Here is a 72,089-nt window from a genome sequence, read left to right as displayed (position 1 = left end):
TAAAGACCACAACTAGCTGTCCCCACCGAACGGTGTACGACTAAATGAAAAAAAAAAAAAAAAAAGACGATTAAAAGATCACGTCATTTCCCCATCCTATCGTACCTCAAAAAATATATTAATGACCTTAAACTACAAACTAGACAAAAGGCAATCAGGGTGTAGGAAAACTCTTTTCTACCAAAACCAAGAGCAGTCTTCGGAACCATTTTCTTTAAAAATATACAATTACTGAACATCAATTACTGTATTTAAGATTATTAATTTCAACAAAAATTATCGTTCAGCACTTTCACTGAAATAAAACAGGCACCATTTCAAATAAGTGGCAACAAATGAAATTGTTACTATCGACCACTGGTGATCGATGAATTTCCGCTGTTTTACCTCCAAAACCATGGCTCCACGTACATTTATGCTTTGTAAAACATATACTGAACAGTAGTATCCACAAAAGTAACAAAACATCTCTTTGGATTCTACAATGTAGGGAACAGAATCTGTAGAATATATAACACATTTTAGAAGAATTGCATAGTGACACTGCTCAAAGCATTGTTCAAATACAACTGCCTCACTTTTTTCTCTCCGCCTATTTTTCCTAAAGAAAATGAAACGGAAGAAAGCTGAGTTATATTAAAATTCTGAACAATTCCCAGAAAGTTGACAAATCTTTCTTCAAAGATAAGTTTGGCATGAGAAATGCTAAGGAAAATTGAAATTCACGAAAATTTTTCAGTAAACGAACAGGAAAAGTAGATAGATAACAGAAAAATGCAGTTACAAAGATGCATGTTTCGTTCTTCCGATACAAAACTTTTGAATTTAAACATATAAATATTACGTTTGAAGCATTTAGTTTTTATAGGCTATTGTACTGTGATAGATAAATTTTTAAAACACTCATTTAATCTATTTATAAATACAGGGCGTAAAAAACTTTTGATACGGGTGCAAAAAATTGTAATACAATCATGAAATTAGGTTAATGTCATGCATGTGTACTTGAAGGTTATTTTATCAAGATTTTTAATATTTAGTAGATTTCAATGTGACCTGTTTGTGGTGCAGCTGCGGGTGCGGCACACATCCAAATGATAACAAACTCGTTCCCACTTTACAGCCAGCATGCCTCAAGTCATGTTTGACACATGATTGAGGACAATTGATTGGCCTTCGCGTGATATGGTTTACATCCTAAAGTTTCTTATCCTAACATTTTTCTCGACGTGTGCCCAGAAAAAAAGATCTCGTGAAAATGCAGGTACCGAGGGGGGTTCGTTATCAAGTACTTGTTTGAAGGGTAGATTGCAGTAAGGAGAAAGTTAGTGTTCTGCCATTTTTAAGCGTTTATTACAAAACTAGACATTTCAGTAGCAATATTAGTAACAATAATGTTCGATTCTATTTCTCAGCGTGAGATAAACAAGAAGCGCGAGAAACAATATGCGAGTAAAGTATAATGAAGCACTTTGTTTAGTTCACTTCAGTACAGTTAATTTCCACGAGAGTTCCGTTGGGCTAACGCCCCCTTAATACTAAATGCTTATCGCGTTTGCCTCAAAAAGTGATCTTTCGGTTAACACACGCGTCGACACGAAGGACAGCGTTACCTAGCAGCAATACGACAAGCGTGTTGCTATGCTGATGGATCCAAACAACACAGACCATATTGTTAATAGGTTAATTTCAAAATTTAAATTTATAAAAAAAAATTGTTTTCTTTACGAAGAGAGAACATTTCCGGGTTTATTGGTCATGGTCTAAATGAAGACGAAGAAGAAAAACCATGTTTTTTTCCTTTTTTTTTCCATTTTAACCACTGCCAATAAGCCTAGAAATGTTCTCTCTTCATATTGACGCCGGCCGTGAAAGCCTTAAACAGATTTTAATTGTTTTTCTTGCTATTCATTTCTAATATGTATATATAATATATAAGGTAAATGGCATTAGCCACCATACCAAAATTTACATATATATTTTCGTTCCCTCGATTTGATTTCGTCTTTGCTCTGTGTTAAAAACAAGAAAGCGACGGGCATTTAGTATTAAGGGAGCTGTTGGTTATGCATACACTGCTGAATTAAATAGGGCTACTTCGAGGATTAGAAATTGGCTTGACCTTCCCATGCACTCGTCACCGAATCGAGCATCAAACACTTCCTCTGTACCTATTGTTAAAGAAACTGAATCTGGCGTGCATACTATTTAATGATTCCTTCACATTTCCTGACCTGACGCAAGTCATACCGTTAATCCGCTTTGATTTTTCAAAACTCTATAGTTCTACCCCTGTATAGTAAAATTTTCCCTCTATTTAGCCGCTCAGAATTTTAGTTTTTCTTTTCGTTTGATGCTCTCGTTTTTAGTTGTGTGTATTTTAATTGTTTTCAGTTGCCAATGTGGTTTTTTCATTGCTCGCTGCTATTGAATGAAATTGCGCCAGGACTTAATCATTATTTAGCTATAAAAACTGTCCGAAGAAATAACAGACAAATTTTATGTGCAACTTAGAGAAGAAATAAAAGTTATGTATTTTATGTGATACCCATTCAAGAGTCAATCGTTTTTGGGGTCCTTGTTATCTCTTTTTCAGTGACAAGAAATAGGAGTAATTTCTAAAAGCATAATAAAAGAGCCACTTAATCTGCAGTAATCAAATTATAAATAACTTACTGAACTTTTTGTGCTTCAACAATGAAATAATGCTGCCAAGCATGCTATAGCGCGAGTTCCATTGTTTATGCCGTCAGAGCGTTACTCGATCAGTGAATTGGCTATTATATATATATGAGGATATATTTTATAACTACTGTAATTTTTCATTGTTTTTGGTAAGAATCAAAAACCAAATTTCAAGTACTGTTTAATTTTTTCTTTACTTATAATCTATTTTCTTTGTTAATTTCCAGTTTTTTGTGAATATGCTTTAGTTAGGCGCAGAAAGAACAAGATAGTGGCGAGTGAGAAAACCTGCAATTGGAGATACCGTTCAGAGTATAAAAAACAGAAAAGGTAAAAGTTTCACTTCTGTCGCGCGTTTTTACAACGCACCATCTTTTTGTTTTTCATTTACGCTCTTTAAAAACTATTTACTACCTTTTTTTAATATTTATGGCTTTTCAGCTTCATATTTGGAGTGAATGAATTCACTCATTCTTGATTAGGTTCATTATATTTCTTAAGCTTGCTTCAGTAAACGTTGCAATAAAGTGAAAAAGTTCATGCGGAGCGATAGAAGAAAAAAAAAGAGGCCGTCAGGAAAAGCATAATACGCCACTGGAAAAAGCATAATGCAACGTTAATAAACCATTTCTGGAAAACATTTTTTCCCTACGTGTTGAAAATAAGCAGCTATCACACAAACTGCGTAAAGAAGTCTTTGGCTCTTTTTCAAGCGTAAAAAACATAATTACGAGTTTCTCAAAAAATGCTTATGCGATTAAAAATCAGAAAAAGAAAAGTTAATTAACTTATTAAAGTAACTAAACATTTCATCTAAATATTTTAAAAAGACAAGGGAAAGCAATTTCTAGGAAGATAAGGACTAATTCAAAAAAAAAAAAAAATGAGATACAAAAAAGCTTAACCTATTATAATTTGTTTATGCGAACAATTTTCTTTTTATTTATGCTTCTTATCGAGTAGAAGCATGAAAATTCTAATCAGTTTTTCTTCTTATCACACCCTTCATCTTTTGTGAAAATTACATCAGCATTTTTTATGGAGTAAAAAATTAATTTATCTTTACTTGATACATTTTTTTGTGTACAAAGGTACTAGTTTATAGTTTTGATGTATTTACGTCATTTAACAACGACAACGCTTTAATTGAAATATTTAAATGTGGACTGGTATAAAAATATAAATAGGATACTACATCAGGGAATATTTTATTACAACCAATTCATATGCACAAAGAAAAGAGCCAGGAACAGAATGGGGTAACAAGTTGAAATAATGTTTTAAGAATACAAAAGCCGTATTTAAGAAAGTTGGAAAAGTTTTTATGAATACATTACGATTTGGGTAATCACAAAAATACAAGGATATTGAAAGACAAAATACTGTTGTATATTTCTTCTATTTTGGCCAGCATGTGGCAGATAATATAAACGAAAATTTACTTGTACTATAACATCGTTGTAGTTTAATAGCATTTTATAGTGTCAAAGATTGGAAGATGGTTATTTTTAAAAAATAATAAGTTCTACACAGAACATTACATTTTTTGCAAAAAAAAAAGGGGGGTTCGATTTCCTCTGAATTTTAACATAAAAATTGAGATTCTGTGTCTGGTTGATAGAAATCTCAAAGATAATAGATTAGACAGTGATTTCAGATGAATATCAAGCTTTGATCCGTGTGAGATCAGCTTGCTAAATAAAATAAAGCAGGGCTATGAATATGAACGATACACGTACGAAATAAGTTAAAAACTTACTTTGAAAACAATCCAGAGTTGCAGTGAAATCCCATTTCAACGATTATCAACAAAACAAAACATCCGTTTCAACGAAATAAATTTTCGGTCCCATTTTAATTGCTATTTCATCATTTTTGAATCCCATTTCAACGAAATTTTCATTACAGCGAACAAAATTTGCGGTCCATTGAAATTCCTTGCAGCCGGATTTTACTGTATTTTAACCTAACAAGTGTTTTTGCCAGTTCTCAGAACTTTCTTTTTTGGAACATATAATAAATTTTTCATCTACTTTCTACGTAGATAAACACAGAGAGAGAGAGAGAGCAGTAGGTGAAAACTACTACTGCTCACTGCAGTTCCAGTGAGAAGCAGCACTCAAGTTGAATCTTCTCATCAACTTTTTAAATCTCCATGTCTAGAGAGTAATTGGATAAGTTAATAATTTGTAGAAAAGTTATGGCATCATTTGGCGTGCTTAAAAATTGCTAATCACAGAAGTTAATTTTTTCTTCATTTAAGGCAACATTACAATACAACATGCACCGAATTCACAGTAGACTTGTATTTAAGCACGTACTCGCACATTAATATTACAAAAGAAGATTCTTTTAAAGTATTTAAAAGGAGAATATTCCCCTCCCCCCCCCCTCTCAAGGCTCCCACCCTGCAATATTCATATTTTTAAATTTATCGAGCGCTTTACTCCTTCAGTGGAATGTTAACGGTTAAAGTATAGTGCTCCCCATACTCATCCAAGTCAAAATAAGGCTATGAAAGTATCGAAAATTGAAACAAATAGAGAGCATCTATTTCAATCAAATTCTGAACGATGGAGGAAACGGTTGTCATGTTTGGAACCTGGAGGTCACTTTAAAAATAAAGATCAGCAAAAATAATATCGAAAGTTTCTTTCTTTCTTCTTTTTTTTTTTTAATAGCAGTAACTAATAACGAAATGATTTGCCTGTGACAGAATTTTGATGATTTCAAAGTCAAACAGGTCACAGTAGGAACTAAAAACACACATAAAATTAAAATTTCTTGTTTTCTTTCAAAAGTGGTGAAATTTCTCATGAAATCGTCAAGCTTTCTTGTTTCAACAAAACTGTATAAAGTTCGTTTAGAATCAAAATAAATAAGAAAGTAAATCATTTAGAAATGGAAACAATATTTATCAAAAGTCTAAAACGTACCTTTATATATTTCTTCCAGTTGCAAACCTGATACGAAATTCAACATGTGTTATAAAGTTACGACCTGAATTTACGACCAAGTTTGAGTTTATTACCAACTGTTCGAGGAAGCTGAGCAACTTTTATGTGAACATTACGGAACTAAATTGCTATAACAGAAAGGCGGCATAATCAGTTCAGATCTTAGAAAAGCAGCGAAAAGTGCACAATCACAAATAAAAGATATTTGGTCGATTGTAGGAAGAAAATTGCATTTAGTAACTAAATTTCTCTTGAAGAATTCACTGACATCTTAACTGATTGCTATATTTGAATTAAGAATAAATAGAAGAGAGATATATATACGTTAAAAGTCACTAGAGAACACACGATTCTTTTAACGTTAGATAGAAAGAATATATTGTAGTTTTTTTTTTTTTTTTAATAACCTTTGAAACATTTCAATAATTACCTTAAGTATTCTCGACTCAGAAAAAAAATAATGATAAATAGTAAAACTGCATAAAACTATTTTTTACAAATTGAACGATTTAAAATATATGCAAGATAGCTTCAGAATGCATTTTTAACTTCCTAATTAATCACTGTTTTCAAGCATCAGAAGGTTTTTAGCTTAGTTTTCAATTGCAAGTCTTCAGTGTAAAAAAATGTGAAGTACACAAACACACTCGAAACATTTTAACCTTATTTAAAATTAATTACCATGTTTTTTGAAAAAATCTAATACATAAACAGCAGGCTCACGTAAATCATTTTTTCAAAAAATTATTGAAATACTTTATTTTGTACAGCAAAAAGTAAAAAAATATCAAACTTAAAAGTGACAAAATTCTACGGTTACTAATGGAAGTATACAACAAAGTTGCGAGCTTTTGTTACCATGGCTACAAACCAAAAGACTTACTGAAGTTATTGAAAAATTATTTTAAGGAATGCATGATATTAAACATTTTTCATTATTGATAAAATATCGTTTTTTTTTAAATATCTTTGCTTGCATATTTTAATGTTATTACGAAATTAATTTATTGCTTCTAATGCTTCTAACATGATTAATATCTTAATGTTTCTCTTTTCAAAAACACATTTTTATGAATTATCGTTAAGATAAAACGTATTACAATATCTATCAAGAAAATATTTTAAGATTTAAAGTGAAGAATTTATGTAAAGAAAAACATAAAATGGGCCACAAAAAAAAGTTTTTTACTAAATAAGCGAGATTGTGTTCTAAATCTTAATTTCAAAAAGAAAGTTAATAGAGGTAAGACTTTCATTTTGAAATTAAATAAGTATAATCCATGTTTTTCTTCTTTTAAAGTTTTATGCAAACTACTAATGTACGTCCACACGTTACTTTTAGGAAAGCGCAAAAAGAAATATTACAAAACTAAAATTTGAATAATAAATTTAAATGTAGGGACAATCCTTATCTAAAAAACCGAGTGATCCTTTTTTCTTGAAAACTTTTCAAATTCTTTGCTACGCTACTTTGGTTTTACCTCCTCCAAATAGTTTCACCGCAGATAAGTTTAGCAGTTTCAGGTTGATGACAAATAGTTTGTAGATATCCACTAACAGAAAGAGTAACATACATTTTCTTTTTTCCACGCATTATCTATAGGTATAAAAATAGCTATATGTGTGTCTCTTCCTTATGCAAATGAACAGTTTAAATCGAATCTTTACCACTTTCAAAACAGAGGTCCTTTGATGCTCAGAAATTTACTTTTGTGGCTGTTGAAAAACATCAAAGAAGTCTAAATATAAGTTTTGAGTCACAAATTGCTCTTCTCTATATGTTGGCGGAAAATGTAACCTTATTATTTTTTTTTTAAATTTAAACCTGATTGCTGAACATGCGTCAATTGGCGCAACTTTTATTTTCGACGTAGACTGTGCAATGCCACGGGCAACGCGACTAGTAATTAAAAAGATTTCACGTAAATTGGTATGACTTATTTATCTTTTTTTATTTCTACATCCACATTAGGACAGATAGCTGCCAATGGGGAGAACGAAATAAAAGCCCTTTTCCCCCATATAAAAGCCCACATAACTGTTTTAAATATATAGTCTCCACCACTCTCATTGTTTTAATTTAGAATCTTATTTAGTCTTTTTATTCTGTGTATGGTGTAAAGACAGTTACAAAGGTAAAACCTACAAATAAAACTTACATTCAACTGACACCACACGATAGGATGCTGAGCCATAAATATAATTTCAAAGTAACTGAAGAAAAAACAGCAATGACTTTCTTTTAAAAAAATAGTAATAAAAAAAATGCAATTTCAGTCTTTGTTGACTGAGCAAGACCAGGATTTTCTTCATCTCTGGCAAACTTCAGCAGCATCTCAAGTTTTCGTAATCGAAATAAGAAACTTATAAAGTAAAGTACTGAAAACAAAGCACTGATACTTTCAAAGTGACAAGTCTAAAATATCTATCGCTGTCTCGATATCCAGAAAGAAGTACTTTATTGCACTGCATTTGATTCAAATCGCAAGAATCAATATTTTTTTCTGATATATTTTTGACAAAAAAATTTATTTTAAGACATTTTCAAATAGTAAACATTTTTTGAATTTTTAATCTAAAATGTAAAAAAACACTTGTTTAAACAGAAAGAAATTATTTTTAAAAAGCAGAAAAAAAATACAATAATAGTATTTTAAAACGATAATAATTTAGCTTTTCCTTAAAAAAATCTAATTATTACAGTTTTTCCGCGCAGAATTTATTTCATGCGGTTTTGTCGTACTTTTTAAGTGGGGTAGAACTTGTAAAGATCAGGATTTGTTTAATACTATTTTGCTATTTGAAATCAGAAAAAAATACGTATTTGACCTTGCAATGTTTCTAACTGCAGGATTACATTAATGTGTAATCGTACACAGTTTAAAATATTTCTTGAAAAAGGATTTCGCGAAACGTAAATCCCTAATCAAACCCTTCAGCAGATGAAGTTTGATAATCCGAAATGTAACAGAAATTTTGGCTATAATCTAAGCGATCAATCATCTTGTGCTCTTCAATTTGGTTTAGTATATAGCTCAAGCATTAAGTGCATTCAATCGCTATGAACCAATATCTTATAGTGTGCTCTGATCCACTAAAGCACAATCGGAAGCAATACTATAACAATCTAAAACATCCATGGTATTTGACATTGGAATCCATACCCTTGCCCGAGTCTAAAAAGTCTGACGCATTTGCCACATAATATCTATTTCAAATAGCGAGGTTTCTATAATTTCCTTTTCTTTTTCTTTCTTTTTTTAATTTTTTATTTTATTTGTTTATTTGTTTTTATTTATTCATTTATTTATCTTTTTTTTTGCGCAATCACGATTGCTTATTATTCTCACTTGACGGTTTTGATGTTCCTTTGATTTTATTTTCCCTCCCGCCTCCCTCTGCAGCACCACCGTCGACGGCCCCTCCCGATACTGCTCCTCTAGCGAGAACCGTCTCCAGGTTGCATCCATATCCTACACACACACGCATACATACACACACAAGCATACATACACACACCTACACACATACATACACACAATTACACACACGCATACATTCACACACCTACACACACAAGCACACGTACAGACACCTACACACACACGCATACATACACACACACTTATGCATGCACACCTACACACACACAAACTCATGTCTGCACACAGACACAAACACACACGCGTACATTCACATACCTATACACACACATACACTTATATCGACACATTCATGCCTGCATACGCACTCGTGTTTGTGAGAAACATAATTTGAGTTTAAGAAGTCAAAATTCAAATTATTTTTTTTTTTTATTTTTTTTTTTTTTTTAATTTTATTTATTTATTTATTTTTTTTTTTTTTTTGCTGCAAAAATACCTATTTTTCAAAACAAATGCCAAAAAAGTGCAGATAGCTATTTAAACATGAAGTAATGGAACTATTTTACTGAAACTCAAGATCTAAGCCAAAAAACCAAGAAAAATCGCAAAATTAGCTTTTACGTTCAAATTTTAAAAAAAATCATAGATTAAATTTATCTTATTATTTTATTTATTTTAATGACAATTTTAAAACATTCAAATGGTACTTAACTTGAAAAGTAAATCACAGTTGATTTTGTTTAAAAATAGTTAATATGTTTATAAAATAAATCTTCTTTAAAGCATTATTCCCTTTAGAAAGACAGCAAAGCTTTCAATTACTCGAAATGTGATAGGATGTTCCCAAAAGATTTCAATAGTTGAAAATTATTAATTAAAATGGAGATGTGATCTCTTTTAAAGTATTTTTTAGCTAAATGGAGTTTTTTTTCAGCTAAAAGAGCCTCAGAGAGTAAATTTCTGAAATGTAAGATAGTTGTAATAATGATATTTGCTATTTTCAATTGAGAAAAAATTTAATTAGATTACTGTTAACATTATGCAGTACAAAGCATACTTTAAATTCAAAAATTTAGATAAAAGTTAAATGCAAGTTCAAACTCCACTCGGATGATTTAAATATAAATTCCTGTAGACTAACTAATAATTTGCAATTTTTATGTTAGTTCGTTTGCGAACTTCTTAGACATTTATTGCATTTTAGGGGAAAGAGGAATTGGATTTAGAGAGAAAAATAAGAACTATTTAATGTTATCACAAACTATTCACCAAATCACTTATTTTCATTACAACAAAGTATTTAGCATTTATTGGATTACCATATAATATTGTTAAACTGTTTACAATTCAGTAGTTTTCAAAGTATTTAGTGGTTAATGGAAGACTTTTGAATAATGTACTTTTCCTACGAGGCATAGTAAAATGTCAGATGCCTCAAAAATAAACAAACTGATGTGTGCACCACATGACTTCCTTTCACGCCAATTTAACGACAATAGTGCCTTTGAAGAACAGAAACAAGGAAACACTTCAGTTGTTGCTCAGCTTGTGCTTTTAACCGCTAAAAAAATATTTTTGAGTCCAAGTCGGTTGCGTAAACTTGCCCCGGACACGGAGCACGTTAACGAATATTTATTTTGACACCTAACGTGGTGCTGTTAGTGTTTTGAACATAATGTCTTATCATTGTTAAAATAAAGTAAACTTATTACAGACTGAATAGTGTATAAAGTCAAAGCTGAAGGGACATGAAGACAGTAAAATATAACTTGCAACATCTGCATAAAATGTACTAAATGTGTTACAGAAGTCTTCCTGAATAGCTCTTAAATGCGAATTAAGATAATTTTAAAAGCGGTATTAACTCGTATATTTGGATCTAAAGTTTACTTTCGATTGACAATAGTTACTCTGTCGTGCTAAGCACAGAAGCCACAACTGCACTTTTTATTAGCCTACTTTCCCATAGTAAAAGTCAGAAAAAGAAGAAAAAAGCATGAAAGAAGGCTTAATGCATCTTAAAAATATCCCGAAAAACAAAAAAAAGTCAAAAATAAATAAAATAATTAAATAAATATCGAAAAATTAAAAATTGGAAAGTAGGGTATTGAGATGGGGGAAAATGTCTGTCGGTCTGTCTGTCTGTCGGTCTGTCTGTCTGTCTGTCTGTCGGTCTGTCTGTCGGTCTGTCTGTCTGTCAACCCCCCTAATAACTTTTGAATGAATAGTCCGATTCAAAAAAACTTTTTTTTGTTCGAAAGATCTCGGCGAGGACACCTCATTCCCATATTTCACTTTTTGATTTGAACTATTTTTTGTTCAATTTTGAACAGTTGAAAAAAACTTAACATTAGCGCCTACGGGGAAATTCAAGGCAATTCCGAACTGTGAGGCGAATTTGCTTCAAACGAACTTCGTAGGAAAAAGCTTTTGATGAAAAACTTGCATATAAAATATCTTTTTGATTTGAACAATTTTCTGTTCAATTTTGAACAGTTCAAATCCCTTAACATTAACGCCTACGGGGAAACTGAAAGTCAATGTAGATTCCGTACTTGAAGGCGGATTTACTTCAAACAAATTTTGTTGGAAATAGCTCTTGACGCCGAACTCCAGACTCCGACTCCGAGAATTTAGGAGCACCTGAATCCGAATCCGACTCCTGTGCCCGATAATTAATTGGACTCCGACTCCCCGACTTCGACTATGACTTCCTAGCTTTGGCAAAAATTTATACACGGACAAATGACTGACTCCAATTCTTGGATATTCGACTCCGACTCCTTCATTCCAAAATTAGATTGACTCCGACTCCGACGCTATGGTTTTAACTGTGAAATAATTATTGTTGATGTGATTTGTTTTTATTTTAACGCTAAAGTTTTTATTTAGGTATTCAGTTTTCGGTGAATAAACTCGAAGTCATTTATGTTTCTACATAAAGATACGCGCAGACGATTTTTTTTTTTTTTTTTTTTGACAATGAAAAGTATTTCTTTACGTTGACATTTTATTGTTTTTATTTATCTTGATAAGTGCATTAATTCATTAAAAAAAATTATTTTTGGCAACAAGGGAAAAAGAAACGATTTTTTTTTTTTTTTTGATAGGATGTATTTATTTTAATGAGCTTATTAATTTTTATTATTTTTTTTTCGTTTTGAAAACTGTTGAAGAATTTTTTTTAAATATAAAAAAGTGTATTAGCTGCTTTGTTTAAAAGTTGCTGCTATTTTATTTGTTCGTTTTTTTTTCTTTTTTTTTACGCATCTAATTTTTTTAGATGAGTGAGGAATATTTTATTCCTAGAAAGTAGCTTAAAATATTGGAAAAATATGTTTGAAACAATTTGCGATTTTAGCTATTTTGAGAACATTGATCAGGTACTAGAAAGTAGTATGGGTATACGGGAAAGTAGGCTCGTCTAGTTCTAGACAGAACTTCTTGTTAAAATTGAGTTATTGTGTTATTGGCACGAGATGGTTTTTAATAGTATATTTTACCTACACATAATGTTTTTAATCCTTTGTGAATTTGAAAGATTTTTTTGAAGTTCTGAAAGTATGGAATCTGAATCCAATATACAATGGTGAAAAACTTAAAAAGACTTACATTTTGAACTTACTTGCAGATTTTGCTTAGCACGGCAATAATATGAAATCGATAAACCCATGCGCGTGACTTTTTAAATAGCTCAACGACTTGCACATGTATAGGTTGTTGTAAAAAAGTAACAAAGAAAAGGTGTGAACTAGGGCTGGTTACTTCACAGTGATATTCTAAATTCCATCTATTATTATTTTTTAATCAGCTAAGAGAGCAATAAAATCCTTTTATACGTGATTTAAATAAATTTAAACGAGCTGATGTGTGCATCACATGACTTCCTTTTACTCCAATATAAAGATATTAGTGAATCAAGAAACACATTAAGTGAGCAACAAGTTTGCACAAGTGAGCAAAGAAACACATTAAATATTTTCACCCCAAGTTTGTTGCGAACCGAAGCAAAGAAAACGTTTCATACAGATAAATTTTCCCAATATTGGCAGTTTTAATGTGATTCAATGGTTAACTCTCTAAATATGGCCAAATTAAAAAAAGATTTAAAAAAGCGCCAAATTTCGTCGCCAAGTTGGCAACCAAAAGCTTGGCGATATATTGCCAAGTGCTTGCCAAATTATAGCACCGCGTGAGTTGACATAGAAATTAACAATGATTTTATCCCACAAAGGTGTAAAAGACCATGTTTGGAACATCCGAATGCAACCAAAAGAGAAGGGGCACAACTAGACCCCACTTGGAGTCTATGTACCAAATTTCAACTTTCTAGGACATACCGTTCTTGAGTTATGCGAGACACATACACACATACATACATACGCACATACACACATATATACGTACATACCGACGTCACGAGAAAACTCGTTGTAATTAACGCGGGGATCGTCAAAATGGATTCTTCAGGTGTTTATACGTTCTTAGGCATGTATCCACATGTGGTCGGGTTGAAAAAAAAAATCAGTATTCGTTCGGGGGCGAGCAAAATGGAAATTAAGGCTAGTTTTTGAGTGAAAATTTTTTCGTGAATGTAATACTTCCTTTTACAAAAAAAGGAAGTATTACATTCACGAAAAAATTTTAAACGCAAAAAATGTAACGAAAAATCTTTTTTAAGCCCCTTTTCCTTTTACCACTTCAAAGATTTGGCAGGACTCTTATACATCATTTAAAGGACATGGAAAACAAACTAGCAAGCAAGATGTATTTGATCTCAAGGTGCAATATAAAATCTAAAAACTTGAATGGAAAATGATTTAAAAAGCATAAATCGGAATGCAAAGAACTATAAATCTGAGGAAACATCACAAAGAAAAATATTCGTTGCTTTTTTTTCTTCCTATCGATTTACACAAATGCATTTATTTTTATTTTTCGTTTTTGACAAACGGCTCCAAATAACTTCTTTGCATATTGACTAAATTGTTTTGAAACTTTTTAAAATATATCGTTTCAAAAGAAAGGATATAAACTTTTATTCATGAGTTAGATATTTTCCATAATAGGAAACTATCATTTCCTTCTTTTTTTTCGTACTTTTGAATTTGATTGGAAGTTTTGCTTTTCAAATGTACATCTTTTTACATGGAAACAAATCCCCGGAATTTCAGGGTTTCGAGCGAAAAGGAATTTCACAACTAAATTAATTGAGTAAGGGATTCTAATTTATTTCTGTACTCATTTTTTCCATTCTTTGCTTTTTCGAATCAATTTAAATTCATTTCTGAAAATAGAAATGAAATGTCAAGATAGTAAACCTCTGTCCCTGTTGGTTCGATAAAGCAGTTTTTATTATACTTCAATATTCAGAAGTTAATAGAATTCTAATTTTTCCGATGGAAAAGTGTTTGACACACTGCAAAAAAATTCCGAAAAGTCACTGATTATTTCCGTTTAATGTTTAGAGATTTTACAGGTTTTCATCTACTTCCCCGGAAAATCAAGTATACTTGCAAAAAAAGTTACCCGAATTGCACGAATACTGACTTTTCATTCGTAACTGGTAGCAAAAATTACTTTTAGCTACCAGTTTTAGGATTGACTGAGCGTGTTTATTAAGTGTATCGTCTTTAGTTTGACTACGGTTCGTCCATATTGACTAAGCTCCTAATGAGAGCGAATAATTCCTTGGATAGCTGCATCGTTGGAAGGGGAGCATTGCAGATAATGGAGATGCTTGATTCTTACTTGCAGTTCTGTCTTAGATTGCCCGTACCGTAAATTGGGGCTACTTGAGCCTCCAGAGGCTACTTGAACTCATGAGAGAAAAAATTAAATCCATCCTTGTCCTATAAAACTTTCTCCATGACAGGTAGCCATACTAGGTAGAGGCTGGAACATGAAACGCAGTTTCTGCTATTCTCGCCTTTTTCTGATTGAGATTATGATTGCAAGTTGTTTTTAGTGTCTGCAAACTTCCACATGTAAGTACATGGGAAACATCTGATATAATTACGATAAAGATAGTTTTATGTTTGCATTCTAATTATTGATAAAATAACAGTGTTTCAAGGTTGTAGCTATATAATTAACAGTAACTAATGTAAGTTAGTAAAAGTGCATTGGTTGCGTTAAAATGGGGCTACTTGAACCCAACGGCTCCAGACCACATTTTATCACTAAATTATGTTAAGTAAGATTTGTAATATTTTTTTAAAGAAAATAGATTAGTTGCTATTTACACCAGTGTATTTGCAGATCTGGGGATAAAAAGGGTCCAAAAGTAAAAGAGATTCCCTTGAAGTAGGGAATAATGCGCATTATTAAGAGGAAAAATTACAACTGTGTCTAGATTCAACTAATTCCGGAGAAATGCCTTAAAATGTGGCATCAGTCCGTTTTGACTTTAGTATATCAACTCTAAAAAAGAAATTAAAATGTCGTTCATAAAACAAGCCTGTGCATCCTGTAGTATTTAGTAGCGAGGATGATCAGGTATATTGAATAATGTCAGAGAAAAGAATTCCACCCAAGCCATTAAATTGAGGAGTTATCATTCTTTCTATATAAATGAAGCATTTTAATTGTTTTTAGCTGTAGTTAGATTGTATTTATACTTGAGAAATTATGTTTACCTTAAAATACGTTTTTATATATGCGTTGATTTTACATTAACTTTTAAAAATAATTTGCAATTTATAGAACTAGTTTGCTCACTAGAATGTACGTTTTGAGTTTATTTTTCAAAATCATTGGTCCGTCTTGATACCACCACTTGCTTTACAGCTTTTTCTAATGGATTTGTTGAGTGGGACCAAGTAACCCCAGCGCGGGGCTACTTGAACCCAATTTTTAAAAATAGAAAAAAAATATAAAGAGTTGAAATTGTTGTTTAAAATAGGCTTAAGGTGGAAGCAGAACTTCTAAAGAGGGGCAAAAACAAGGTTATCAGTTCAGATTATGGGTTTAACCAAAAATTCCGTGTAAAATCCGCAAAAATATGAAATTTCGGGTCCAAGTAGCCCCACTTTACGGTAGTTATTTTAACGCTTCTTGGGCTTGCTTGATAAATCAGGAAGGTACCTACCTAATTTTTCTTGAAGGTTCCCGACATATGACTGGTTTTAGCTGGAGATATTTCCAAATTCTTCAGAAAGATTCAAGGATAATTTCAGGAAGGTTGCTATCTCTTTTAGCGGAAAAAGTTTCTGGTTTTTGCAAGGTATGTTACTAGCAGAAATTGAGCTTATAAGATGCCCATTATTTTCCAAGAACGTTTCTGAATTGTTTTTATAGTGCAGTTCACTTGACTAAAATTGCAAAATTGCGGTATACTAATCAGAAAGTATAGATATATAATAAAATAGGATCGAGTGTGATATTCTTGCTTTTAAGGCAATTAGGTCTAAATTTTTTACATCAATTCCCTGGGAATAAAATGCATAATGTTAGTAAAAACAGTTGTTTTGAAAGTCTTAATTACTTTTTCATATATGAATTAAATAAAATTTTCAAAAAAGCATTTTAAGGGATAAATTTTAAATGTCAAAATGTTCAATTGCATCAGTCTTAGTGATACTGCGGTATCTTTTATCTGGTTTGCTGATTGTCATATTTTTTTAGGGATGAACCGAGAAATGACCTTAAATATTTCTTATCACCCAGAGGTTTTGGTTAAAAAAAACATTTGCCAAAAAAAAAAAGTGAAGTATTGTTACTAATTGATTAATGTTATTTCGAATATTTACTTTTTTCCTTCGCCTAAAATATTCATTATTATAGCCTATTCGTATTCAAGAGAATAATCAGAAGAAATTGGTGGACGACCCATTGACACCTTAATTTCAAATGAAAATTGCTGTGTTATTTTTTTCCGTTGTATTTTCAATTACTGCATTCAAAACGATTACGTCGTATTTATAAAAATGACTTCTCTTATTCATTCTCTTGATACTTAAGTATTTTAAATTTTACACTTTAATTTCACACGAAAATACTCTTTTTGGGGGGATTCCGATTAGAAATTTAGGAATCTATGGACTCCAAACAACTTTTTTTGTTTAAAGTAAAACTCTCAATTAATATCTGTTGTATCAGAGCAAAAAGAAGATAACTGACTATTCTTGGAATGAAAAATACATTTCTTTCACTGAAAGCCTATTTTCTTTATAGCCTCCACAAATTTTGATGTTTATGCTTCAGATTTAAAATGAAATGGAAAAATTAAAATATTTCGAGAAATACATTAATTTCACTGAGAATTTGAAATGAACATATGTAATGTAATATGAGCAACCTTTAAAGAAAATTGAATAACTTTTGGAAAATGCAATTATGACATCACTACTTATGTTATCTTTTTATTTTTGTAAATACTTGAAAACAAAATTCTAATTATTTATGGGAAAAATAGAAAAGGTATTCGTTAAATTTAGAAAGGAAAATATTTTTCCAGAAATAAAAAAAAATATATATAACAAGGTAGAAATTGAAATAACATTGGAAATTTAACTGCTTATGACAGCAATATAATTACGTGAATAGTAATTTTTTCCTGTGTCTTATGCGTAATTCAAGCAATATTTCTCAAAAGTATTATGGGTTCTTAGCCCGTACAGTGTACTTTCGGATACGCTGCTGCTTTGAAGAAGTTAAAACTACTAATGTATCAAGTACAGTTAATTATTCAAAATTTAAAAGCTATGATGTTCATTACGGATTTGAAAAAAAAATAACGATGCATTCAAAATCTTTAAAACAGTTGCCATTTTAAAAGTAAGGTAATGTGGGGAAAAGCGGAATATTTACTCTACTTTAGTGCCACTTATCTGATAATATTTCAACTATGTAGAAGCACATGCACTGTATTCCAGTCAGGATAAAAATACCGCCGAAAAATAAAACATGATACATAAAATTCTTAAAAATTGATACTCTTATTATAATATTTGTTCTATATCAAAAATTATTTTTGGTAATATAAAATGATAAAGGTCTTGTTATTAACATTTTAAGTATTAGTTGAGATCTTCTAATATTCGGTGCAGTATTTATTTAGTTAATATTATGCTTAATTGTATTTTTTATATTTTGCACAATTAGTCAAGTACATGCGCGGTAGAGTGGATGGGGCAAACAAAAATAGCTGATTTCATTTACTTACTCAATCATTTGCTAGATCAGTTGCTTATTTATTTACTAATTAGTTCATTTATATTCTTTCATTTAGTAATTCACTTATTTGTTCTTTCATTTGGTTATTTTCTTATTCATTCCCACTTTTTTTTACTCATTTTTTCCATATAATTTATTTAATTAGTCATTTATTGCTTCATTGTCTTTTCATTCATTTATTCAACCTTTCATTTTCTGATTAATTTGATCAAAAATAGTTTATGATCAAATAGAAAATATTTAATTAGAAAAATATTTTATTTTTCACTTTACTTCCTTTAAAAAAAAAAGTGAACAATCTCCACTTTTTTCTTTTTAGCGAAAATTTACTGTCAAAAATAAAATATTATGCTTCAACGCAAATTTTACTATAAAATAAAATGTTATTTCTTTATGTACTGTAATTTTCAAGATAAATTTCCAATTTGTTCATTTTGTAAGAGCTCAGTCATCTTAACTACTTCACTTTGCCCCACATTCCTTTTTTTTTCATTTAAACTTTAGTCTGCAAATATGTAAAACGAAATTCTGTGATTATTTTGAGTGTGAGTTTCTAAGTGTTATTAAGTTAAATACTGAACGAAGTTACATTTAATTTAAAAAGCTGCCTTTAAATATTTTCATCGCAAAATCTGTGTTTTTTCCTTCTTTTCTGATACAAAAGAGTTTTTTTTCTCCTGCTTTTTTTTTCTTTTTCAAAGTAGAATCTAGAGCATACTGAGTGTAGGAGTATTGAATTGAGAACCACTTAGGTTAGGTAAGTAAGATAATAAAAGATGCGGGGAACCATGGCCCGATGATAAACTAAGATATGTCAAGGACGTAGCCAAGGGGGGGTCCATGGGGTCCGGACCCCCCCCCCCCTTCCCGAAAGACCACTGTCTGCTTTTTCTCGGTTGTTGCACCTCACGACAACAAAAATTTTCCAAAGAGAGAAATTTTATGAAACCCGGTATTTTCCCCTTAAATATTCCCATTTATCGACAATTTTCCCGCGTCCGAGTCAATTCAGAACACGAGAACCTCGTGAAATAACTGCGGGTTCCCAGCTGCCGCCGGTCTCTTCCTGTGTCGCGAAGAATCCGTCCGAAAACGACGAATTTCCAATTCAACCCAACTGGGTTGTGACCTTGAAATTCGGCCCCTCTCCCTCAGCCCACCAAATTGCCATCGGCAAAGTAATTGAAAACAAACATTCCCCAGTCTCATTGGGGTGGTTTTCTTTCTTTCTTCTTTTCGTTTTGACTCTTCTCCCGTTTGGACTTGATTTCCTAGACACATGCTGCACGAAGGACAGCCAGAGTGAGGTGCATCCCTAGTGAATTAGTAATTGAAATTCCTATTATTTTCTGTTTTAACACACAGTTTTTTTCTACCACGCGCTTATAGGAAACATATCTTGAACAAAATTGTAATCAGAAGAAAATTAAGTGTACATAAACTAGGTAAGTTGTAGTGTTTCCTTTTAAAGTTTTCTTAACAATACGAGCAATTTATGTGTTAATATGTTTTCTCATTTAAAAACTAAGTTCCGACAGCAACGAAAAAAAAATTCTACACATTTCGTGTGATTGAGGATGAGAAAAAATAAATATTAATTATTAATTTATTTTTGAACTTTATATTTTTGGTATGATTTATTTCAGATTCATTTTATATTTTTATTAATAATCTTATTTAAACTTTTAATTTATTTTTAACAATAATAGATTACTTATCTCCCCGGAAGCTTACAACTTTTAAACTGTAATCCTGAAAAGTTCGTTTTTTTTTTTTTTTTGAACATAAGAGAATAAATAAATTTGAAGTTGATGCAACGAAATTACTTTTCGCTGTATCAAAATTTTATGAAGCGAAGAATGAAATTGAAAATTACTTGAATATTTTACTGTAATCAGTTTATGAAATTGCAAGTTCGGCCATATTAACACATGTAATTTAAAAGTAATTATTAGAAATTCGTACTTTTAAATCTTACTGAAATGTGAGTCTATGGTCCCAAGAGAAGAGCAGCTAGTCATTTTTAACTGAAGAAAAAAATCTTTCTTCGATGTTGTTCCGTTTTTCAAGAAAAGCATATTTGTATTTGTTTCATTGGAATAAATTTTCTGATTAGTATTTACCGCCTTTTTACTGAGGAATTATTTAATAAGCGTCTATGAATCCATCATTAGTAAATTGCGAAGATAGTATTAAACGTAAAAAAAAACAGACATGTGCATTTAACTATAAAATTACTAGGTGAAAGTTTCTGCTATTTACTGCGCATATAATTAAAAAAAGGTCAATGCGAGGTACATTTTCTTGTGTTTTTCACGTCTATATTAGATTTTTTTTAAACTCTTAATTTCTTCAAGTTAAAATTACTTGCTATTTCTTGCAATAGAATATCTTTTACTAACATCACATAAAAGAAAGAGAAAAAAAGTCAATACCTACGTTATAAAATATGATATGCTTTCGAGAATACAAGATGATTACAAAATCGCTCCTAGAATGGAAGTTATACCAATTTGAAAATGAAAGAATCAGAAGTGTTATTATTGTTAGATGAATTTTGGAAGGTAGATTTAAATCATTACTGGATTTTCAACCACAATCATTCTAAGATTTTTTTTACAAAAGATTGTCTTTAGGCTTTTGAACATCAGATGACTGTTGAGCAAAAAATTTACAAACTGAGGCTATAAGAAACCTATAAGTTTTGATTTCAAAAATTGGCTAGCTTTATGCATATTACATATTGTTGAAAATGTGTCTAATGTAATGCTACTGTATTATCGCAATCGCAAATGGGACGAAGATTACCTTAATGATCAAAATTTGACGTTTGACTCCAAATCATGAAATTTTCGAGTCGAACACTTGCTTACTGCTAATAAAGACAGTAAAGTAACCAGGTTATAATCAAATATTGACACGATAATTCGTAATAGAGTATATTGCCATTTTCCCTGTAGTTGTTTACAATTATATTTTTAATTTGAAAAAATTTTTTTTGTATTGGCAGAATAAACTGAACTCGTGTTTGGTGGTGAGATAGGTGGGTGCGATGCCTCCTTTTGATCTTTTAAATGAAACATCAAATTGAAAACATCAGAGGAAAATCGCCAATAATGTTTAAATCATTCATGACCTTATAAAAAACATTTATAAAAAAGCAATCATTTGCATTTTTTCCAAAATGTTGTTAAAATAAAAATACATAGATGCTTAATTTCATTCACCATACATTCCATTACTCGACAGGTAAAAGATCTCTCAGGTATTCGTTTGGCTTGACAAAATTAAACCCCTAGTGCAGTTTCGCACCGAAGAGAGCTCAAGTGTCTCCATCTGGTGGAAACTCGGCATCGAAATTTCCTGTGCAGTCACATCCGCGCCTTAATGGTAGCATTTGAAAGACTAGATGCCATATCGGTGGTTCGCACTAGATCCGAAAAGGCTAAAGCCTCTAACGAAGCCCCATTAGAAAGAAAAAAAATACCATAACAGATCCTAAGATAGCTTATTTTACCAATTCGTTTTGCAAAAAAATAATAATAACGATTTAAAAAAAAACGGTAATACGCATTTTTTTTTTTTTTTTTTTTATTAATGATTGCAACAAAGGAAGTCTCCATCCATCAAAGAGTTAATAGTTTGTTCAAGTTTTTAAATGATGGTTAGAAATGATAATTAGAAAACGGATAAAATTAGAAACTTCATTCAATTTCGTATAATCAAAAGAATGTTATAAAGTAGATAAATAAAGAACTAGTTCAGGCTTTTTAAATGAAACCTTGCTAATATTTTCGTCGAGAGGGTGGTTGAATTTTGCCAGAAATCTTGTTCAAATCTGACAGGGTGGCGGAATTACGTTATATTGCATTCATAGTTATACATTCGACTCGATAGATATAGATTTCTTTATTTTTTCAAATAAAATGACTTGTACATATTTTGTTGAAATATATTACAAAGCTTTAATATTTTATTAAACTATTACCTGCGTTTTCCAAGAAATCCATAGAACAGTTTTCGTTTTCCGATTTTCTTTTATTGTGAACTTTTTATTAATAGGAATTATATCACTCATTTTCAAAGCATCAGAACAGAGGAAGCTTATGTGATGGAATTTTTCTATCCATGTATGAAAACTTAGTATGGGAAAACTTTTAGTTTAATGTTAATTTTATAAACTGACAATAATTTTTTTGCCACTTCATGTAACATTTTTGTTAAATAATTTTTTAATAAATACTCTATCAATTTCAATTATTTAATTAATTTTAGTTAATTATCATATTTTAATAATTAGTTTTAATTGGATTTATTTTTTAACGTAAATATGAGCTACTAATTTTGCTTTAGCATGCCTCCTCTTTTGAAGTTCGTGAAACCTTAGACCCCCCCCTTAACAAAGTTCTAGCTACGTGCCTGGATATGTGCTATGATGTATGTTTCCAATGGCTGCCTTGGCATGTTGGTGTCGGTGGAAATGAAAAAGCCGATGTTTTTGCTAATGAAAGAACTGGGTTAGTACCAACTTCAGACAAGCTAACCCGAATGTAATTCAATTCAAATTAAAATATGCTTTCACTTCTATTTGGCGCTCTTCTCCGGCACACAGCCAGTGGCAAGCGGCCGGGAGGTGCCCTGAACTTTGGAGGTAATCGTGCAAAACAAACTTTTTTCCCAGAACTAATGGGATCCTGCGGGAGTGATCGATCTATATGAGTTCTAAAATAGCTGATATTACTATCTACCCTATTTGCAAGAGATACAAGAGTCGAGATGAAAGATTTGATACTTGTTGTTTTGGATTTCTCGAACGTCTTTGATTATATGGAACTAGTTTATCCTAAAGACTAGGCCAGTTTGGAAAAGCAACAACAACTAGAACAATAACAAGAGTCTGAACAGTTCATTTTTTTTTTTTATGTCTAGTATTTAGTGTTGTGTATATTTAGTGCTGCGCTTTGCTAGGTGGAATTTAATAAATATTTAGTTGATTTCAGCTATAATTGGAACATTTAACTTTATTTGGAACTTGAACTAAGCAATGCCAGATAGGGGCATAACACTACTATTTCTATTTCTTTCAAACACAGCAGTATAGAATACGTACAGTTGCAAAACATCTTGCACCAGAAGGACAACCATAAGCCATAGCAGAAAAAAAAATTTACCAATTATTTGTGTTTTAAAAACATTGTACTCAACAAAACTTAAGAAATATAATCATAACTGTATTCTCGACACTTTAACGAGATGCACTTAAGCCTAACCTTCAGCAAAATATTTCACTCCCAAATAATTCTGACAGAATTAGTTTTCATTGAACTACTTTTTACAGGTACTCGTATTCTCTTTCTTTTCCAATTTAATTACTTGCTAAGTTTCTTAATAACATTTTTTTTCAGACTGAGTTATTTTTTTTTTCCTTTTGCGGCTTTTGAATTATGCATCTCTTTTCTTTCCGTTTTTTGAAAAGCAACAGAAACAATCTTTTCAAAGAAAGTCATTTATTTAGTAAACAGTGTTTCATTAAAGAGCTAGATCACATGCAATACAGAAGAATTGAAGCAGCCAAGTCCGATATAGAAATAAATACCAACTTCAAAAAGAGAAAAACAAAAATGAAGCGCATTAGGAGAAAAAATAGAAATCAGCGCAACAAAGTCTTGCTTCTTTTTATTTTTTATGCGACTTTGTCATTAAGGTTCTAAGAAACGACATACGAGAAAGAAATTAAAACACCTACACTAGTAAAAAATATACGGTCCTTTTACGTTAAAAATGACAGAAATTTTTGTTGCCAGTGCTTTTCATCGTAAAATCCTTTTTACTGTAAAATTCTATGGTAAAAAACTGGAGCACTGCGGCTATTTGCTCTGAGTAAAAACGGTCGAAATACGAGCATCGGGGGGTTTGAACCTGTGATCATTTTATTCGCAGACCGGTTCTCTAACCTCCATGCCATTTGGGGCTCGTCAGGAGAATATGAATGGAGAATTATGTGCTTCGCATCATAAGTCACGTGGTGGCCCAATCAGCGTTGCAATACCTTAATTTTTATTGTAAAATTTACTGCAAAAGTTTTCTGTACTATAAACACTCCATTCCATGTTATTATTTAACCTTAAAAATTTTCCTGAATTTTCAACTGTGCAATCAATGTATTTTGATACTGAACATTTTTTAATTAATGTACATAAGATGTCATTTTCCTTCCCTTTCGAAAAGAAAATTAAAAAATGAAAAAAAAATAGACAAAAGTTTTGTGTTTTGCTAAAATTGTAACTTGTCAGTCCACTACAGTTTTTACAAAATGTATCGAAATGCATCTAAAACAAAATTTATTTTTTTCTTAAAAAATTTCTTTGGTTTTCCTGCGCTTTCTATGTAGAAGATTATTATACATATTTTAAGAAACTGAAAAATGTTTTTTTCAGCTATTTTTTATTAACACGTCTACCTTGACGATGATATTACAAAGTTTTACTGCTTGAATTTCTAGCCATATGATGTTACAATACCTTCAGACCAGTTTAATACTTTTCTGCAAAATTTTTATATCTTTGGGAAGCAAATTACCTGCAGTGTGCAATATTTGGGCCTTTACCTTAAATATAAAATGAGTGAGGGAAGGGGGGGTCATATTATTTTGAAACTTAATTTCCTATGTGGCTTAAGTTGGCAAATTTATCTAACTTAAGGATTCGTTTATTGTTAAAAATTGTCTTTTGTTACCAAAATCATTGTGTTCCAAAGCAATCAAGCTAAGCAGAGCCAACTGTATTACTTTTTGCAATAAGTAAAACTGTCTAACATTAATAGTTCAGTATCTTTATCGGAGCATTGTTTCTTAAAATTTACCGCAATAATCAAAGCTTTATAGTTTCAGAAATCACTTTACTTCAAAGCGTTATTGATGCGTTTGTAAATTAAAATATTCCTTACACTCTTGGGAATAATGTTCTGCATTCTCGAAACACTTCAGGGAAATAATATATTCAGAGCACAAGTTCGAAAGTTAACTGCGTGCAGATTTTATCAAAATTTTAAAAGCTTCTTCAGAATGAAATGAAATATTTTTGCAAAATATGAGCAATATCTTACGGCAGGCAAAGTTCTCAAAATTAGATTCTAAACATTGGAAAAACTCGAAGCGGAAAATGCAAAGTACTTGCTCTTAAATGTGCTCCAAAATAAATAAAATTTTCTTTGGAAAACAAATGAAGCTTTGCAAAAATCACAAAAAACGAAATTTATTAATAATGGTTGATCAATGTCTTCCTTTTGCTTGATTTCGAAATTTGAATTTTTTTGCGTAGTGCTCGTAATATTTTACTCAGGATTTAAAGAGCTTTTTTCCATTAAAAACAGTGAAAAAATGTTAAAGGCATAATTTATTGGTTTAGCATATAAGGTCAGAACTTGTAGTTTGAAACAAAAATTGTTGAACTAAATAACAATAATTAACATTGATTATAAAACAATTTTTAATCAATAAATAACAATAGTGTATCAAGATAGTACTAATAGTGAATTATTAGCAATAGCATATAGTAAGTGTTATTTTATGTAGTAGTAATCGAAATAAAGCGAAAAAAAACTCTTCAACTAACAAAGAAGTACCCGGGTAAAATGCAAAGGTTTAGCACATGCTGTTAGGTAGTATGAAGAAAAAAAACATTCAAAACGAAGATTATGCATATGCATACATAATTTTAAACAGAATTGCTGATAAATTAAATGGTAACCAAGAAAGTCATGTCTTTATTTGCAGATTTTTTGCAATTATGATTTCAAAAAAAAAATATTATAAAGTCAGTTATTATGGTGATTATTGCATTTATCATTTTGATAAGAATCTTTTTAATGATTCTTATAAAATGATATCCCCCCACCCCACCCCCTTTGTTTTTTCTTTTAGGTTGCATAACGAGCGTTATGCACCTGTTGACGGAAGTGAGTTATTCATCAAACTTTTTCAAAACTGCTTCAGAGAAATAGTGATAAATTTCAGGGGGAGAATTTCTGAATTTGGCAATGAACTAGATTAGAAAATGTTCCTGCTTGAGAATTCTTTTGTGAAAATAATCATCAGTTTGCATGTATGTTAATGAATATGCATCATCTCAGATTTTTAATAGTTAGGAGTCTAAATCTGCCACAGCACATTTCTGTAGAAATGACTAGAGTGTAAAATAGGTATATGCGAAGGCGGGGGCGGGGGGAGATATGAGTAGGATTTATCGCTAAGCGAAACTAAGGACTTTCTAGTTATCTCAAATCTTCACTGTATGACAACCCTAATGTTTCTCTCCATGTTTGAACAGAGTCACATAAAAATTACTTTTTTGGTGGAACTATACATTCCAACATCATTTTGATGAACTTCTAAATAAAACAAGGCATCAAACAAGATTAAAAGTTTCATTAACGTGTAAAAAAAAATCTGATAAAAAAATAATGTAAGTCATTAAAAACATTAAAATTTAAAATAAACCCCCAAATAAGTAAAATAAGCCTTTGAATAGCATTAAAAGTTCCACTGAAATGAAAAATAACGAAATAATAGACTAAAAAAGGCAATTAAAACCTCCAAAAATGACCCAAAAAAATTAAATAAATAATTTTATTAAAATTATTTAAAAATCGGTTCAATGTCAGTTTAAAGCCAATACGGCGCACAGTGGGGCAAGTGTATGGAGAGCTTGGACATTTCAGTAAAACCAATTTCTACTTAAAAATGTGCTAATATTTTGTTATTTAAAATGTAAAGATAATCAAATATTAAGTCATTAGTGCAAAATAAAATATTTAATTAACATTTAAAAACAATTTTTAAAGAAATATGTAACAGTATTTTAGCCAATTTCCATTCCATCATCTTCAAGCAAATTCTTCACTTCTTGTGACATTTCGTGGTGCAAACTGCAAATCTTTGGACGCAAATTTGAGATAAGAGGATCAGAATTGATTAATAAATTATTAAAAACGTCTCTATTGTTATCTATTCCGGACGTTTTCCTTGAATGCAATTCCCTATACGATCGAAAATACTTATGGTTTGCCTCTTGAGCGTCTTCGGAGAGTTGACCGATTGGTACTATAGCATACTTAGCTATTTCGGGTCCGTGTATAAGTAATTTATGCACTGTAACGGGCATAAAATATCAACCATATAAATTCACATACATCTATGCTGTCTCTTTCGTATATATTTCAAATTTTTTAAATTTAATCGTGAATCCAGATGAAATAACTTGCAAAATCGTTTTATCATGTCAAGATTTATTCCGGTTATGGAAGCTGATAATTCTGCATTCGCAAAGAACTTTCGTGACGTATTTCCGTCGTTGGATGTTCCATGGCCTTGTTTTACATAATCTACCATCAGTCCCAGCTTAGATTTAAAGTCGTTTTGTATTCTTGCCTTTCTTTGCTGTAACAATTCTTTGTGGACAGGCGACTTCGCACTCCACTCCTTGAAGTCAAGCCTATAAGCAATGTGTATGAGGCATTCAAAACAACGTATCCAACAATGCAGAGGTGATAAACCAAAACGAAAATGGTCTTCTTTAATTTCTTTTTTGTTCACCACACTTAAATTATTCATTTCTTTAGGTAACGCGTCGCAAATAAAACAACGCATCGAGGAAGTAGTTTCCGTTAAGTAGTTGCAAATTTTGCCATCCACCATAGTTAAATGCAATTCATAATTTATGGTAATAACATGATCTTGATCTACGAGTATGTATGGCTGAAGGGTATCTATTTGCGATTGCACTTTTTCTACGAAATTTGTCGCCGTTTCTTTCGTTTCCTTTGCAAATTCGAAGCTTATTGGTCGACAAAATCTAGTAGAAGAAGGCTTTTCATTGATCCAAACCACCATATCTTCATCTTTCTTGATAATTTTAAGGGGGGCTACACTAATAATAAATACTGTTGAGTCATCTATTTCAGTGCTAGAAGATTGTTTGTACTGCGACTGGTTGGAAGCACCGTCACATCCCCATTTTAATATCATAGTGAAGTTCAGAGGGGAGCTTTTTTCAATTTTATCAGATAACAATTTTATGAATCGGGAAGAAGTATGATCTAATAAATTTTGTAAACCTACGTTAAATCCGGAATCTGTAACTTTTACACTATCAGGATAGCACTCTTTTTTAGTAATTTGAATTTTTTTATAACTCGGATAAATGTTCCTGCCCAAATCTTTTGCATTTTTTCTGAGAGCATCTTATTGAAATCTCGTAAGTTTAGCAGTTGCATACATGGCTAACATTTTTTCATTGTAACCAGGAATATTATTAGGCTTAGAGAGATTTTCACAAAATTCTTTTATTTTAATATGCCCGGGATGGTTTTGGATAAAATTAAAAATATATACTGCCTCGTCGTCAGACCTGAGCTTTTTGTTTAAGACAAAATTAAACATTTCGTCAGAACAGTTTCTTAAATGTTCAGTTTTTCTGCGTTTTTGTCGATCGGACAAATGTTCAAACGATTTCGAGCGTAATGGAGGAGAAATGCCTGTTGATGAACAAGGCACAGGTTCATAAATGAATTCTTCCAAAAAAGACAAATCCATATTCAGCCACTGTTCATTGTTCCTGAGATACGGTTCCAAAGTTCTATTTGACGAAGACTACTTCGTTGATAAATAATTGCACCATTTTCTCAATTTATCTCTTAATTTCGTCTTTGTCGTATTTGTAATCTCAGAACCAAGAGTGTCAATCCATTTTTCCAGAGCCAGTTCGTAATCGGTAAAAGGAATAGAATTTGTCTTTAAAAAAATAAAAAGGTCACGGTTGGTTTTGAAACTCATCTTTCACCAGCAAGTCTATGGGGTCAAGCACCGATATCATTCAAATTTGCTTACCAAAGTGAGCGTACACTAGAATTCGTATACACTAGAGCCATCGTAGAATTACATTGTTAAGTACAAAACTTTAGACTGCTCAAAAAACGTATTTATAGATCACCGAATAGCAATAATTGATAAGCGAAATCTTTAGAACATAAACAACAACTGTAACTAATGCCAAGACCTATTTAGAAAATATCATTAAATGAAGCATGAGCAGATGATAGATTAAAAATTAAAGTTAAATTCATTTTTTATCACAATGTTCTATTTTTTTCGTTTATGGCTGTTTAATAACAGACGATATTTTAAATTATTTTTTAATGACTTTTTACAACTTGGCATACACGAAAAAAAATCCGAAGCGTCACTGATTACTTTCGGATATTGGACAGCTGAACTCGGGGATTCTGACGATGATACTTCAGAATAAAAGATGAAATTTTTAGGCATGATAATTCCTTCAGAATTTATTTTGGATAAATCTGGTGAAGTATTAAATGGATATTTAAATTAAAAAGTGTTTACTATTATTTGTTAGACAACTTGCTGGACTAAAATCAAAAGTAAATAGCTTTTAATGCTCTAAAAAGTAAATAGCTTGCTGTAAATTCTCCTAATATAGAATGTAATAAAAGAAATTAGATGTTTATTAAGGACAAACGTTTGCTTTTGAAGAAAAACACTTTTCTTGATGTACATGTATAATATTTTGATTTTTTCAAAATATGCCTGCTCCTTGTTTTCATTTTTACTCATTTTGTGATGTATTTGTTATTGTGTACATACAATTTATGAGAAGTATTTTTGGGAGATTATTGTGTCTTTTTCGTCTGCTGTCACTTATAACTCAAAATAGTACCAATTTTTGTAGTCCCTGAAATAAGCAAACGAAACCGTGCTTCTAAGCATCTCATATGATTTTGTCCCACAGTCGACAAATGACACAATGAAACTGATTCCTCGAAGTATTTAATTGAAATAATTTGCAATAAAAAGTAAACAAACTGAAAACTGTAAACATGTTTACTTGATTAAAGTGAAAAAACCAACGTAAATAATACGTTTCGTGCAACGTTCATTTCGTATTCGTTTCGTCGTCCTCGTAGTAAAATATATACTTATCTTTAATTTTCAATATCTTTTGAATAGGCAGGTTTAGGCAAAAACTGAAACCGGATTATGAAAGCTGAAACTCTCTACAATGCTTGGGATATAATAGTTTTGTTAGCGTTTGTTAGCGATTTTCGTAATTTAAAAATACATTCAAAATACTTTGAAAATTATCTCCAAAATTTTCGTATTTTTTAAGAAACGTTTTTGGGTGTTTTTCTTATTTATTAGGAGTGCATAAAGCCCAGCACATCACACTATTAAATTTGAACAGTTCTTAAACAAGTTATCTACTGTTTACTAAATTGTCTTTTAGCGAAGTAGCTAGTTAATTCTTCGAAATCAATTTATTATCTTCGGGTAATAATGCTAAAAACTAGTAAGATTAGTGGGAATATGTTCTTAGTTTATCAATACAACAGTAAAAATGCAAAACTAAATGGTTTAATTTTCCGCCCAATGTCCAAAATTAACATTAGGCTGCCCCACTGTGCGGCGGTGACATAAATGATATTTATCTATTTCAACCAAAGTAGAAAGTAAACAAATCATCAAGTACCAATAAACCGTATTCTACAATACACTAACCATACAAACTTATTACAAAAGGATTTCTTCACACTTTTAAAAGTATATTTCTGTCCCGTAACCAATTTTGTAAGTTTCTAGTAAATAAATATTTGCTCTAAAATGCTTAAATTACTTAATAAATGCTTGCTCTTATAATGTCCCAAACTTTCACGACTTTAATATCAATCTATAATCTTAAATTTCTGAGTGGGGGGGAGGGATATAAAATAAAGAGGAACTGAAAACTTCTAGCAACTTTAGTTATGAATGCGAAAATTTCACAAATGAAACTAGTTCAATCCTTTTTTGTACAAAGTTTGTGGTACAGATAAAAAAGAAAGACATTATACACTCTGTGCGCTACATTTTTACTAAAGGTTTTTTTGTCGTTTGGAAAACATTTAGCGTACGACTTCATTTTTGTTTCTTTTGTAAATTAGTAGTATTATAAAACAGTAAACTTGGATTTAGCTGGTTTCGAAGTAAATCGGCCTTACTTTTTTTCTATTTTTCAACTTGCCATTAAAATTTCAATAAAATTCATGCGGTGTCTCACTTTTATACCATGTTCTGACCTGCACAGTTATTGTTGATATCATCTGTATGTTTTTACGATGGCAATATGGTAAAAGCGTGGATCTCGCCTTTTAAATTTAAGAACCCTTTAATAGCAAACCAGGAATGAATTATTTTGTGCAGAAAAAAGTTCTAGTTTCAAAGAATGATATCAATTAAATAATAACATTATAAATATAACATTTAAAATGTTATATTTAAAATGTAACATGTAAAAATAACATTTAGTACTAATGAACTACTGCACTTATTGCTGCCGAAATTTAATTTCAAATTCAATTAATATTTCAAACGTATGCTATTTTATTTGGACATTTTTATTTTTCTGCATACTGCTAGATTCCCACCCCCTTCAAACTTAAGATATTAGATAATTTGCCCAACACAATGTACGGTAAGCATTTATTTTGCTCATTTTAAAATTGCCAAAGTTTTCCTTGACATTACCTTGACAGTACCTGACGTTTTTCAGGTACTTTTACAGAAAAGATGAAAGAAATGTCATCAATATATCATTTGTTTCCTTTTGGTGAAGGAAGAGTTACCAATGGTTCCCCCACCATCTTTTTTCATGATGATATACAAAAATACTATTACATTGATGATGAGGCTGTACAGCTCTATTTGTCATTAATTTTTACTTCAAAAAAAAAAAAAAAAGTAATTGCTCTCTATTGTAAAAAAAGTCTTAATTTTTCCTCTCTCTCTCTCTCTGGGTCTTTTATTTTTCATAATTTACATTATACTTTCAATTAATTCACGCAATATTTAGGGCTAAAATCATTCTTCGTAATATGAGAGAGTTCATTCAAAGTTTTATGAAACTTCTTGCTTTATGATAGTCTTCATTGTTGCATGACACCATAAAAATATATTACAGCTGACGTCGTAAAATATAAGAATTCTCATCTTAAAGCGAGGACTAGGTAAAAAAGCAACTGCATAGTTCAGCATTTTTTTCCATTTTTAAAATCAAATTGTTTTATTTTTTAAAAGGTAAACAAAATTAGGTTTTAAACTATATGGGAAATATTTTTACTGAGTTTTATACTAAGAGCATTCTACTTATATGAGCACCATTTTCAGGGTGATACTCTTCACTCATTATTACTTTTTTTATCAACTAAATTTTTTTATTTGATGTATTTTTTCAGTGACGTTTTACATAACATTCTTTCAACACCCTAAAAAGTGAATATTAATTCCATATCATGTGGAAATAGAAGATCAGGAAACAGACAGCCGAATTTTAAATGTGATTTCAGAAGATGCCTAGTGTAAAGCCGCATACTTTATTACCATTTTACAAAGTTAATCTTATATAGTTAAAAACTGAGCGTATGTATCTATGTATGTACCTATATATCTATGTCCGAGTTTCCTCTCCAGAACGACAGTGAACTGACCATCGAACCTGGTATCGATGGATTCGTAATCTTCCCGTCTTTATTTTTGGCTATTTAACATAATCCTCCGATAATAATTAGCGGAGATGTAAATTAAAAACTATTAATTATGACACTTAGATTTTGACATAAAATCCCCTTTTTTCGAAGGCTTTCCTCCATTTAAATTATTATTCAGTGCTTCATCTCAACTTTCCGCAACAATGCTTTGTTAAAAATTATAGCGTGAAAACAATCATTGAGTGGAAAGATCTGTTGCCATTTTTTTTCGAATTTGAACAAGTAAAATTTTTGTTTTGGTTTTAAAGACTTTTCTTGTAATCAGGGGATTTGAAAACGTTTATATTTTGGTTATTTTTCTTTAATCTGCCTCCAAAATTTTACTGTTTTTTTTTCTTCAAGCCTGATTGTTGAACACGCGTCATTTAACATAACTTTTATTTTCGAGGTGGACCGTGCAAAGCCGGGAGCCTAGTTAATTATTAAAAATTGAGCTCGTCTCAATTAAATTTATTTATTTATTTTCTTGCGCTGTGGAAGTTTGAGGTGCATCTCGAAATCAGGTAAATTGTTTTTCATAAGTTAACTATGATTTTCTTTTCTTCGCTTTTTTACTAACAACTTGCCTACATTTATAGCCCTCTCATAAATAAATATTTTTCATGAACTCTTATGATTTTTTAAAAATACATACATTTTTGTCTCCTAAAATTAGAAAAAATGCCCCCCTTGTGAAAATTTCAAAAATTGAAAAGTTTGGTATGCAAAATAACATTTTTCAAGAAATTTTACACATAATTTCCCATATTATTATTTTTTCTTTTTTTATTTTTATTTCTTTCTTTTACTTCAAATATTAATTTTATTATTTTTATTTTTGTAACATATTTTTTTAAGTGAATTGTTATTGCAGATGTGTTAAATACAAATTTTTAACTCGATAAATTTAAGCTGCATGAAGCAAAAACGAAACATATTAAAACCATGCGATCATGCAATGAAAAAAATAATTTTTTTTAGAATAAGTGTTAGAAGTAGAAGTTGTATGGAAATAATATCCCCATTATTGTTGTTATTTTTACTCATTAAGAACCATAAAGATTCTCATTGGCTAAACTTTTACACATAAGGGTTATTTTTCATTATTAATTCTACTACTCTGTTGTGTAATTATGAATGAGTCCTTATTTTAAGATATTTCTTCAAAACAAAAATGAAAATCATTTACACGCTTACCAAAGAGAAGAGATGAAATAATAAAAAAAATTTAATTACGATAAGGCTATAGTAAAATAAAATCTTACTAACGTTAATTATTTTCATTTTAGCCCTTGAAAATGAAACTCTGACTCATTTGAGGCAATCTTCCAGCAGTAATATTTATTTATTTTTACAAAAATAAATATTGATATCAAACCATTTCCAGGAGAAATCAGGCCTGCACATTTCCTCGATTAAGAATACGTAAATATAATTGTCCATCTCGTGAAATGTTATTTTATGCCTCTATACGTATGCTGCAGAAAGTCATAAACTTTCCTGCGGTAGTGAGTTACCGTGATCAGTGGGTCGAATGGAATATTACATCGAACCAAAACGAAAATTGGTATTTTAAACCAAAATGGAAAGATTGCTAAGTTTTAAGACCACAACTAAGGTATTTTTCATCTCAAAAAAGAGAGTTATATGAGCAAACATCTCGAATATACTAGTTATACATTTTGCATAGCTTGAGATCAAATTCTTTTTGCAATTCGTTTATCTGCAGAAAATTCAAAATTAAACGAAATTAATTTCTAATATAGAATATGCATTTTGAACAACATTACAACAGGATACAAGCTTACATTACAGAAGATAAACTATAATTTTGAGATCCCTTCCAAAATACTTAAAAATATGAGTAAAAACGAATCATATTGTTAACATGTTATGCAACCATTATTGTATACAGTCTGTATATTATATCTGAGTTGTCTGTCGGAAATCAGAAAGGTATTTGAAATTTACTGCTTGGAAATAGACAAACATTCACAAGAAGCTGCGAAATAGTTCCTCTTAGAAACCACTGTTCGAGAATATATTCTTTGAGAATTTTTAAAAAAAAAATTCAATTAAAGGGCTGTCATTAATAGAATAAAAAAATGTTTTCTCTGTTTCGAATCACTAGCACAAAATTTTATGCAACTTCCAGGCTCTGTTAACTCGGTTACTGTGAGATTACAAACTAAAGTGCAGATTAAACCAAATTAAGGATTAAGACTACTTAGAGTAGTTTAATTCTTCTAATGCAAATAGCGAATTTCAAATAAGACCGATTTCGAGATTTTTTCAATTTATTTTTTCGCTTTTTTTTACATGTAGTAGTAGTTATTTTGAAAAGCCTTTTATTTATACTTCTTTTTATTTGATTATTTATTTATTTTTATTTTATTTTTTTATTTTTTATTTTGTTTTTTAAATTTTTGATAACAATTAAAGAGTTTTACCATGGAAAAAACATATTAGCGATATACAGCGACAAAAACGTATTTAAACGATAATACCATCTTTTTTAGGTTTCTATTTCAAAAGTTGAGAGAAGCATGTTTTGTTTTTAGAAATCATCTTAAATACTTAAAAAGGTGTGCGTGACATAGTTTGTATTAGCAAATTACTTAATTCATTTAGTTGTGTTAGATACTTTAGGAAAAGGTTTATTTTGCTTCAAAAAAAACACACACACTTAGTAAAAAAAAAAACATTTGCTATTGAAAGTTACGGTTGGAAAAAATGGAGTACGAACGATGGCTTCTGCAAAACTAGAATCGTTTTGGAGAAGAAAGAAAAGTGAGCAGCACCACATATGCTAAAAGTTTCGTTATCTAAACTTCAGGACCGTCTACTCAAAATTATCCGGATGGCAGGCGAAAGCCATAGAGTCCTAATGACAACTCACCGAAATTAAAAAGGCGGGACATTAGAATTTGCTTTTTGAATTGTATTATTTCACACAAGTTGAATTCCTTTTGCATTCCTTGAAAAATATTAAACGTATTTTATTCGTTAATTTTTTCCTTGCAAAATTGACTGTTTTTTACATAGCTATTTACTAAAAGACTACCAAATTTTCAGTCTATTGTCTAAAAAATGTTAAAATCTTCCAACTTCTTAACTTTTCATATTTAAACAAGAAGTTCCGTCCAGAACTAAACGACTAACTCCACTTTAAATTTTATTTCAAGCTGAAGATATTTTAATCAAAATTACGCTGAGATGCAACTTTATGAACGATTGAAATTCACGCGTACAAAAATTATAATATTAGCTCTAAATTTAGGAAATACTTATCAGCCTAATGGACAAATTTATTTTTAAATCAGTTTAGTATGTCCTAAAAAGTGTTGCAGTTTGAAAAATAAATTGAGAAATATGATAAAACGAAAACAAACAGTGATAACAAAAGTATGAAGGAACCAAACTTGCATTAACAACTATGAAAAATGCTTGGCCGAATTTTTTTTCTGAAGACATATTATGCGCCGACTCTTAGTTACTGCTTTGACTACTTTACTCATTTTGAAAATTAGCTTGCATAATATCACCTTTTTCCATAGGGTAGACTGGGACACGTTTACGCATGGGGCACGTTTACGCAGTCCCTTTTTTCAAAACGAATTATTAAATGGAGAGCCAACAGTCGTAACAGATTGATGCTGCTGTCTAGCACATGTTCGCATGTGTGTTTGAGCATCAGTCAAGCTTCGGTCTAGCATGCAGAAAAAATAATCTGTTTTTTACAAAGCTGAGTAAGTTTTGTGTTGAACGTTTTGAAGCTTATTGTGTATTTGTTCTTTTTTAACTAAGTATTATTTTTATTGTGAAAAAATAATACTTAGTTAAGAAAGAACAAATACATAAAAATTAACAGAATTTTATCTTTTTTTGAGAATTTTTCTTGTATGAACTGAAACGTTATTATTATTTTTTTTTTCACGCTAAAAATAAATCTAAACTTGGCGACGGAGTAAGTTTACGCGCTGACGTAGGAGCACCTTCACGCCCGTTCTTACGGTATCTTACTTCCAAGCGTGCCCTGACACTTTTTTCGCTAAGAACTGTCTCAAACCTTTTTAATATTTTCAGGTTCTTTAGTTTTGGAAATCACCATTTATTTTTTAATTGAGTTACAGATTCGTATCTTATAGTTTACAATCATGTAGTGCTGCCTTCGTGTCCATTCGGCTTTTACTTTATATACTATTCAGTCTGTAATAAATTTGCTTTATTGTAACGATGGTAAGATGTTATGTTCGAAACACTAACAGAACTATGTTAGGTGCTAAAATAAATATGCATAAACGTGCCCCGTGCCTGGGGCAAGTTTACGCAACCGACTTGGACTAAGAAATATTTTTTTTAACGGTTAAAAATACAAACTGAGCAACAACTGAATACACCAATTTTGATTCCATTAACTGCTTCATAAAATCGCCATGTCTAAAATTTCCTAAGTTGAAACAAAAAAATTAGATAACTCAATGAAAAATCCGCGTAAACGTACTCCGATCTATCATACACTATATCAAGCAAAATTGTTCATAGTTACTATACAGCAATATTCGCTTTATGATCTTTATTATGTCTTGATTATCACACAGATTGAGAATTTAACTGAAGGTATTTTATGTGTTTGTAGTTTACATCATGGTTTCATATTAAAAATTCAACGTTCAAAAATAAATATAGCGCTTTAAAGATTAAATCACTGAAACATTGGCTTAATTTAATAACTTTAAAAAAAGAATGCCATTGTTTAAATTGAAAACACATAACCACGTTAAAGTAATATTATTCCCCCCCTCCTCACTATATTTGTACGTTTATGTATCAACTCCCGATAACTCGAAGTTTCAAGGGACTGGCTAAAACGTTCGAGTAGTCGGTAGTTCGAGCTATGTAAATTTTCCACAACAGTCTTAAAAGTTTTGAACCCGACGAAAACTTTGAGATAAAAGAATATCCGAGTTATAAGCTTCGAGTTTTCGAGACTCGACTGTATATTATTAGTAGTATTTACTCGAAAAAAATCAGTTTCCGAAACTTGTTGTACATTCTCTGTAAGTACGAACCTCTGCAACCCACGAATGGAAAATATTTCAAAAAAGCTAAGAATGTTAGAATTTGCAAAAGGGTATAAAGTAGCAAAAACGCGAATATACTTGAGTTTTATGCATTTCGTGCAAGTAAATTAATTGTCAGTTGAATTTCAATTCTGCGGTATAAAAATATGCAGGAATAACAGTAGTAAGCAAGAACTAAAAAGGATTTAGAAGGTTCAAATGTAAAATCGTTAAATTCATTGTTTAATTTGTTATTGACATAAATTTGCTGATTTTCACTGCGTCCCGTTGTTCAAAAATTTGGCTTTTGAAGAATATTTCCGCAAATTATATACATCATACCGGAATTGACAAATAACTTAATAAAAATTCAATTAAAGTAATTTCTTTTCAACTATACTGTTATAGAGAGAAGTTTTGCCTCGAAAATTCTTTTGCGACAGAGATGAGTAAACAGCATTTTCTCCTACCTGCGACACTTGGTTGTACTTCACAGAAACCACTTTTACAGAGACGATAACACAGCCGACTATCTCCGAGGGTCAAGCGGCAAATGCGCGAACTCACTCTGGCCCGAAAGGCTTGGGGAGTCTTTTTCCCGCCACTTACCACCTTCTGGGCCAATAGGAGAAGCGAGCGAGGTTTCCGGAGCGACCGAGAGCAACACGTGATGAGGAGAGAAAGAGAAGAGATGAGAGCAGCGTTTTCATTTTTATTTCAGGAGATGTGGGCCCCTGGTTGACAATTAGATCCGTATCTCGATAGCTCACACGATAGAAAAGAAAAAGAAAACTTTTTTTTAACGGAGAAAATAAAGAAAAACGTCTCCCTGAGGATCGGGTCTTATTAAATTAAAGGAAAAATTTTCAGAATTTTTAAAGAAGACTGTAGAGAGCCTTGGATAACGAAATCCATTTGTTAAAGCCTCAGGCAGCTCAGTTTTATATGATTATGTTTATTGTTTTTGACTGGAAGCACTTACTATTTTGTTAGCTAATTAGACTTTTAAATCCTCCTACAATAGTTTAGTTAGTTAAAATTTGTTAAACGAAAGAACTTCTGGGCACAAGGTCTTGGTTTTCATATGTTTGGAGGTGAACTGAGAATTGACTTGAAAAAGATTTATTATTATTAAAAAATAAATTTAATAAATAAAACGTTATTAGTTAGATTAAGTAAAATTGACTTGAAACAAATTGACACAGTAATATTTATTAATGCTAAAACTTCTTTATATGCACATGTGTGGCGGTTAGGAGCAAAGGTATGTATTAAGTAGACTTCTTAAAATCTTGAGCGAAATGCGTTTTAAAGTTCAGATTCTAGGTAAACATATATTAAAATTTTTATTCTAAATCATGCTGCATAGCAACATCTATCAGGGCTACTAGTGCAATATCTTGCTTCGTAACAGAGGAGAGGTTCTCCTACTTTTGTAACTGATCATCTCCAAATCTTAAATTTTGCCACTCCGTTTTGCTTGTACAACTACATTTATACATTTAATTAAAATAAAAATAAGTTTTAAAAAATGGAAAATAAGAGTAATAGGATGTGGAAACTTGCTGTGCTTTGTTTAAGGATGATTCATATTCAATTTCGTGCATTTTATGTGACGAATTGATGTAACTATCTGAACGAATTAAAAGAAATGGCCATTTAAAAGTGTATAACATCAAAATTTTTACTACTTGAGAAATACTCTTAAATCGTCAGGAAGAAAAATATGCACTTACTATGTTTGACAATACTTTGGTACAGTAGTGCTTATTTTTAAGAGAGAAATTAAACTGCATTCCTCAGACATATTTTAATTGTATTATTTTTTTTCTTTTTATTTCAGAGAATGTGTAATGGCATGGCTATAAGGAAAGTTTTATGTATGCATGTTTAAAAAAAAATAGTATTGTTTACATAGTACGCATTTAACGCTTTCAGCACTTATCTCACTGAACTAAAAATAAGTTTCCAGTTTTATTTATAATTTGTGTCACACCTTTGAATTAAACTTATGTTTACTTACCCTTTGGAAAAATACCATAAAAAACCATAATAACTATATTCTTAAGTAAGTCTTTTTGCTTCGTATAAATAGTTTTTCAAAGCGTTGAAAAGCATTTCAATACAACACCATAAGATTATGAAAAGTGCTTTCATATCCGTTAGAGGTCGTAAAAATTCATTGTTATTATTCTTTTGATCGTATAAAAAAGGATCTCACGTTTGGAGGGAAATAAAAAATACTGAATAAAAGCTAAATGGTAACAATTTAAGGATAGAAACAATGCTTAGATAAAGCTTTAAACTAATAAAAGTACTGATATGGGCCATTCTCCAGAAAACGTAACTTTTGAACGCAAATATTTTTTAATTTCGAAACCTTTTGTTTTATTTTTTTTTTTTTTTTCATTCTTACATGAAAGTATTACCTACTAGAAGTAACCATAAACAGTGGCAAAGCTAAAGTTCCAACTATTTTACTCATAAATAAAAAATATATAAAAATGCCTTGTTCACAGAAATAAAAAAAAAATTAAAAAAAACTTTTAATATTTAAAAATCGAGGCCAATTTGATATCAAAGAAGCATTTTTGTTAGTTGTGCAAACAATCAGCTATTTTAATGATTAGTGGGAATATAATATTAAGTTCTCTTAATTAAAGTACGACTTATTTAGTAGTTTCAAATGTATGTCAAAAAATAGTACTTAGTAAATTTGAGGATATACTGGCAATTTATAATTTTGGTAAAATGCCTTTTTTTGATATATTTCCCCTCCATCAGTTTTTTTACCTCAGAAATAATTAGGGCTCGACCGATTGCATTTTTTGGCTGATTGGCCGATGCCGATTGTTCAAAGATGACCGATGGCCGATAGTTTTCCTCCAAACGGCCGATGGCCGATGCCGTTGACCGATGGCAAAAAAAAAAAAAAAAATCTAGCAGAAATATATTCATAAGACTGTCAGGGATTTAAAGGATCATTGATTCATTAAACTTTTCTTCCTTTCTACGAATAAGGAATTGTAATCGAAAAAAAAAACAGATTTCGACCTAAATTTCTATTTTACAACTACCCAATTTAAACTTCACAAGTTTTTTCGGCACATCTGTACATGCATATGTACCCAAGAACATATAGATGACCGAAATATTAATTTTGAACGCCTCCTAAGTTAATTATAGCAAATTCTCTTGTGATGTCTTCATGCACGTAAACTAGCGCCACTCAAAAACGTTATGAAATAGTAAGTTGAAAACTCATACGTACGTAGTATGATCTGAAGTTCATATTACCGAAGTACATGTATCTAAAAAATAGTTACCTTGAACGACTATGCACTTGTACCAACGTTCGTATAGCTTTTAGAAGGACTCCTGGAAGATGTTTATCGCAACCTCTTGCGCTGCTGCTTTAACTTCATCGTGGGGAAGAAGGCGACTTTCATGTTGAGAATGCACGGTTTGATTGGTCAATACTCTGATATGGCAAACAAATAACGTAGCGTTTCGTCGGACTTAGCTCTGTGTGACTTTTACCCGTTCCGAGCAAAAAAACATTTGCATGGACGCTGCTTTCTTCTGTCAGGAGAAGAAAAAGCTGCATCACAGAAGGTAGTAAAAAATGGCTTCCAGGAGTGTTTCCAAAAGTTATATAAACACTGGCAGAAGTACATACTCCCTCAAGGTGACCTTTTGAAGGTGGATGTGCTTCGGTAATGTGAACTATTCTGGGCAAGGTTTTATACAGCTTGTCCCCCGAACTTTTGGATCGTACTACGTACAATCTGCAGTTATGCTTCTCCTTTTTTGACTGCTATGGAAGACAAAGAACAACAGCAAAAAAAAAAGAAAGAAAGAAAGAAAGAAAAACAAAGAGACTGTTTAATAACCAATTAATTTGTTCTTTGGTTTTTAATTGAACATATAACTAAGATTTCAATAATATCGTAATAATGTATGGATTTAGGTACACTAAACATAGTTAAAAAACATTAAATTATGTTGTTTAATCATTCAAAAAACAAATTAAGAATAAAACTATGAAACCGTCAACAAATTACGCAATTCAAATGGAAAGATTGCACGTAGACATTTTTTAGTCATCAAATTAAACAAAAAAGGTAATAGGTAAATTACAATATATTAAATCATAATAGGAATGTTTTTATACTTATTTAAAATTTATGAATAGAAAAGTTTGCATTTTTCATAAAAGCTATAACAGTGACATAAATTTTGAGGAAAAAATAAATAGCCATGAAAATAGCGAGGTTCTTAAAACGCAGCTACAATAAACAAACTCAATATTTACACCAAGTTAATAACTGAATACATATACTACTTGATATATCAATACTTTATGACTACCCATAACCATAGGGGCACCATAGGAGTTACAAAAATGGTTATGATAAATGTTTTACAACTTCTGTGATAGAGAAATAGGGCCCCAAAATGTATTTCGACGGGCCTCAAACTTGAAGTTCCACAGAAGCGATACAGAAAAGACTGCATTACTGTGATTCATACTACAAATATCGAAAAATTACCATCGGCTCAACGGAAATCTAACAAAATGAAACAAAACCGGCTTCGCCATCTCATATTTGTTTCCATAGTCACCAATTCGGCAATATATCACCAAATGATCGTCAGTCTGAGACGCTATATTAGTTTTGCGTTGAAATAAGAAATTAATAGTCACAAAAAATGAGCAAATAGGCTTTTTAGAACACCCGATCGAAGAAACAACGCAATAATTAACTTGTTTGGTGCCTGAATGCAGTATTAAAAACTCTTTCAGCGGTGACTAAAATAGAAATTCATACTGAAGTTTAAGTAAACTATTTTATATGAAAACAAAAACTCCCTTTATTTTGCATTAAAAAGTAAAACAACAAAGGTCCTTTTTTCTCAAAAACATCGGCCAATTCCATCGGCTTTTCGATGTTTTTTAAGGCCAATGGGCCGATGTTTCCTGCAAGTTAGCATCGGCCGCCGATCCGGTGCCGATGGCTAAATTGTTGAACCATCGGCGCCGATGCATCGGTCGAGTCCTAGAAATAATGACATTGATAAGGTCTGTCACGGAGGTGAGATTTACGGAGGGGAGGATCTTTTCATTAATAAGGGGCCTAATAAATATTTTTCATGGGAAAACATTTTTTCTTCGTTGCTACTATCTGCACATATTAAGCATATGAAAACATGTTCACTTCTTTTTTACATTAATTTAAATCCCTGAAGTTCAAGTTCACGGAGGTGAGAAGTCAGAATAACCACACTAAGTTTTTAAAACAAAAATCTCGTAACTTCAAATATGGTTGAAAATAAACAAGGCCCTTGTATCATGGAAAATAATATTTGATGTCATTACTGCCACGTGTTAAGGGGTGTAAGGACCCTTAACCTTCAAAATTATTGACTTTCTGGAAAAAAAATATATGTTATGCTTGATTTAATTCTGAGCAATTTGATACCTTATTTATTACCATGCGAAAAAACCTTTCAAGTTATCGTAAAAATGGGTAAACTTTCCCCATTGAGATTTATGTTTACAGCAACTGTTTAACCCTATTTTTCTCAGGTGCCGGTTTCTGGTTTTTCTAATTCTGCGTGCGTGATATCTCAGAAAATTTCCTGTATATTTCCGTAAAACTTTTCATGCTTGATTGTCTGGTTTATTTTCATGATCAGAACCTAAATTTATTTTATTTTTAAATTATTTTTTTTCGAAGTTTTATCAGTTAATATCAAAATTTTCCAAAAGTTTTGGCGAAAATAATTTTTTTTTAATATTAACTTTTATTTTTAGTTATAATTTAGGTTCAGATCATAAAAATAAACCAGACAAACATGCATGAAAAGTTTTATTAAAATATATAAGAAACTTGCTGAGATATTATGCACGCAAAACGAGAAAACGGCACCTGAGAAAAAGAGACTTAAACAGCTGCTGTTAACACGAATGCCTATGGAGAAAGTTTACGCATTTTTACGAAAACTTGAAAAGTTTTTTTGCGAATGGTAATAAATAAGGTATCAAATTATTCAGAATTAAATTAGGCATAACATATATTTTTTCGAGAAAGTCTAAAATATTGAAGGTTAAAAAAGATCCTTAAACCCTTTCATGAGGAGTGGCATTTTGTGTTTTGGTAATGGAGGAGAGAATTTATTGTGTGACATGTCTCCTTGTTCTTCTAAAACGAACTAAAACACAATATTAAAAAAATTAAAATAACTTAAACAATTAGTATTTAAGACACTTGTGAAAGGAATAATAAATAAGTATATACATTTAATTAAACAAGTTATTAAGCAACAAAAACAGTCACACAAGGTGTGTGACATGCCACGGAGATGAGAATTCACATTTTTTAACCAAAAGTATGCTAAAATAAAAATTATTATTAAATGGTTCATACACGGGAAAAGAGGCTCGCTTAATTCTAAGCGGAACTTCTAGTTTCTTTTATCACAATTCTAAAATAGCAAAACTTACAACATTCGCTCGCGTGCGGTTTCCTTTTTTACAAAAAGAACTTATTTGTATCCCTCTCATCATCCTTATACTTTTTACAGAAACGACCAAACTCAGTCCATGACATCTAATAGCACTATAAGACACCATGTTTCCCGATACTAATAAAAGCACAGCCTAATAGACGACATAATGCTGCATCAAACACAAAAAATGTTATTGTGTTTTAGGACCTCTCAGAAACAGCAGGATGCGGAAAGAAATTTTCAAAGATTTGGCGTCCTGTTATGGTACACATAAAACTGCCAAAGTAAGTACATTTATTTCCCCAGGGAGAGATGGCGGGAATATTTTGTCACGCCATCCTGTTGAGCACTGGACACAAAGAATAAATTCCACTCTCATCTTACAGGAAAGCTTTACTACAAATAGCAGCATTACGGCAACGGGAAAAATATTTTTGTCCTATGTAATTTTCTTCATAAAGGTTTCAAAAAGAGAAAAATAGAGAAATATGAGGGGGGTTTTTTCTTGAGACTTTTTTCTGCCTGTTTGTTGTCTTTTTTTTTTCGCTCAAATTTACAATGCCTTTATAATGCATTCAAAATTATTCATGTCAAGTATTGTAAACGAAATGAAATAATGATCTGAAAAAAAAAGATTAGTTATTGAAAAAAATGCGTTTTTTTTAATGTTTAAATTTGTCTTTAAAACTTAAAAACAATACTTTTTTGTTAATTTTTTACTTTATATGTTTAAAAAATGAAACAATATAAAGGCTTCTACACCTATTTGTGCACTAAAAACAAAAAAGAATATGTCCGTATGTAAATTTTATATTTTAACCAGTTAAATTCAACACAAATACACTGGTATGTTGTTGTCATTAAGAAACTATCTCTAAAACATTTTTATAGAAACTTTTATATTGTATTTTTGAAAGTGTCAATGAGCACTAGCACTTTTGAGCAATTGGCTTCAAAAATAATCAACATTGGTTCCTGTTTGTAAACCATATGTATGCCAGCTTTCAAGATGGATAAATTTTCAGACGGACCCAGTGTCTGAAATCGGAAGCACTCAGAAGTAAAATTTATAAGGATTCCTTCGAGTGCGATCTATTGTTTAAATCCTTGCATTGATTCTTGATGTATGCGAAATATGATTAACAAGAAAGTTATTTTACTGTGCCACCCTCCCCCAGCCCCCTTAGAGCTGCCACCAGAACTGTCGGGATCCATCAGTTTTACAATGTTCCTCATATTATTTTCCTAACTTATTAAACTATTGCAATCATACCTAACGCAAAACACGTTTGATTGTCACCTCCACCCCCACTCATAACTGTGTGGTTGCCAATAAGTTTTATCCAGTATTAGTTCTTAAGGAAACATTTGTTTCCCATTCTCAGTATAACTTTATTCCATTAATTTTTCAGATATGGCAATTGCTTCTACGGAAAAGTACTAACAAAAAGAGATCTTGGAATTTGACTTTAGATCGGCAGAAACTTGAAAGATTCCATATTTAAAAATAGGGGTGGGAATAACCGCTAGTCTTTTTTTTTTTAGCTACGACTACATTGTCGATAATGATTCTTCGCGATGTACCAATCAAAGAATTTCTCCTATTTCAATGAAAACAGGAATGAAAACGCCCCAGTTCAGTGTTTCTTAAATTGCGTTTCGTGAAACCCTGGGGTTCCACGAAACGGAACCACCACGGGAACTCTCCACGGGAGCTCTCTCAGAGGTTCCATGAGGCTTGCATGTTTTCTTTTCACATCTTTAAAATTTGTTCTTTTAAAAAATCGATATAACTAACGCTTTTTCAAAATTAAAAATAAATTTACTTTTCCTTTCGAAAACTAATCTGAGCGTTATTACCCGTCAGGGTTAGACACAATGGGAATAATGTTCTTTGTTGCCTAAAATAATGCAAATTTTAGACTATCAAAGATAGCTTGATATTGTACCTTCAAGGTTTCAAATATTTTTTTCCTAGATCACCTCAACACCTCCTTCTCACCTAATGTCTCCAGAGATAGCAGAAAATATGTTTTTAAAACTTCTCTTTCGAAAAATTTCCGGAAGAAGCTTTTAACTCCCTAATATCACCAAAGATATTTTTAAAGTGATTTCAAAATTAAAAAAAAATTGGGAGTCATGCCAAACACCTTTTCCTACAACATTGCCAAATATTGCCTAAAATTACGATTTTTAACATCATCTGCATATATTCTGCTCTTGATACTAGCCACTCTTCCAGTAACTGTGACAGCAAGGACAATTTCAACATTTAACGAGTGAAGAACAATTTAAAGTGCAGTACTGGTTAAGTGCGTTTAAATGTTCTCACTCTCTCTGATGTCATAGTAACATCTAAGTCCATAATTTATAAATAACTAAAAAATTGTAGAACAATTAAAAATATTTTGATTTTTAAGGTATAAAACCTTTTTCTGCGTTCACTTAAGTGAATTATTAATACTATTGTAGATAAAACACATCAGTATTTCTTTTCCTAATTAAAAAAAATATTTTAATCATATAACTCATTCATTTTTCTCAGTTCTGAGGTTATTTGTTCCTTTTTAAAATACTCAGAGTCACAAATAGGAGTTACAATACCAAATAATAACTAGCAGATATCAATAATTAGCATGATCGTTAATGAAATCTATTTAAGTAGCAATTTAATGGAAAATAGTTAAAAGTCTGAGGTAAGAACCTTGGGCCCCTCCAAAACAAAATCCTGACTACCCCACTGCAAACTGGTGATGAAAAACCAGGGCTTTCATGAAAAAAACATACTCTTACACGTTTTCTTCATGCTCATCAGTCACCCTTAACTAAAAAATTTTATTCGATAGCCTCGGTAGAGTTCAAATACTTTCAAACAAAACCGTGTTTTCTTTAAGATTAGTATACGATATAAAAGACATCTTTTTTTCAAAAAAAAATGTTTAAAACAATTTTCTGGTTGATAGACAGAAGTTTTATATGACTTTGAAAGAATCAACAATTAAACTACTAAATGAGCTGTCCCAAGCATTTTATTAGCTTTTTTAATACCCGTAGTACATGTAGACAACTTGGAATATGCACAAATTCTCTGCACTTTAAGGTAACTATATTTTCGTTTAAATAATTCTACTGTGCCAATCTTCTCTTGTAACAAATGAACCCTATCCCCTACGCCTCATTTTTCGATCTTTTTCGTAATGTTATATTTAGCAGTGCAGAATTTCTCTAGCGATTGCACTTCGGTGCGCAATTTCTTTTATGATTTCAGTCTAGAATTCTGCAAGAGCCAATATGGTTTCTTCCAGGAGTGAAAAGTATTTTATTGCGCAGCAGTGTCGAATCATAAACTTGGTTTATATAAGGAAATTAATGCGATAAAATGTTTTTTTTCTCAACATAAAGAATTTTTAATATGTTTGGTGCCAAAAGTTTAAGAAGCAGTATGATAACTTCCTGTTTAACAAACTTATCACATAATACCAGAATTTGGTTATTCCTATGTCAAAAGATCTCTACAGGCAGAATTAGTGTTTTGACTGTCAACGTTCGATGTGCTGGCCATACTATATTCTCTGACGGGCTCCTTTACTAACATTATTGGTTTATTCTATTGTCCCAAATAACTCCTATACATTTGCATGTTTTTACAAAGCAGACTTAATAAATGTTTATAACATGCATAGTGTTTTTTTTTTCATACCGTGATATGTTTTTTTTGGGGGGGGGATAAAAGGTTCCATTAGGAAAAGGATTTTTAAATAATCAAAAAAAAAACTATTTTATGCACAAAAAAAACAGTAGATATTTAATTCATTGTATCATTATTTTCCTTTAAAAATTATTGCTCTTATTAAGTTGTCGTCTTAATTATGCTTAACGTCTGGCTTGTCCAAATATTTTGCCCGTTACCATTTTTAGTATTATACAAAATGTGGTTTATTACTTACTGAAATAAAGATACATCAAGACTAATCCTTTTTATAAAGCTTTATTATCGCATGTAAATGTCGAGAGAAGAACTAGTTATAATCTTCAAAATTCAACTTTTTGTTAAACATCACATTCGAAACGGCAATTCTCTTTGATCTATAAGACTTTAAATATTTGTTTCCATTATTGAACACGTGATTTTGTTTTTTTTTTTTTTTTTGTAGGAAGGTTTTCAACAAATAACACATTATTTCAACACATATTTCATTTCAGATTTTCAGCTTATATGAACAAAATCAAAGGGGAACTTAATTGTATACTTCTAGAACAATATTTTGTAAATTCCTTATAACAACTAGGAAAAAAATTTAAAATAAATGATTTTTTTTTATTACAAGAAAGAAATTTATGCAGAAAAGGCGGTTAAGGTAAGCTAACTTACATGCACAAATTTAGATATTTTTTATCCTTTTGCGTTAAAAGATATTTTTTTATCAGCTTCTCAACAAATATTTTTTTCCGTCTTAGAATAATTTTTTCATACCCAAATGTCTAAAACAGCTGACTCCTTGAGAAGGAATATTTCTTTGACAAACACGAGACATAACATTTTGTTTCCTTAGAGGGCACCTGAGACTGAAAGTCATCACCACAACAACTGTGAGTGGCTGCACAATATTCATTTACGTTAAAAAGTACTCTATCAGCTAATCGTGGTTGAAATTAATCTTATATGTAACATACTGTCGCAGCATGCCATCAAAATACATGTTATTATAAAAGTAACTGTAAACAAGTTCATATTTATAAAATGTTTTTTTTCTCCTTTTTTATTTTTTTCATGTATTTAAAAATAAAATTATTTGTACATTTACATATTTACTGAGTTTTTTACACAAATTTATTTTCTCTCTCGTTTTTAATGATTTGAAAATTTATATAGCTTCAAAAAATTTAATGCCTAATATACGTTTCTATATAATTATTTACGAGAGGTCGAAATTAAACCACTTGCGTTTAAAGTTTCTTCTTATATTAGTGTTTCAACCCCACCTGATAGCGGTCGTTTCGGAGAATACCACAAATATATCTTGTTTGTTTTTAGACAAAATTTTTAGACAAAAAACCACTCTATAGTAGGTTTCTATTCTACAATAGAGTGTTTAAAAGTGAGTTAGAGGCCAAACCAAACAAAGGTTTCCTACTACCGTAGGAAAATAAAACCCAATATCTGCAAATGCTTTTTTTTTTTTTTTTTTTTTTTTTGCATTTTTGTCATCTATTGTACTTAAGCATTATTGTACAAGCTTGCTTATCTGGTTTCAACTGAAAATAAATCACGAAAAAAAAGTTTCCTTATTGTTATTATGGAACCTAAAATGCGTTTTTTCAAATACAATGAACGCCAATACATTGAATCAGTGGTTAATTTAATGAATCAAATTGTCAAAAACAGAGTAAAATCCAGCTTTATTGAACTAGCCGCTTTGTTGAATCAGCCGCTTTATGGAACCAAAATTGCTTAGAACAAACGCGATTCATATAAGCGGCGGCCTCTGTGTCTCCAAAACTTATTTCTGCATACACTACGCTTTACCCTCCCATTGCAACGTAGTCCCCCTAGTAATATTATTAGAGGATGAATAGGTCAGGTAAAAGTAGAGATATTGTGGAACACGGCTATACTCTGAATGACTGTAAACATCTAAAAGACAAACACATTAGAAGAATCTTTACGCATTGAAAATAAAATACGCTTGGGCTTTTATTCATTGTTTGTGAACAGAAAACATGCTAAAAATATTCTTAGTTATCCCTAAACATATATCTCCTCTGAACTCTTCGGTCATGTTAAAAGGTGATAAACAACTAAGCGTTACTTTTCAATCCCTCAAAAATATTTAAAATTTTCATCAAACAAAATTTGCATATTGATAACTATGCCGATGTTTGAATATAATAATGTTTAGTTTCAAAACTTTTAGCTCATTAGATACTGAGCCTAAGTTTGTGTACAAAGCAGGTTTTTACAAAAATTTAATTTTAACTCTTTTCATAGATCTTAGCAGAAGTTTTTACTTTAATCGTATTACTTTAAGAATCGTGAGAACGGTAAGAATAATGATTTTGCTGAAAACGGTTTTATACCGTTAAAATATTGTAAGTAAAAGTGTTGTTTGACTAGTAGAAACATTTTTAAGTTAACAATTTGCCCAGAGTTTTTTTTTTTTTTTTCTTTTCAAAATTAGTTTTTTTTTTTTTTGGAAAATTTATTACAACACTGTGTTTTAAAAAACGTGTTAGTTGGATTTGCTGCAACTATCAAGAAATTTTTCATTACAGTATTTTTATTTACAGTTGAACTCCGTTTGTACATCAACTTCTGGGCTAGAGAGGTGTCGGAAAGGTGAAATCATTGGATAACTGGAGAGACATTACTTAGTCCTTTTGTTGAGAGCATAAATGTTAAATTACGAGTAAAATTACTAAAAACAAGTGATAACTATAAAATAAAATAAGCAATCTTTTGTACTTTAATTTCTGTATCAAAAAGCAATTCAATTATGAAAAATATTCTTCAGAAGGAATGATTTCTTTTGATACTATTTTTAAATCGAATGGCTCATCAGGTTACCGAAGTGTTGGACATTCGAGAGTCGGATTATCGAATTTGTACTGCATATTAATTTAAGCACATCTAGAGCAAAAGCATGTGATGTATCGAAAGTGAAATTTCGTTTCTTTCTCTGAATGCACTAAATTACTGAAAGATTTAAATGCATAAATAAGTTGAAGAATCGGGGTAAACAACAACTTATAATAACTGTTCTCGTTAAAAACTTTGCATTTTATATAAACTACTTAAATATCTAGTGTTTATTTCTTAATATTGTTTTTATGAAAAATATCCAAAGCTTGCGAAAAATTCATAAAATGTAATCACTGATGTTGAATAAGATAATTAAATTGCCGCGTAAGAACTATGTTCATTTGTCTGTTAACAGACTAAAGAAATTTGTTATTTCTACTAAGAAATTACTAACCGACTGCCTATAACATTCAATCATTGAACTCTCTTTTTGTTTCTTTCTTTTTTCATTGAGGTTGCTTCTTTCTTTTTTACATTCCCTCCTTGCGTGTGGATTTCTTTGTCTCTTTCATACATTCACTTTTGATGGGAAGAAAAAAAACGCTCACTGTTCCTCTGTTCTTTCTATATTCTGTCTGTTTACCTGGTTGTAGTCATAAACACGAAAAATATCCACTTTCAATCTTTACAATACTTTCAATAACAAGGTATGTTTCTGCTAAACCTATCCAGGAAGCAGTAATTGTATTTGACAAGAGTAACCATTTTTTAAATCATAAATATTTCAGCCTTTTTACTTACGTTAAATATTACGGCAAAGCGTTGAAGTTTTATAGCAAGATCTAAAGGTTGGGGAATAAGTTCGAAGGGTTTTTAACAAAAAATGACAAAGAAATCATCAGTAATGACAATTAATTAATCGATCGCGTATTTGCCATTGCTGCTTATGACCTCTTCACCCATCTCGACCAATTTGTCGAAGCCGTTCCGCCAAAAATCGCTCGGTATGGTTTAGAAGATGTTGAGCCAGTTTTTAAGTCATTGCCGAAGGTAAACGCCCTTCATATGGTTCGACAAGGGGCAGATCAGATGATAATCTGTCAGTGCAAGGTCCGAAGATTAAACCGATGCTGAAGGACCTTTCATTCGAGCTTTTAGAGTGGCTTTGACGGTTTGGGAAAATGGGGCCTGCCGTTGTCGTGAAGAAGTATGGTTTGGTCTTGTCGATGGGGTCTTTTCAGTCGTATAGCCTCTTTCACATGGTGTAGCTGGGCTATGTAGAAATCTTTGGAGATCGTGACATTATTTTACAGTATCTCCCAGTATAACATGCCCTTTCAGTCGAATTCAGAAGATTTTCCGTTACGGGACGAGTCGAAGAACCCAAAATAACCCTTTTTGAACTGTTCAAACCATTTGTATGCTGTGGACTCAACTATAATATCTTCTCCTTATACGTTGCAAGTGTCCAGGACTACTTCAGCAGCTTCCTGGCCTCGATGAAAAGCGAAGAGCAGGGGTCTCGAATGTTGATTTTACCTCTTGGATATTCAATTTCTCAGCTTAAAAAGTTCTTAGAAATTAGATTACTCAAAAAGATGATTAGTACATTTTTGTAGAGCAGAAAGAGATTTATCGAATGAATACTATACACTTAGTCAAACAGTCAAAAAAATCGTCGTAAAACAAAAAAAAAATATAAAACACTAAAACCTTATCCCCCAACCCTAGTTTACTTAGTTTTCGTCCCGTTAATGTGTTGCTAAAAAAGTTACTTACAACCCTGATAATTTTAAAATATTTTTCTTACCGAAAACTTGCAAGATATGTACAACTTCAATTCTTAGAACACTTTCAGGAGTAAGGCATCTTATTCTTTTGAGAAAGTTTAAGTCATTACTATAGACGAAACAAGATACAGTTGCAATTTAAAGCACATAGCACTATTTTATATCTAACATGTGCCAGGAAACGAGCATCTCATTGGTACGTTTAAGCATCAAAATAGCATTATAAAATGAAAATAATTTACCTACTACGTGCAAATAATATGTATAGTGATTTTGAAGTCTTGTTTTCCCTCATGACTTTTGTTTACTGAAAATTAGCAAGAAATGTGCAAACAATCAAAGAAAAAGCTGTCGTAAGGTCGTCTTACCGATTTAAAAAAAAAACGATTTTAACTTATTGTAATCCTGCTTATTTTTTGTTGTTGCAGATAGGTTCCGCAAATGTATCAACAAAAGAGCAGACAAATTATTCCCATCAGTCAGGCTGTTGTTTTTCATAGATGCGTATGTGTTCCGTCGGGGAAAGCGTTGTCCAATGTCCATATCTCATGAGATTTATGCCACAATTTTATCTAATGAAACAGCTTTTTTCTTTCGACAAATAGACATTTTTTGCCTCAGACCATGTGTCAGCAATTAATGGATTGACTTGACAGGTTGAAATGGAAATTATGCAATAGTCATGAAAATAAATATTATATATATTTATATATACAGGATCTTAGACACATATCATTTATCAAATTCATCGTTATTTTTATAGGACTGTAATGAACGGAGATATTCATTAAAGGTCAATTCATGTTATTTCACAAACTTTGGTGAAAACATACTTCCACATTTGAAATTTTAATACCCATCTAAAAATCGAATTTTTCTGCAAAAAGTGGAATCTGATTGGAGGTTTAAATATAACTAAAACTGGAGTTATGCAAACTTTAGCTTGAATTTGAAAGATTTTCCTCAACTTAAATCACGAACTAATAATTTTCTTTTGTAAACGCCCTTTTGTCTATGCTGTTTTTTTTTTTCATTTTGCTATTTTTGAGCAGTCACGAATTGTTCGTTGCTTTCACTTGATCTTGCCCCCGGGTCCTCTGCAGCACCACCGTCGATTGGCCCCTGCAGGTGCTGCTCCTAAAGCGAGCACCGTCTCCTCCAGCAGCACTGCCCACCGGAATCCACTCCTGCTGGGCGGTTGCATTCTTATCCTACACACAAACACACATGCCTACAGACCCACGTCTACACACACACGCTACACACACCTTCCTACATTCCCACACGCACGCCTGCATACATACATGCACACATGCACATATACACGCACGTCTTTACACACACACACATACATTTGTAAATGCGAAAAGCATAGTTTGAATTCAAGATGTCAAAAATTCAAATTTTCTTTTTCTTTTTTTACTAAAAAATATTTTTGCATTATATGAATTCTGCTTCGTTTGAAAACGTTATTTTTTACGGGTGCTTTGTTAAAATATACAGATGAACAAAAACGTCGCTATTCCACACTACTCATCAATGATTTAATGTTAGTTTTGTACTTAATACTTAATTACAACTTTTTTACCTAATATTAAAGTTCTGAACAATTTTTCACGTCGATTATTTATTTCGCGATGATGGCTTTTATGTATTATGCTAAACTTTGTAAAGCTCTCCATTTTTTTGTGCTTTCTTCCTATGATGTTTAGTGGGAGGCTGTGGTGGCCTGATCGGTAACGCGTCGGACACGTAACCGAAGGGTCTCGGATTCGATGCCAGCTGATCTACGATTCTCCGTGTTCGTTAATGGACCCTAGGGCATGTTGAATATATCTTAGTCATAAAGTTCTCTAAGTGAATCAATACCTCTAGGGGTGCTGTACCAGGGATTGCTCAGCTTCTGATGGTATGGATCAAAAAACAGAGCTCATTTAAAAAATCTCGAACCCCCTTCCAGCTCGAGACCGGGCCCACAGGTGTCTCCCCCCCCCCCCCGTGCACGCCCCTGACGGCGGTTCCTATAGTGTGATATCATATGATTTTTAGGGAGAATAAAAAAATCTAAAACAATTGACTGTAATTTATGCAACGCTATAAATTTCAGAAACGCAGAGTCAAATATAGGTCTAAGGTCATAGATATTCAAAAAAAGAAAAAAGAACGTTTCACAAAATATAAATAAATGAGCTGATGTGTGCATCACATGACTTCCTTTTGCGATAGTTTAATGATTATAGTGCCTTGGACTTGGAGTAAGCAAAGAATCATTTTAAATATTGTCACCCCTAGTCTGTTGCGTCCCGAAACAAAAAAAAAAAAAAAACGTTTTATAAAGATTAATTTTCCCCAATATTGGCAATTGTAGTGCGATGTGGCCAAATTAAAACCAGATTTAATTTTTTAAAAATCGCGAAATTAGTCGCCAAGTTGGCAACAAAACTTAGCGACCAATAGTTTGGCGATATATCGCCAAGTGCTTGCCAAATTATAACACCACTTGAGTTTGCATTGAAATTAGCAATGATCCCCCCCCCCCCAAAAAAAAAGCTCTTAAAGACCCATTTGGAACGTCCGATTGCAACCAAAATTGGAGGTGCACAACTAGACCCCACTAGAAGTCTACGTACCAAATTTCAACTTTTTAGGACATACCGTTCTTGAGTTATGCGGCATACATACGCACATACACACATCGCACATACGCACATACATACGTACATACAGACTCGTTGTAATTAACTCGGGGTTCGTCAAAATGCATCTTTCGGGCGTCTATACGTTCTTAGGTATGTATGTAGGTGCGATCGAGTCGAAAACAAAACTCAACATTCATTTGGTGGTAAGCAAAATGGAAATTAAGGCCGATTTCTGAGTGAAATTGTTTGAGTGAATACAATACTTCCTTTTTTGTAAAAGGAAGTAACAATATTTCAAACCTGCAATCTTTGATTCCGTACACTAATTTATCAAAAACATATTCAAATATTTCATTTTCTTTCTCTTTTGCTTAATTATTTCGCAGTTGTGGCTAAACAACAAGCGAGAATTGCTATTAGTTTCAGGAAAGACTCACTTTCGAAATCGCTTCTTTGCAGAAAAAAAACAAGAGGTCAAATAAATGTCTATTAAAGTGGTTGCATAAGGTTGACATAATGCCTTTCGACGGATCGGGTTCCAATTTTATCCGCTGAGTGTGCCGATAGCAAACACATATCATCTATCTGCCACGTCTCTCGAAATTAGAGTCACATATTTCGTTTTCAAACTGTTTTTTTGGAACAAATACATGTGTATTATTTTGTTTGTACTAGACTAAGATCCATTGTGTTTATTTACAGCTAACAAAAAAAAATATTTTTTTGGTTTTGAATTTTAATTACTATTTGTTTTTGAGTGTTTGTTAGTTTTAACAATATATAAACATACATTAAAAATTTATCTTTCTTTTTATTTCGGAATGAGAAGGAAGCTTTAGTATTTGCTTTATAGAACAAGTTTAGCCATGCTGGTACATCTAGTAAAGTAATAACTAATGCAAAGAATGTCCAATCAAAAAGAAATTGTAAAAAATAGTTGATTAATGGGTGAATAAATCAATAAGCTTCGAAAAAAATTATCATCTGCAAAAAATAAATAAGTTTTTGAATAAAATAGAATAAAATAATTGCAAGGAGTGAAAAAATATATCTTTCTTTTCGCTTCGTATTCTTAAAATCAATCAGAAGCTAAGACTTATCATCTGTGAAAAAATAAATGAAGCGAAAAAAAAATATTAGTTCGAAGTGAAAACGTTTATCGACTGCGAAAATTACATTGAAAAACAAAATTAAAATTTAAAAAAAAAATAACATACATAAAGCACTACTTACCTTACTCGCTATTAGTCAATTATAAAGACAATTGACAGAAATGAAAAATAAAAAAATAGTAATGCTTCTTGTACTTCATTCCTTAATATTAAATACTTCTGATTTACTAAACTTCCTTACTTTGGTACAACATGGAATGTAAATACGTCAAATAAAATCAGTTTACCAAATAAAAATATTATTTCGCATATCACAATAGTTTTAAAATGATTTATATTTATAAAGTATTCCACGTGTTAACTTCTTTTTCACAGTCAGCACGGCGAAAAATAAAAAACTGCAGCAAATTTCTCGCTAGATCGAGTTTCGAAATTTACATTCTTTAGAAGTTTGGTAAACTTCGTGGATTTAAATACTTTTCGTTCCGAAAAACATAATCAAAACAGCAATCTTTTAAAGTCATTTAGAACAGTGTGATCTGAATAATAATTCAAATCTAAGTCAAATTTCTCTTTTCTGATTAAATGTTTCTTTTGAAAGTTCTTTAAGCCTACTTTTTAAGTTTTCCCTTCCGAATTATTTCTCCTTAATCGAAAAATCCAAATTAATTTCTGCTTAAATATAAATAGAAACCCACATACCATCGTCAATATGAATTCAAAGCGAGGTTAGTTTGAATTACAATAGAATAAATTAAGCGTGATGATGTTTCTTGCCCGGATGATGCGTGAATATCAAAAATAGGGCAACGAGGGGCAAAGCAAAATAGTTAAGATGACTTGCATATTTCAAACGAAAGAAAGTTGAAATTTATTTTAAAGACTACAGTACATAAATAGGGAACTTTTTTTTAAATAACATATGGTATTCAACTGTTATTCATCTTTGGCAATAAACTTGTACCGTCAAATGAAAGTAGATAATCATCACTTTGTTCCAAAAAAGGGATAAAGTGATGGTTAAAATATTTTTCGAATGAAGTAATTCCCATTGTTAAAAATATTTCTTTTCAAATGAAAAAAAAAATAATAAACGAATTAACTAATAAAAATAATAAATCAGAAAAATAAATTCTAATTTTAATGATAGAGAGTAAATAAACTATGGAATATATCAAAGAATAAATAGGTAAAGGAATGACAAAAAAATAAGAGAATGAATAAATGAATGTACATACTAAATGATTGAATAAGGTAATGAACGCGTAAAGGAATTTGAAAAAAAAATCAATAAATGAATGAAACTAGCTACTCGCCCGGCTTTGCACGGTCCACCTCGAAAATAAAAGTTATGTCAAGTGACGCGTGTTCAACACTTAGGATTGAACAAGAAAGAAATAATAAAATTTTGCGGCAGATTTCGGAAAAATAACCAAAAAGTAAACATTTTAAATCCCCCGATTACAAGAGAAGCCCTTAAAACAAAACCCAGAATTTTATTTGCTCCTATTCAAGACAAAAAAAAAATGGCAACAGATCTTTTGTCTCAATAGTATTCTTCACGCTATAAATTTTAATAAAAAAATTGTTGCGGAAAGTTGAGAAAAACTCAATATGCCCTAAACCAAGTAAGTTAGAACAGCGGAGAAGATAATAATGTTCAGGAAGTCGAGCTATTATCTGGTCGCTGGTTTCTTTTTAGATTTTTGGGATATCCATGTGCAGCGCTCTCTTAATACTAATTGCCTAGAGGACAGTATTACGTAGCGGTAATTCAAAAAACGCGTCAATATGGCGAGGATAACAATTCAAATAAAATTGTTAATATTTAAAATTCAAAATTTAAATTTAAAAATTAACCATTTGACCCTTGTTTCCTCGATTTGGGTTCATATTTGCCTTTTGTTAAAATCGAGAAAGAGACAGACATTTGCCATAGGTTCTAGTTGATCTAAATATGTGTATTGACAAACGAAATATGGTCGAGACTCGAATTTTTGCTATTACATATGCTACTATTGAAAATAGATGTCCTGCAAATATATGAACTCAATTCTACACAGATAGCTCCATGTTTCAGAGATGTATTGGAACTGGTACCAGAGCTCTTTGTAAACATTTTGCATTCTATACAGCTGTTGGCAGATATTTTACAAGCTTCAAGGGTAAACTGAGGGCAATTTATATTGCCTTGAAACAAATAAGTGTGTTAAAACAAAAAATCAGTAACGTAGTTAACTTTCCTGACTCCAAGTCCGCACTCCGAGCTATCTCCAATAATAAAGTTTGCAATTCTAAACGCATTTTTGACTGTAGCTCTCTTTTAAATTTACTCTCCAATTTTGTTGCATTAGAGTGGGTTCCCTCCCATTGTGGAGTTGAGGACAATGAAAAAGCTGATTATACCGCAAAGAAAGGTACCACTGTTTTGACAGAGACCAAATAATCTGTGAAATTTTCATTTTGTTAAAATTCTCATTAAAATAGAATTTGAGAATAAATTTGAATTGAACATTTCAATATTAACTTATGGAAAAGACCGAGAGGGCTTTGAAATCAGCTGTTCCGGACCTTTCCCAAAACCATTTTTCAGCTTTTAACCGGACAAGATGGCCTTAAAAATGGATTCAAGAACTCACCGGCTTGCAGCCAATGATATTCTGGAACCTCAATGAACAGTTGACATTTATATACACTGTTAAAATTTTTCCGTAAAATTTACGGTAATTGTTATTGGCATCCATGTTGCGAGTAACTATTACCGTAAAAATTAAATGCTACTGTAAAATTATACTGTTTCCTCGGTAGGCCACAGCAGCAACCAATTGGAGCTGGGATCGCTTATTTCTCCGGTATAAATTACCGTATAAATCAGCGATGCTGCAAGTCCGCCATTTTACAGTAACAATTACCAGAAAATCTTCTTGAATTTATAACAGTGTACATGCATTGCACTTAAAGCTAAAGTCACTAAAACTTTAATTGCACTGACCAAAAGCACTGGTAAGCCATTAGACAAATAACGTAAGTGTTAATGCCTGGCATTGGTATGAATTTCACTTTTCCTGCATGCACTAGAAAAGTTATATTTACGAAACATTTAAAATCAAGACGTGCCGAATATAAAATAAATAATTACTGCACTTAAAATCAATATTCTAAAAATAATAATAAGATCTCAAGTAATATTTGAAATGTAATGAAAAAATAATTTTTTATCATTTAACAGCAGCAAAATATATATTTTTGATGTACCTCAAAGTATTACAATATGATTTCATGTTTCATACATATGTTTTACATTATGATACATATTGTTTCATAAATAATACAATTTTTGCGCAAAAAATTGAACTGTGGCAAAGAAACAACATGTTTCAAGCATTTTTTGAGAAATTCGAAATAGTTGTATTAATACCGGTATTAGGTTTTAAAAATACCGAATAACGGTAATGAATTATCGGTTCGATATTGCAATCCCTATATGGGACAAAGAATAGAATATCCATTGTCTGTCACGTTAAATGAGCACCTTTCAACTTTAAAAATGACTGCAATTTTATTAAGAAGAATTATAAACAAAATATGTTACAAATTTCTGAATAACTTTCTTTTTTGAAACAGGTATTTATATGAGGGTCAGTCAGAAAGTTAGTTGTACTGCTCAAGAAAACAAAAACTGATTGAAATTTTACAATCTTAATATAGAAAAATCTTCTGTGCGGACGTTTGTCACCATAAGGCTTTTAAACGGCTGGACCAATTTTGATCAAATTTTTTGTGTGTAATTAAGTTGTGGCAAGCATGGTTTCGAAGCGTGATGGATCGAATTGGAAATGTTTTTGTAAATTTAAACTAATTAATTTAAACATTGGATGGTTATGTCTCACAAATGATTAATATTTATTTTAACCTATTGTTGAGCGATAATTGAAATAAATATTTAACACGTTGCCGAAGGACAGTAAGAATGCCAGCTCTGCTTTTTGTAATGAAACTTCCTACTGTGATATGTCAATCATAGACTAATAATAAGAGTCTCATTATTAGTCTATGATGTCTAATCAGTACATTATTAAAGGAAAAGATGATGGAATTTAAAGACGAAACAAATTTTATTTTTGTCCAGATAAATTACAACAGGGTAGTTATGTACACAAAAGATGATTGCAGTGGAAGATCAGGGATATTTCGATAATTGGGAATCTGGCGTGGTCGTCTCATTTTTGGCGTTAATAACTTTATTTTGGTAACCCTGCTGATTTATAGTATCCCTATGTAAATAGATGTTTCCGTTCTCTTTGTTTAGCTATGCAGCAAAAAATACCTCTCGCGCAGACGCTGGAGCCAAAAATTGACGCCAATGAAAAAAAGATCGCCAGATTCCCAATTATCGAAATATCCCCGGAAGATCTTTATCTTTGGTGAAAAGAACCAATATATGAAGTTTTAAAAGTTATTCGTTCAAAAGATCAGACTGCTAATCGGTCGGAGTTGGCTTCGCTCACTGATCGGCTGGATTACAGTAAATTGGTGGCTTGGCGACTTTGACTATAAACAAGAGAGTTTCATAGTCATTTTTTTACATTTTAAAGCTACTCTTAATGTAATTTATTGTATTTTTTGTTTATTTGGAGAAGTATTTCAAATTGCAAAGAATTGCTTTCCGTTTTTAAAGGGTTTTTCGTCATTTTAGTTGAAGAATGTGTTTATTTTACAACGGGAGGGATGGGGGGGATGAGTAATTTTCGCTTATTCAGAGAACTGTTTTTACCTTTATAATTTTTTTAAATGATATCCTTTCGATTGTTTTTTTCTTTTTCGTATGGGGGATGTTGCAGCGGGATTTCCCCTTTGTTCTAGATGAGTAGTTCGTTTTTTACACTTAATATTTGAGGACTTTTTTTATCGTTTGAGTATGGCTGAAGGAACAAACCATCAAGTACGGGGGAAAAATAGTTAATAAAACAACTTCTCAGTGGGCATTAGATAAATCAAGTTGTAATAAATATACGCATTCTGACACTAAGTAGCTTAAATCATTTTTTTTAACTTAATTTTTCAAAAAAAAACCGGTTCAAACACTTGATAGTTTATTGAAATTTTTCAACTTTTCAATTTACAAAGTTTGAACACAACAGCGTATGTCGGGTCCTCTAGTAACTTTATATATCTACTTTTAAAAGTAACCACCTCCGTTATTTAAGCATTTGTCGAGGCATGGTAGAAGTTTTTCAATGCCTTCTGCAAAGAAATCCCGTCCAATGTCCGATAACCATTATTGGGTTACAGCTTTCACTTCGTCATCCGAACGGTATCGTAGCTTTGAAAGTTCTTGTTTCATGGGACCAAAAACATCGAAGTCGGTAGGGGAAATGTTAAGGCGGCTAGGAAAGGTGATCCCACCCTTCCCATCTAAACTTGGTCTTCCCTCGCGCTCAGCGTCGTCAATATAATGTACGTCCATTCTCAAACATGTTGCACCAATTCACGATAGCTTGACGTGACTTTTCAACACATGACACACTTGACATTGGCTTTTCAACATGCGCTTCATACTACTGCTAATAAATTTCAGTGCAGTTGCACCTTTTTGCTCACAAAATCGAATCACTGCACGCATTTCCAATTTGGACGCTACTTACAGCTGTCGAGACATGTTTGCGACTGATTATCAGAAAAACTAAACTTGCCTTGGGGAAGCTGCTTCGTCACATGATAAAGGTACATATCTGAAGTGTTACCACAGAATTTCATGAAATTTTCTTTGACGGGACACACTTATGAAGTAATGCAACTAAGTTTCTGACTGACCTACATATAGTTTCAGATAAAGTCATAATTCAAGTCTGGTCGACGGTTCGTTTCTTTTATAAGTACGTAACTTGACGCATTTTTCATGTTGGCGATTATTTTTTCATTTATTTATTGCCACTATATTTGGTAACAGTTACATGGTAACAGCTTGGTCGGCTTTAAGCAGAAAAATCCTTTAAACAAGAATAAAAGATCTATTAAAATAAAAAATAGAATCCCAATTGGTTATATTAAGCCACTAAATAGTTAAAAGACCCACAAAGCAAAACACAAGCCCCCCCCAAAAAAAAAAAAACATAAACATGAAAGGTTCCATTAAAAAAATTGCCAACTAAAGAAAACAACATTAAAGACTCCAATTAAATATGAAACAATTCGCCAAATGCATCGAGTAATAACTGTTCCATTAAAATGTAGAACTAGAATACGTGAAGCGAAATGCCGTTAGCATAAACTTTTTTCACCCTCTTTTCCTCCAAAATAGAAATTAAGCAAATGGTGGCCAACTTAGGGTAGACCCGGGCACACTTATGCATGGGGCACATTTACGCAGTGCCCTTTTTTCAAAACGAATTATAACTGGAGAGTCAACAATCATAACAAATTGATGTTACTCCGAATCAAATATTCTCATAAGTTTTTGAACATTAGTCGAGCTTTGGTCCAGCATGCAGAAAAAATAATCTGTTTTCTCCAAGTTGAGTAAATTTTGTGGTGAACGTTTTGAAACTTACTGTGAATAAATAGTACTTAGCTAAAAAAAAAAAAAAAAATAAAAAAAAAAAAAACAAAAAAACAAATTTACAAAAATTAGCAGAATTTCATCCTTTTTTTCAGAATTGTATTTGTATAAATTGAATTGTTATTAAATTTTTTGCACGTTAAAAATAAATACAAACTTGGCGATGGGGCAAGTTTACGCGTTGAACGTTGGAGCACCATACGATCATTCTTATTGCGTCTTACTTAGACGTGCCCCAGACACTTTTTACTTTTTTTGCTCTAAACTGTCTCAAACACTTTTAGTATTTTCCGGCTATTTAGTTTTGAAAATTACCATTTAATTTTTAATTAAGTTACACATTCTTATCTTATAGCTGAGAATCATACAGTGCTGACTTCATGCCCCTTCAGCATCAACTTTATACACCATTCAGTCTGTAATAAATTTTCTTTATTTTAGCGATAGTGAGACATTATGTTCAAAACACTAACAGAACCACGTTAGGAGTCAAAATAAATGTGCGTAAACGTGCCCCATGTCCGGGGCAAGTTTACGCAACCGACTTGGACTAAAATAATATTTTTTACCAGTTGAAAAACACAAGCTGAGCAACAACTGAATATACCAATTTTGACTCCATTAACTGCTTCATGAAACTGCAATGTCTAAAATTTTCTAAGTTAAAACATAAAAATTAGAAAATTCATTCAAAAAAATCCGCGTAAACGTGCCCCGGTCTACTCTACGGTGAAATTAAACTGAGTTTTTCTAAAGCCAATTACTTACTAACTTACTGTTTATGAAAAGGTTTTTCAATTTTTGCAAAAAAAAAAAAAAAATTCAAAATTATCTCATCCAAGATTTAAATTTAAAAAAAAAAAAAAAAACGAAATTGCCGTTTTTCCAAACATTGCTACTGATGAAAATATCATGAGCCTGACAGGTAAAGGAAAAGTAAATGCTCGTGCAAAGATCATCTCTTTTAATGAAAGCGCAATTTCTTCCAGAAAACTTCCAGAAGTTTAAATATTTTTCACTGTATAGAGAACCTATTTCCATGCCAACCACTTTGAAAATATTTACCAAAAAATAGAGCACTTGAGCGAAAATAATTTCCTGTCAAAAACAACATGATGATTGCTCTATTTCCTAAGAAGTAATAGTTCAAATAATTACAGATAATTGCTCGTCAGAATGTAAACTTGTTTGCGAAAAATGTTTCTTGATCACCAATAAATATTCTTAACTTATTAAATTCCAACGAAACAAACAAAAGTTTTGGTCACGTAGTATTTATTTAAATGTGCAGGTTAGCAAGCAATAAATATATTAATATACTTTTCGACAGTTAAAGAGAATTTAATCCTGTAAATGATTGGTACTTTTCAGTTCCTTTTTTTCCGAATTTTATTATACTCTCATTAAAAATCGTATATAATTAAAAACTGAGCATATGTATCTATGTACGTACATATGTATCTATGTAATTACTTATATCCTAGTTTTTTTTCCCGAAAGTGAACTGACCATCGAACTAGGTATCGATGAATTCGTAATCATCCCGTCTTTATGTTTGGCTATTTAACATAATCCTCCGATAGTAATTAGTGGAGATATCAATCAAAAACTATTCATTATATGACACTTGGATTTCGACATAAAATCCCTATTTTTCGAAAGCCATTCGAAGGCTCCATTCAAATTAATATTCAGTGCTTCCTTTCAACTTTCCGCAACAATGCTCTTATTAAAATTTGTTGCATGAAGATAATCATTGAGAAGAAAGATGTGTTGCCAGTTTTTTTCTCGAATATGAAGAAATAAAATTCTGGGTTTTGTTTTGAGGCTTTTCTTGTAGTCGGATATTTCAAAATGTTTCCTTTTCGATAATTTTTCCGCAATCTGCCGCAAAATTGTACTGTTTTTTTTTTTTTTTCTTTTTTTGTTCAAGCCTGATTGTTGAATACGCGTCACTTGACTTACCTTTTATTTTCCAGGTGGATCGCGCAAAGCCGGGTGACGCAGCTAGTTACTGTTTATCTAGTGAAAATACAGTCGGAAACTTGTTTCATAATAATAGGGTAAAACCCTATATGATGATGCGTTCTTATTTGGGGTTCCTATTGGTATTTCTGTTTACAGACGCATCCGCCATCTTTGTTTGAAATCGTTGTTTAATACAGTCAACTCTCGATAACTCGAAGTTATTGGTTTGAGTTATTGGTAGTTCAAGTTATGGGAATTTTCCATAACAGTCTCAAAAGTTTGGAACCCGATAAAAACTTCGAGATAAAAAAAATTCGATTTATAAGCTTCGAGTTATCGAGATGTAATTGATTTTTTGTGTTCTGATTAGAAACTGGTCGGATTGCAATTGTGGACGTTACTAGTTGTTTGCTTGTATTATACAGTTTCGATTTTTTTTCTTGGTTTTTTTTTTTTTGGCAATGCTACAGTAATTAACTTGCATGGTTCATATACATTGGAAATGATAACTTGATCAGCCATAATTTCTGTGGTAACGTTAAGTGTATGTTTTTTCAAAATATTTATACAATTTCAAGCGTAAGTAATGCCTGCTGTTTGGCATGAAAATCAGGTTGGAGACATGCGCAATCTCGTGCAAAACATGCATCAAAGGGTAAAGCAAGTTTCTTTTTGTTCAAAAAATAAAGAAAAGAAAAGTAGAAGTGAAAGCGTGAACAGAGATCTCGATGTCGAAAATGTTTCAAATATGATCATATAGAGCGAATTGGTGGTCGAAAAAAGAGTATGACTACAAAATTCATGAAATGCTAACGGTTGTATTCTAATCCTTTTGCGGTACTTGATAATAGGAGACATTTCGGATAAATAAACCTTTTTCAGACTTTTTTCAAGGTTAAAATTCATAGTTACATTTTTGATTTAAGCTTTTAAACCGAAGTTATCCAAATTCCAATTTTCTGCATTTCATTTTACGCTTGATAATATTATTATTATTTTTTTAATGTTAATTGCAAGTACCCTATGATGCAAGAGTGTTACAATAGCAACAGTATTGAACAACAAAATCTAAAGATAGAATCACTAAAGAGTTTCTATTGTTTTAATTCTTCTGACAAGAACCTTTAAAAGCATTGATTGGCAGAACCAATGAGTGGCTTCCCAATTGTTTCTACGTGCAAGGGTTCAAGAGCCCTAAGTTAAAGAAATTCCAACTTCAATATAAGAAGAACATACTATTCACTACATAAAAGAAACCATGTACTGTTAAATATTAAGGAAACTTTTATGGTAAATATTACTATAAAATGTAATGTTTACAGTATAGAAAAAAATGACAACAAATTGTACTGAAGAAAATAAACGATTGCAGCGCCAATTGATACACCACGTTACTTACAGTACAAAGCATATAACACCGTATTTCCCTTACTCGATGCATCCCAGCTCGTATGGTGGGCAGCAAAGCCGCCTGCCATTTCGAAAGTCCCGAGATCGAACCTGCAGTTCGAATTTTGAGTTTTTTAACTCTCATTTATTCTACCGTAAAATTTTACAGTAAAAAAATTTTTGAAAAAAAAATAGAACCGACTTCAAAATTGCTCTAAAAAGTGAAAAATAATTTTATTCTTTAAACACCATCGATAGTACTTTTAAACATAATTTTTGAAGTTGGCGCAAAAACAAAAAGTAAAGTCCCGTGCAACGATGCTTCGTTCATATTTTTTTCAGAAAATCATCCAAAGTTAGGAACGAAACATTTATATCGTTGCTCAAATATGTTGTCAGCAATGCATAATGTATGCGGTAGTGAAGAAACTAGGCCTGTTTAAATTTATAGTTGTTGTTGAGTTACGGCTGTGAATGATCTTACCTATCGTTTTTGCGCCAACTTCAAAAATTATGTTTAAAAGTATTATCGATGGTGTTTAAAGAATAAAATTATTTTTCACTTTTTAGAGCAATTTTGAAGTCGGTTCTATTTTTTTTTTTTTTTCAAAATTTTTTTATTTTATTCTTTTTAGTGTAAATGTAGCTATTTCAGTAAAGGTAAGAAGTTACCTTGTAAGAAGTTCGGCTCTATATCACTGTATTGCTTCAGAGAAGCCTTCATTCAAAATTATTATTACAATTACTATTAATGTTATTGTTATGAGGCACCAAACTTTTATAACAATGGCTTTCATATCATTTTAATCATTTAATATGGAAATCGCATATAATTTACTGTTTTTTGCCCATAACTTTTTTTCTAAAGAACAAATATGGTCAAACAAAGTAATGGGACCTAAGTTGAGCCATCCCCTATCCATTAAAAAAAGAATCATCAAAATCGGTTCACTAGGTGAGACGCTGTGAATGGACAAAAAAAAAAAAAAAACATACATACGGTATGAACTGATAACCGCCTCCTTTTTGAAGTCGGTTAAAAATAGGATTTTACCGTAATAGTTACTGGCAACATGGATGCCAGTAACTTTTACCGTAAAATTTCAGGAACTTTTTTAACAGTGTAAGTTGGAATTGAATCGAAGGCATTTTGGCTTCTCAGATTAGATTAATCAGACTGAATTTCTAAAAGGAAATATTATGCATGACTCAATTAAAAAATTTTCAAATTAATCGAAGAAAAATAATTTTGCCGCACAGTTTTTGAAAGTTATTTTCCTACTTTACAGACACCACTCTACGAGTAACTTTATAGACAACACTGCACGAATAATGGTGGAACTTGTGAATGTTTTTCAGGGCACACGAACTCTTTTTGAGTGATGCTCCTATTTTACAGAGCAACACTTGGAATTTGTTCTGAATCATCCAGGTCTTAAGGTTGGTAACTTATTGCTTTCCATAATCACCAATACTTAAAAATGTTATCATTACGAGAAAAGTGTACTTAAATTCACATTTTTTTTTCTTTTTTAATATATATATATATATATATATATATATATATATATATATATATATATATATATATATATATATATATAACTTTCATTGGGATCTTCTCTTAACTTTAAGGGGGTCCGGGACACATTTTGAAAATTTTTTTATTATGTACTTTGGAGTTTTGAAATTTTTTGAACTGATTCATCATTTATTTAATAAGCAAAATCATAACATAAATAAGAAAAAAAATTATTTTTTTATTTAAATTTAATTGGTTTTTTTCAAAAAAATGGGGTTGCTTTAAATTGCTATAACTCAAAATATTGTTGGTCAATTTTCAATTTTTTTTCAAAAAAGTATGCACAAATATCTAAGCTTTAATTTTTATTCGGCGATTTAAAAAATATGGATTCAATAAAAAATAAAAAATATTTGAAGAAAAATTTCGAAAAATTCGAAGATACTTTTTTTAAAAAAATCATAATTTTTGAAGTAAACGTTTTTTTTTTCAAATTCGCCGAATAAAAATTAAAGTAAATTGCTTGAAAAAGATATGCTCCAAGTTTCATTACTTTATCTCTATCGGTTCCTGACTTATAAGAGTTTGAATGCAAGAAATCGGGAAAAAGTGCATCATGGAGAAAAACGCGTTTAGAGTTTTAAAGTTATGTACACATTCGTTAGATGCATGCAACAAAAATAACTATAACTTTCGTTCTATTTAAGGTAGAAGCAAGATTCAAACGTCCTCTTAAGCAGAAAAAAACGGAGCAATTTTTCAAATTATAAAAAAAAAATTGCAAAATTTGAGGATTTTTGTGTCCCGGACCCCCTTAAGAAGAAATACGAACGATAAAAAGATAAATACCCAACTTTTGAAGTCTTGTGCTAAAGCAAAATTACCTATTCACTTCAAAAACGCAATTGTTCAAAAATGTTATAACTACGGAAAAAGTTTGCATACATTTACATTTTGTCCTGTTTTTTTTTCCCCCCTCTAAATTTCATTATGCTCTTCTCTTAGTTTTAAGCAGAAATACAAGCGATAAATACTTGTTTTTTAAATCTGGTATTAAAGTAAAATTACCATTCAGTTCAATAATGTAACTGTGAAAAATTTTTATCACTGCGGAAAAACTTTGAATAAATTGACATTTTTTCTGCGTTTTCTACTTTTCTTTATGCTTATTTCTTAATTTAGGGAAGAAATACAAACGTTAAATACCTGAATTAGAAGTTCTGTGCTGAAACAAAATTGCCATTCAATTCAATAATATAGTTTTTACTCCACTTCTTCCTTCATTAATTAAAAATGCCGAGAAAACTTTTTAACCGTAGAATGTGAATTAAAAAAACAAACTAGCTCCATAAAGGTTTTTTTTTTTTTTTTTTTTTTGCTAATTTCACTGATTCAAAATATTGTTGATTGTCAAGTAATTTACTTGTATCTTCACTGCCCTTCATTGAACATTGCAAAATATATATCAATCGATTCCTTTTAAACTACTTATTCCTGAAATCGTAATTTTAGCTTGACTACTTTTAAAAATGATGCTTAAGCCTTGAAAACACTCCATTGATACTCAGTCATTCAAAATTAATCTTTATAAGGCGAAATCTAAAGTGGAAAACAAATATTTGAACTACAAAATCGAGCATTGAAAAATGAATGACAAATAAATTTAAGAAGAAACAACTGTCTTAAATGTCAAAGAAACAAAGAAAGGGGAAAAAACGTTGGATTAAACTAGTGTTATTATAATAAAGGGTTTTACGGTGACTTAAAAAAAGACCGTTTCAAATAGCCTTCTTTTTGCGTCCGACACAAATATTTCGATTTCAAAATACTTAGTGAATATATTTCATAAATTTTCGGGTTATTATTTTGAAAAAGTAAATAAACAAGTTTAAATTTTGAGCAATCACGAATTGTTTTGACCGTAGTTGACGTTGGTCTGATTTTCCAAATTACTATGATGACGAGAATATGTCTAGTCCTGTGTTTTTAATATTTATTTAAAGAGATTAATTTCATTTAAAGAGATTAATTATCGTCATCATGGTTACAAAATCGTCTGCGTTCATTCAAGGCATAACTCAAGTAGATTTCATATTAAAAAGCTGGGTCTTTTGTGCAAAATCCCGTTTTTCAGGAAAATGACCTGTGTACATGAACGTAATAGCAAAACTTCATCTAAATACAAAATTTCTTAATTACTAATTCCCACCATTAAAGATTGACAAGAAGTAAAAATACCACAACGATACAAGCTATAAACATAATCTTTATAACAAGTGCACGAGTGCAAATGACCATAACAAACGTGGCATATTTACTACCGCGTCCCAATTGCCATTTCTTATTGAATGAATATGCCTCGTATTTCGTAATCTAGAATACTACCAGTCTTAATATGAGGGGTGCGAATTTCTTGGCCATTTCCATTCCATTCCATTTTTGAAGCAAGAAGCACATCGAGTAGGGTCCTATTGCAATTCGTGATTGCGAAAAACATAGTTTGAATTCAAGACGTCAAAATACAAATCTATATATATAAAAATGAATGTTTGTCTGTATGTCGTCCATGAACTCAAAAACTACCCGGCAGATTTGTCTGAAACTTTCACCGTTTGTTATTTTTGGTACTGGGAATGTTTATAGACCAGTTCGAAAAAATCCGATCGAAAGTTCCTTTTTATTCCAATTTAAGTCACAATCCATTGGATAAATACGAATAAAATTATCGGCTGCAGAAATTAATTCGCGTGAAAGATCTCATTGAAAAGAAGTTAGCTGTTGCCATTTTTCTTGGGTTTGAACAAATAAATTCTTTCTTTATTGTTTTGTGGCTTTTAATGCAACGGGGGAATTTAAAACTTTTTCTATTCGCAACTCCAACGAACTATAGGGGGCACTGCAGTCACTGTCTAATGGCCGACTTAAAAACTAAAACAAACGCATGTGGTAACGAAGAAAATGCTAAAAGTGTTGTGATTTTTGTTGTTATGTATGATTGTTTCGCTTTATTCATTTGAAAAGATTTTTCAAAGTCTTTTGGTTATTCTGACCCATATAGAAAGAGATTAGAAACCAAAAAGTATTACGAAAGTAAACAATTAATGCAGAACACACAGTAAGTTGTTCTGAAGCAGCCATTTTCACGATGTTGAATTCGGAATTCATAAATTTTTGGTTCGCTTCGAACGGCATTTTCATTTTGTACCGTTTTTTCTATACATTTTCACATATTAAGTTCAGTTTCGTGACATTTCCGGCATTTGTTGACATTTTTGTCACATAGTGCACATACGTGGCAGACTGTCAAGAGTAACGTTTAACACTAGATAATTTATTTCCATGACTATATAATTGGATATCCAAAGAAATCATGCATTTAATTCATTCGTCATGGAAATGATTTACCTGATATGCGAAATCTTGTCAAGATACATTATTCTTTCACACAATTTTAAAACCATAACCCTATAAACAGGTTTTTGGCGAACTTTTATTTTTTATTGTTCAAATTCTTAACGTTCTTTCTGGATTTTTCAATCTGTTCTGCGATAAATATTTTCAAGAAAATTTATTTGCATACTGTCTATTTCAGTAGGATACTGTAGTAACAAAGGTTATTTAAATCATTTATGTGGAATTAGGTTAAGGAAAAGTGTCCGGTCAATGTTAATTTCGTTTTTTTTTTTTTTTTTTTTTTTTTTTTTTTTTTTTTTTTCATCGAATTGAAAAACTGATATTTATTCAAATTCACTCAGAACAAAATAAATAAAATGTGTACTCACAGTTTATATATGGTGGTAGTTTTCTTTTCAGTTGATTGACCATTATTTCTTTTTACTTATCGAATTCGGTAATCTTACTATCATTTTATTCCACTCATGATAAAAATTAAAAATAGTTTAACTAAAAACGCGAAATCTCGCCAAGGCTACTTTGCTCGCACTATACTAAAACTATAACCCTAAACAAATTTGGCGAAATCTTTCAGCTGAGAATAAAAGGAATAAAGTAAATTCTTTCTCGGTTAAACATTTTTCATTTTGTTCTACGATAATAAATTCAAGAAAATATTTTGCATATTGTCCATTCCAACTAAATGCTGCTGTAAAATATGATTAGTTAAATTAATTTAAGATTAAAAAAACTCATATTCATACAAATTCATACAAAACAATGAAAAATTTTACCTGGTATAACGTTATCCAATTTTGTTAATCCAGAGTTTTCTTGTTTACGCT

This window comes from Uloborus diversus, chromosome 5, assembly GCF_026930045.1.
Source record: "Uloborus diversus isolate 005 chromosome 5, Udiv.v.3.1, whole genome shotgun sequence".
Classification (NCBI taxonomy): Eukaryota; Metazoa; Arthropoda; class Arachnida; order Araneae; family Uloboridae; genus Uloborus; species Uloborus diversus.
Note: the sequence above shows the minus strand (reverse complement) of the source record.